This window comes from Papaver somniferum, unplaced genomic scaffold, assembly GCF_003573695.1.
Source record: "Papaver somniferum cultivar HN1 unplaced genomic scaffold, ASM357369v1 unplaced-scaffold_128, whole genome shotgun sequence".
In the NCBI taxonomy this organism is placed as follows: domain Eukaryota; kingdom Viridiplantae; phylum Streptophyta; class Magnoliopsida; order Ranunculales; family Papaveraceae; genus Papaver; species Papaver somniferum.
The window spans coordinates 10,874,398-10,946,486 of record NW_020621936.1 but is presented as its reverse complement, the minus strand read 5'-3'; the positions used below and the strand labels follow the sequence as shown (position 1 = coordinate 10,946,486).

At 36.1% G+C, this 72,089-nt stretch overlaps 2 protein-coding genes and 1 long non-coding RNA gene across 4 annotated transcripts; 1 reads left to right on the top strand and 2 right to left on the bottom strand.

The window, feature by feature from the left end:
• Nucleotides 1-11,525: 11,525 nt before the first annotated feature.
• Nucleotides 11,526-13,210, bottom strand: LOC113331772. Its single transcript, XR_003351179.1, has 2 exons — nucleotides 11,999-13,210; nucleotides 11,526-11,855 (listed from the first exon to the last, which is right to left on the bottom strand). It is a non-coding gene; the product is annotated as an uncharacterized LOC113331772 (long non-coding RNA).
• A 32,045-nt stretch (nucleotides 13,211-45,255) lies between these two features.
• LOC113331935 (bifunctional riboflavin biosynthesis protein RIBA 1, chloroplastic-like) lies at nucleotides 45,256-49,762 on the top strand. The gene is made up of 7 exons (XM_026578569.1): nucleotides 45,256-45,562; nucleotides 46,127-46,433; nucleotides 46,580-46,801; nucleotides 47,150-47,472; nucleotides 47,624-47,753; nucleotides 48,407-48,703; nucleotides 49,218-49,762. Exons 1-7 carry the CDS (start codon nucleotides 45,510-45,512, stop codon nucleotides 49,446-49,448), a joined length of 1,563 nt encoding a protein of 520 aa, XP_026434354.1. The 5' UTR covers nucleotides 45,256-45,509; the 3' UTR covers nucleotides 49,449-49,762.
• Nucleotides 49,763-51,110: 1,348 nt separating this feature from the next.
• On the bottom strand, nucleotides 51,111-57,721 carry LOC113332046 (queuine tRNA-ribosyltransferase catalytic subunit 1-like). 2 transcript variants are annotated; one of them, XM_026578710.1, is made up of 15 exons: nucleotides 57,429-57,721; nucleotides 57,278-57,329; nucleotides 56,843-56,936; nucleotides 56,187-56,365; nucleotides 55,781-55,831; nucleotides 55,252-55,308; nucleotides 54,706-54,826; nucleotides 54,325-54,391; nucleotides 54,147-54,188; nucleotides 53,423-53,528; nucleotides 53,177-53,287; nucleotides 52,102-52,173; nucleotides 51,918-52,019; nucleotides 51,782-51,828; nucleotides 51,111-51,686 (listed from the first exon to the last, which is right to left on the bottom strand). In XM_026578710.1, exons 1-15 carry the CDS (start codon nucleotides 57,545-57,547, stop codon nucleotides 51,575-51,577), a joined length of 1,332 nt encoding a protein of 443 aa, XP_026434495.1. In that variant the 5' UTR covers nucleotides 57,548-57,721; the 3' UTR covers nucleotides 51,111-51,574. The 2 variants fall into 2 exon arrangements, with proteins under 2 accessions (XP_026434495.1, XP_026434496.1); XM_026578711.1 differs by lacking the exon at nucleotides 54,325-54,391 and having other exon boundaries at nucleotides 53,423-53,505.
• Between the last annotated feature and the right edge of the window lie 14,368 nt (nucleotides 57,722-72,089).

Genomic DNA, 72,089 nt, shown 5'->3' with positions numbered 1-72,089 from the left:
TTTTCCCAACCTTTCCTTCTTTTTATTTTTTTCCTTCCGATTGCTTATTAACATCTAAATTTCCCCTTTTAGATGAAGTAAGATTATCATGAGAAACCATAGGTTTTAACCATAAAAATCTCTGAACAATCTTTAAGGAATTATGGCGTGCGTTACAGATGTCATGAGTAAGCTTTCCAAAGAAATTTCCCATATGACAATTTATAAGGAACGAACAAACACAAACTTATCAGGTTTACCGTGTTTGCCTGCTCTGATACAAATTGAAAAAGCGGGGGTCTAACAACACCACCCAATATTTCGCTTAGCAATCTGTAAGGACTAACTCCGAAATACTTTGCTAGAGAATCAACTAGACAGTCAGACTCAATCTAGATAAAAGTATCTCAAGGAGTTAATATCTCTCTCTTGATTTGATTTTTACTCAAGATAAAAACAATAGCGAGTCTTTACCAAATACACGGAATAACTTGGACGGTACCAAAGAACAATGTCCAAGTGTTAATCAATGAAATCGACAACCACAAGGTCGGATATCCAATCGATTAACCTTTAACGCACAACCTGTATTATTTGAATTATAAAGATAAACAATATAATGCGGAAAATGAAATAACACAGACACCAGAAATTTTGTTAACGAGTAAACCGTAAATGCAGAAAAACCCCGGGACCTAGTCCAGGTTGAATACAACTGTATTAAGCCGCTACAGACACTAGCCTACTCCAAGCTAACTTCGGACTGGACTATAGTTGAACCCCAATCAGTCTCGCTATAATTCAAGGTACAGTTGTACTCCTACGCCTCTGATCCCAGCAGGATACTGCGCACTTGATTCCCTTAGCTGATCTCACCCACAACCAAGAGTTGCTGCAATCCAAAATCGCAGACTTGATAATAAACAAATCTGTCTCACACAGAAAAGTCTATCAAAGGATAAATCTGTTTCCCACAGAAAAACCCTAGGTTTTTGTTCCGTCTTAAGATATGAAATCAAGGTGAACAGGAACCAATTGATAATCCAGTCTTATATTCCCGAAGAACAGCCTAGATTAATCAATCACCTCTCAACAGTCTTACATGAATACACAAGAGGACGTCGAGGAATCACAAACAGTGAGACGAAGATGTTTGTGACTTCTTTATCTTGCCTATCGGAGAACTCTCACGATCTCAAGCCAATCAAAGATTGTACTCGTACGATAGAAGATGCAAGATCAGATCACACAACTGCGATAAAAGCAGTATCGGTCTGGCTTCACAATCCCAATGAAGTCTTTAAGACGTTAACCTGGTTTTAGAGAAGAAAACCAAAGGTTAGAGGAGAATCGACTCTAGCGAGCGCACTAGTATCACACAAACGTGTGGGGATTAGTTTTTCCCAATGCTAGATGTCTCCTATATATAGTCTTCAAATCATGGTTTTGCCTTAGTTACAAATCAATCAATATTCAGCGTTAGATGAAAACCTGATTTAGATTCAAGCTAATATTTCTCAACCGTTAGATCGAAAACTTAGCTTGTCACACACACTTGAGATATACGTTTACTGAGTTTGTGAAAACCGTGCCCAAACGTGTACGTGTATGTTGGTTCAACATAGTAACCCAAAAGATCAACCATATGACCATTTCATATTAACCTTGTTCTTCTTCACCATAACTAGTTCAATTGACTCAAATGAACTAGTTAGAGAGTTGTTCAATTGCTATGAGATCTTATGTAACTACACAAGACACAATTGAAACAAAGATGATTCAATTCGATTGAATCGGCTCATGAACTTTATATCCACGGTTTGCATATTGCATTCCTTAGTAATTTAAGTTTCATGTTCAGAGCACATCTTTAGATCACAACCCACTCAAGTACGCAAACAAGTTCACGGACTTAAGACAACCGGCAGAGTTTTCTAAACTCAGCAGAAAATGTCGGCAAGGAGACTTCCGCCAGTTCGCGGACTAGGTTCGCGGACTAAACACGCAAACGAGTTTTTAGAAAATCCCAGCAGAAATTCTCGGCATGAGAACTTCCATCAGTTCACGGACTGAGTTCGCAAACTGAGTTCGCGGACTTGGCAAAGCCAATTCCTCAGGTTTCTCTCAATCAACAAAGTTCGCAAACTTCGGATTAAGGAATAAGACTTATGCACATATGTGTTTCCACATAATGCTTATATCCATCATTGGTTATATAGACCTAAACTCTCATTCCAACCATTGAAACATTCTTAGAGGACGTTATACAGTTGTTACACTATCTCTCGTCAAAGCGATTTTCAAAGTGATTGAAACATTATTACTTTCGTCATTAGGTGAAGATAAACCCGATCAAAGCAAAACGCTTTACCAGCACATGATTTCGAGATATAGATAGGCGAGATATACTTGGCTCGAAATATCAAATGTGTATGATCCAGTCTATATAGCATACGACTTTTTTCTCATAAGAAGTAGGAGATAGAAGAGATAGACTTTTGAGTGATAGATAAGTTCAAGTCTCCACATACCTTTTTGTTGATGAAGTTCCACGGTTCCTTGAGTAGATCTTCGTCGTTGTATGATGAATCGCCATGAAGTCCTTGAGCTCAACTACACTTTCCTATCCTAGTCTGACACTTAACTATGTAGACTAGAAATCATGACTCATAGTTTTGATCACTAACATTGACAAACATGCTTGAGATAGCAACGCATGCGAGGTCGACCGAGCTATGCTCTAACAAGTTGAATGATACATACATATTATTCCTACCAAGAGCAAAACAATAAAAATACAAATAAGAACTGAAACAAAATCAAAGTTGGAAGTTGTTACCCGGATCTGATAATGATCTTCCTCAGTTTCCCTTTTTGACAAACCAATTTGTATTGGGCCCCCTGTCTAATTTTCTTTGGGGTTTTAAGCTAAAGCAAACTACATTGTACAATAGGAAATAGCAAAATAAATACAATAGATCAACTTGAAATAGAGAACCTTTAAACTAGAAAGAAAAGTTCATAGAAAAGGCTTCAATCGTTACGGCCTATCAGTCTTCATTGTTGTCCTAATATCAGAATAAACAATTTAACAAGCCAGGACAACATGCATAATATTCGATGGCTCAGATGCCATGGAAATCAACCAATATGCATTAAAACCATTCAAGTACAGTGGCTTCTGATTCACCAAGAAACGGGTACCTCTTGTTCTAACGAAACCATGTCCTCGGTGAAACCACAATGATGGCAGCAAAGATGAGTTATGCATTTGGTACTGTCATAAGCACGAAAGTGCAACACATTTTCACCCATAAATACATTAGCTGGGACTCATTTTATCACTAATAAACTTGTTTGTAGGTGTTTTTGTGAAATAAGCTCTTATGGAGAAAGTTGCTCGAAAAGTGGTTTTTGGACCCCGGAGGACACGTGTTATTCAGACTCTCACTGTTGGTTAAGGGGCACCTCAATTGATAAGGGGCACCTCAGTTGGACACCTTCTAGTTACACTCCACAGACGGTTAAGGGGCACCTTCATCTTCCACGATTTGAAATTGAAAATTGGCGGGAAAATAGTTACAACAAGAACATATTTTAGGGTTCGGATTTTTGGGTGTTTCGGGAAAGATTCAATCGCTGGATTCAGTTTTGTTGGACCTGGTAACACTAAACAGGATTGGTATAGTCATCGCATTCGAAAGAATTGAGCCGGATAATTCAAATCAAATTGTTGCAGTGACCGGAAAAGTTAGGGTTCAAGTTTTGGAGTTGTTAGAGGGAGACTCGATCGCTCAGATTAATTGGGTTTGTTCTTAATGTATAATCAGGGTTGGAGATAACCTTTGATTCTACCAGAATTGGCTAGAATCGTGAATTTGAAGAAAATGGTATTCTCGGGTTTACTCTTCTCCGGGAAATTCTATTCGTACCTGTGAAGAATTTGGGTGAGATTCAAGCGTGGATTTGTAGTAGTACCAGCCTGTTTCGGTGAATCAGGGTTGGTAAGTGATTTGGATTCGAGTGATGAGGAATGTTACGTGGATTGAAACAAAACACGGAAGTTCTCAGCAAAACAGAGTTTGAAGTATGCTCGGGGAGGATTGGCTTGTGTTTTGAGCATGTTTAGAACACTATGGGACGTGTACACGACCATAAGACGTGTGAAAGGGATAAAATGGGAAGCAAATCCCGTAACATGGTAGGAAAAGAAAAAAATATCTCAGGAAATATTCTCTCTTTACTGTGAGGATTATCAGCAGTTAACACGAAATATTTGAGACCTGTCGAGAGTCTGGGGGGCTGAGGAGAGCCAGAGAAGAAGAAATTCGAGTTTTCCCAAACTCGGTTTCTGCTGCTGCTGCTGCTGATGAACATGAAGAACACGAAGAACGGACTGCCAAAGACAGTCTTTTTCCAACGGTGACAACGACGCTTAACGTGGGTCTTAGAGCAACAGTATCAGTGACACATACTGTGGGTCGTAGTTCTCTGGTTTGTAACACTTATAACTGTTACAAACCCGGTTTTATTGTATTTCTCATATTCTCATCATTTGTAAACCATTTTTGAGCATCAATGAAATTCTTTAAGAGGTTTTCCAACATGATGAGCGGCTAATTCTCTCACAACCAAGGCAATGAGGAAGCTATTTACGCATGAATAATTGGTAATTATTTATTCTCTCTAATTCATAATTTATAATTCACTCAATCACTGCTTTTGCAGAGTTTTTAATTGTTTGCAAAAAATTTCTTCATTAGTTGTGATTCAATTAGATAGGTTATGCTTTGTTTAGATAATCTATGCTTAGGGATACAATTAATTTTTGAGAATTTTCCAGATTATTTGTGAATTAAGAAATAAGAGTCTTAAAATATAATTAGAGTTTTGAAATATGTATCATTCAATTTTGCGTCATAGTGGAATCTACTGTCTTGGTTACCTCTCGCCCACTTTGTTAATATTTTTGTATATAATTTTATTGAATCTTTAAATTTAATCTTCACAAGTCCGAGAGTTTGAACCTCATTACTACGCCAACAATCAAAAAATAATATCATTTTGGCGCCGCCGACGCGGATTTGTTTTTAGATTAATTTTTAGGTTTATTTATTTATTTTTTATTTTTTATTATTATTTTTTTAATTTTATACAGTATTTTCATTTTTTTTATTTATTTTTTTCCTTTTTATGCGTTTCTTTTTGTATTTCTTTTCAAGGACATTTTGAGGATGATGACTTCTTATGACGAGACGTCACCTACGATGACGCTGGCAGAATATAAGCGTAGAAAGTCAAATTATCAGGAAACTTCATCTACGATGACGCTTGCTGAATATAAGCGTAGGCAATGGTATGGAGTTTCTGCTCAACATGAGGTAAGTGAAGAATCTCCTCTACAGATATATGAGAAGTATTATAAACACACACCACCTAGTTTGGAACAAAGACTGAGATTATTGGAATGCCAAAAATTATTTAATGATGATGATGATCAGTCTTGTAGTGACTCTATGTTCCAGACAGAATTTGAAGATGACCCTATTGTGTTGATGATTTGCCTAATTCCATATATGAATCCATCCCATAAGATAATTCACCCAACTTAGAGGATGTTTCTAGACCCTTAGACTTCCAAAAGTTGTCTAATTTAGGGTTAGAATTGCTTGCTTCTAGAGTGTTGTTGGATTACTTTGCATCTAAGTACCCAGAGGACTTGCCTATTCCTGATACAGTGCATGAGCCAATTGATAATTCCCCAGTCTTAATAGAATCCCCATATTTTGTTCTTTACGCACTTGCTTGTGCACTAAAAACATAGTTTAGGGGTAAATCTTTGTTTTTGATAGTTTCAGTGTCTCCGTATCGTTTTAACATAAGTGTGAAGCTGTCATTTACAAATGTTGTATTTTGGGTCGATCCCCAAATTTTCAGGTTGTTAATTTTTGGGGATCCTTTTTTGTACATTCCAGTAGGTGTATTTTATTTTATTTTATTTTTATTTTTATATTTTCGTTTACTTTTTTTCATCTTATGGATTTCCCATCTTAAATTTTGCATTGGATGACTCAATTACACTGAGGACAATGTAATGTTTAAGTGTGCGGGAGTGGTTAACGTTTTACTTTTATTTTTCAGGAATTTCCTTGCATGTTATGACCAGCTGTGTAGGGGGTCTTCAAAAAAAAAATGAAATAAATAATAATAATAATAATAATAATCATTTATGTAGCGGGTCAATATAAAGAAAAAACAATGATTGTTAGGGTTATGACCAGCTGTGTAGTGGGTCTTTTCTCTGTTCTTGCATTATATGACCAGCTGTGTAGCGAGTCTTAAAAAAAAAAAAAAAAGTATGACCAGCTGTGTAGCGGGTCTCTATATGTCTCTTATTATATGACTAGCTGTGTAGCGGTTCAGTTTTCTGTTTAGCTCGAGGACTAGCAAAATGTAAGTGTGGGGGAATTTGATGAGCACGAAAGTGCGACACAGTTTTACCCGTAAATACATTATCTGGGACTCATTTTATCACTAATAAACTTGTTTGTAGGTGTTTTTGTGAAATAAGCTCTTATGGAGAAAGTTGCTCGAAAAGTGGTTTTTGGACCCCGGAGGACACGTGTTATTCGGACTCTCACTGTTGGTTAAGGGGCACCTCAATTGATAAGGGGCACCTCAACTGATAAGGGGCACCTCAGTTGGACACCTGCTAGTTACACTCCACAGACGGTTAAGGGGCACCTTCATCTTCCACGATTTGAAATTGAAAATTGGCGGGAAAATAGTTACAACAAGAACATATTTTAGGGTTCGGATTTTTGGGTGTTTCGGGAAAGATTCAATCGCTGGATTCAGTTTTGTTGGACATGGTAACACTAAACAGGATTGGTATAGTCATCGCATTCGAAAGAATTGGGACGGATAATTCAAATCAAATATTTGCAGTGACCGAAAAAGTTAGGGTTCATGTTTGGAATTGTTAGAGGGAGACTCGATCGCTCAGATTAATTGGGTTTGTTCTTAATGTATAATCAGGGTTGGAGATAACCTTTGATTCTACCAGAATTGGCTAGAATCGTGAACTTGAAGAAAATGGTATTCTCGGGTTTACTCTTCTCCGGGAAATTCTATTCGTACCTGTGAAGAATTTGGGTGAGATTCAAGCGTGGATTTGGAGTAGTACCAGCCTGTTTCGGTGAATCAGGGTTGGTAAGTGACTTGGATTCGAGTGATGAGGAATGTTACGTGGATTGAAACAAAACACGGAAGTTCTCAGCAAAACAGAGTTTGAAGTATGCTCGGGGAGGATTGGCTTGTGTTTTGAGCATGTTTAGAACACTATGGGACGTGTACACGACCATAAGACGTGTGAAAGGGATAAAATGGGAAGCAAAGTCTGGGGGGCTGAGGAGAGCCAGAGAAGAAGAAATTCGAGTTTTCCCAAGCTCGGTTTCTGCTGCTGCTACTGCTGATGAACATGAAGAACACGAAGAACGGACTGCCAAAGACAGTCGTTTTCCAACAGTGACAACGACGCTTAACGTGGGTCTTAGAGCAACAGTATCAGTGACACATACCGTGGGTCGTAGTTCTCTGGTTTGTAACACTTATAACTGTTACAAACCCGGTTTTATTGTATTTCTCATATTCTCATCATTTGTAAACCATTTTTGAGCATCAATGAAATTCTTTAAGAGGTTTTCCAACATGATGAGCGGTTAATTCTCTCACAACCAAGGTAATGAGGAAGCTATTTACGCATGAATAATTGGTAATTATTTATTCTCTCTAATTCATAATTTATAATTCACTCAATCACTGCTTTTGCAGAGTTTTTAATTGTTTGCAAAAAATTTCTTCATTAGTTGTGATTCAATTAGATAGGTTATGCTTTGTTTAGATAATCTATGCTTAGGGATACAATTAATTTTTGAGAATTTTCCAGATTATTTGTGAATTAAGAAATAAGAGTCTTAAAAGATAATTAGAGTTTTGAAATATGTATCATTCAATTTTGCGTCATAGTGGAATCTAGTGTCTTGGTTACCTCTCGCCCACTTTGTTAATATTTTTGTATATAATTTTATTAAATCTTTAAATTTAATCTTCACAAGTCCGAGAGTTTGAACCTCATTACTACACCAACAATCAAAATATAATATCATACTGTCTTACATGTGGGTAATAAAGATACTAGAAGAGACGAAATTATGCACCTCAACAAACTACTGCTATTGTAAAACGACTTCGTGTCAAACATCACCTGCGAGAGAGGGGGACAGAGAGAGCAATGGGTATGATAAACCATTTTCTATGAGATTTAGTTTTATAGAGCTCAAAATGAAAAGGTTATTTCGCAATTAAGGACAAAAATTTAATTATAGGACATCGTCAATGACGAATCCAGGAATCAATATTTAGTACCTGATGCTCTTGCATGTCATGCCAAGGAGCCAATACGAGAGCACACAAAAGTCATACTCTTATGTATATGTCTGCAAGTATATCATAACATCTTAGGTATGCTGACTAGATAAATTAACAACATTCGCATAACATGACACAAAAATCCATAGGAGATGACATATTCTATCATGCTTAATGAACAAATATACTTCTTTCCTTGGCATTTTCACAAACACCATCTAAAAGCTAACAAACATCCATCAAATACTGAACCAGCAAATTAAACCATCATAGAAGAACAAAATAATCAAGTGGAGTATGAGCATAGGAAACCCCTGGCTCTAAAAGAAAACAACATGGAATGAAATCGTTATACCTTCACAAAAATTTAATCTTCTTCCCTCTTCCTTATTTCTTTCCCCCTTGAAGCCAATTAAGAACTCAAGTTAGAATATAAATAAAAACCCATGTTCCAAATCACATAAAACCCATATTAAAATGAAAACAAAGGCATGGATGAAAAATTGGTAGATTTGAAAATCATACCTGAAGATGATGAATTTTCTAAAAGAAGCTTAGATGATTAGAAAGAGATTGAGAGATGAGTTGGGAGTGGTGATGCAGATAGAAATCAGTGGATTTATTGAGAGAGAGATAAAGGGTTCCGTTGAGAAGAGATCTAGGATTTGGTTGCTCATCTCCCATCTCTGCTCTAGACGGAAGAAAAAAAATGAAGAAATGAATTTTTTTGATATAATAAAGAGTTTATTGATAGACGCATTTATGTGTCTAATATGTCTCTATTGTATGTATTGTTAGTGCTCAATTTTGTATTTATTGTGTTCTTTTATGTCTTTGTAGGAATTTTTATAGAAATAAGCCCTTGCGGCGAAATGGGCTCAAAAAGCAGTGTTTTACACCCCGGAGAAATGTATCGTAGGCACCCCAGAAATGCACCGGAAGCATCCCAGAAATGTCCCGGAGGAACCCATAAAAATTACTATTTCCACCCAAAAATTACTATTTCCACCCAATTGCTATTCGCACCCAAGCTCTGGTTAAGGGGCATCCATCTTCTCTTTAAATTCAAAAACAGCTTTTTGGCGGGGAAAATATATTTAAAACTGGCAGATTTGTGATCGAGAAAATGAAGGTGTTTTAGTGCGATTCAATCGTTGAAATTTGGTGGGAAGTTGTGATATGGGATAGGGAACACATTGTGGGCATCGGATTCGATCATAATTGGCTGGAAATCCTGGTTTGAGTCACGAGCTCAAAACAGAGCAACGTGTCCAGTAACACGAGTTTGATTGTGTGTTTGCCATGCATGGAGTGTTTTGGAGGAGTTCGATGACTTCGGAGGCGTGGGGAAGGTTAACTAGAGCGTGCAGGATCAAAGTTTACGTGTGTAGAAGCCAAAAATGGAAATTATTGTTAAATATGGGCAGCGAGCAATGACGGGATTAATGGGAGATTATACGGTGTTATGGTCGGATATTTTTGTTCTAAAACACTATAAATACAAGGCTAAAGAGTTTAGAAGAGTTGGAGAGTCTTTGGGAGAGTTTAGGAGCCGAGAAGAATCGAAAGAAAGTCACGCAGGAGAAAAGCTTGCTGCTGGTGCAAGGAAGAACACGAAGAACATAATACCCTCAGGGACAGTCGTTGATTAGTGTCGCTTAATTGCGACAATACTCAATTCCTTTCCCCGACTTCGGAACAACAGCACCTCTGTTGTATCGATCTTTTTGAACGCTCTATATGTGTCGCAAACACTGTTGTAAACCATTTTTCTCCATTTTCTCTTGATTGTAAACAACTTTTGAGTATCAATGAATCAATTTGAGAGGTTTTTCATCATGAGTAGCTAAACCCAATCCCAGGGGTAACGGAGGAAGCCATTCTTCCAAAAGTTATGTGGTAAAATTTATTTAAATTTATTTATGCAACTCTTTTATGATTAATTGCACCGAATAAAAATGGAGTAAATGATTTTTATTAATCAATTGTGTTTTCTCTTGATGGAGTATGCTTAGTAATTTGCTTTTGATACTTCATGCTCGCGATTAACAGTGGATGTTTTCAAAATCTAATTTAGGCAATGATTAGAATCACAATTTCCTTTGATTTGAGTTATATTGTCTAGATTTGCATTATAAGAATTGTTATTGAATCACATAAATTTTGGTGAATGGTGGAATCCTGATCCCGGTAAAAATTCTCTCCCATATTTTGTTAATATTGTGCATATAAAATTATTTATTTATTTTTATTAAGTCTAAAAAAAAGATTATCCTTCACAAATCCGAGAGTTTGAACCTTCACTACTACAACCACGAAAAATCACTAATCATTTATGTCATTTTTTTTCAATTTTAGCGACTCAGGGGTATTCCCACACCTGATTCCATAAAGCCCGAGTCAGGGGTTAGTTCTTACTCAGATACCGAGTCAGGGGTTACCAAATTCACAAACCAAACAATCTAACTGCTGACTCGGCGCGAGTCAGGGGTTGACTCAGACCCAGACGCCGAGTCAGCTGCAAACAAACAAGATGCAACTGTTAATCACACAAGAAGTCTAAGAATCTAGCCAAAAGGCTCACCCGAGGCTCATAACATAATCCCATATAATTTTCTAGTTATAAGCTAAGTGAACTATCTAATGGTTCTAAGCCCATAACACTTTACACCTTTTTATCATCTATCTTTAACATTTCCAAGGTTTACTAATTCATATGGTTTGGTTCTATAGTCCAATTACTAAGTCTTACGAGTATCTACAACTTTGTAGAAGAAGTTAAAGGCCAATTCAGACCATAAGGGGTCCAAACATCAAACTCTGAAAACTAGTCCTAAGTTCAAGCCCAAACAAGCCCATTAAACTAAGGTCCAGTCCATCTGAATTAACTAACTGTCAAATTGACGGTCAAAGGGGTCAAGCTAATAGTCAACGTCAATCTGAGGTCAAGTCCTGGTCAAAGTCCAGTCAACGATCTACTGGTGTCGTCACTGAGTCAAACCAATTCAACTCAGGTTAACAGGGTCAACTCGACTCAGTCAGCTAAGCAAGACGAGTCAGACTGAATAAGTTTAGTCAGACAAACCAAAGGTTCTTACCCAACTACAATTCTAACATCAGCTCAATTTCAATCTATTTCATTTCAGTTCATAACTCCAAATTGATTTACAAAGACATACAACTTACCTACAAGAGCAGAAGCAAGCCTTCATAGAGACTGCCATCAAGCCATAACTACAACAACTACAACGCTTCCTGGCAACTCACAACAACTACAGAACCTCCACCTACACCACAATCTCAGCAAGAACAGTACATTATCACTTCACTTTGTTCACAACCTACATTCATTATCCCAATTCCACAATTACATGAACTTCTACTCCTCAACATATCATTGCCAACAACACACAACTAATTAATCAATCCATGCATCATCTTCATTCCTGTAATTCAAGTTACACCATAAACATTCATAATTCCATTCCTTACTCGTCAAATCCATCTCAATTCATTGTCTATAGAGAATTCCATAAATTCAACAATAGAACTGCATAACTTAACAAAATTTAAGAAAAAGAACAATTACCTCAAACTCAATTACTCAAACACCAGCCAGTTCATCACTCATAACAATCCATCTTCTTCTTATGAACAATCTTAATTCTATTCACAGCTTCATTCATGAGCTTCAATCGATCCCAGCTTCGAACCCCTAATTCTAATCTCCTCTGAGTTCGAGTCAAACTTTGAAACGGCACCACCAACATCAAATACTCTCTGGTTTTCTCAATCTCAAATCACCTTCCTAAAACATCAATTTCATCCTTTCAATCTTCTCTGAAATTTTCTCAATTTCATTCCCAAAATTCGATCAACTTCAACTATCATCAAATTACAACAACACAGTCACTAAAAACCCATACAATCAGTTCCAACTTCAATCTAATTAAACCCATCTGGGATTCATCATCTCATAAATCATCATATAGAATCAGCAATGAATAATTTCACTAATTAACTGAAAAACAATTACCTTGAGAAGATTTCACTCAAACAAACCATTAAAACCTCCTCCCTTATCTGTCAGTTCACCACAACCAATATCCAACAACCTTCATTAAAATCTAATCAAACCCTAACTACTGATTTTGATCTATTCGTCAAACCCAAACTCTAATTCAGGTCAATCAATCTTCTAAATATCGATTTCATCTTCTAATTCATCTTTAATCGAATCTCGAACCTAGATTCAGAAAACCTAGTTCTCGGTTCATCTCCAAGACAATTTCAGAACTTCAATTGAACCTAAACCCATGATTCTTCATCCAACCATAGCTCTAATTTCATCTCTTAAATCTTCAGAACCTAATTCAACTTTATAACCCTAATTCCAATTATAACAACATCATCTATTTCTTGTTCTCCAAAGCTTAATCAACTTCAACACCTGCCAAGCTTCACCAAGTTTACAAATCTCTTCATGACCAACGTACTCGATTCATAAACACGCTTCAGAGAAGAAAAGAAAACGAAGAACATAAGAGAAGAGAAGCAGAAGAGAAAGGAAGAAAGAAGAAGAAAGAAGAAGAAGAATGAATTTTTCGATCGGGTTTTGGTGAAGAAAAGGCTAAAGAAATTACTAGGACACCGACTTGCTTTGATAAGAGAAGCCACAACGTGTCTGCTTGCATCAATAGCGTTTTCCAAGAAATGATGATTTTACCCTTCATACATATCTGAAGATATTTTCTTTATCCGGTATCCGAATGACACACTCGAGTAGTCCATTCCATGTAATTTTTCGAGATCTATCTAACGATACTAGTTTCATATCTACATCGTTGTTAAATTAATTTCTATTAATTAACATTCGTGTTAAACTGATCGAGTCCTTAACGGCTAAATCGTCTCTTGACTGTCGCTAGACCAGTCAAATAGCGTTGAAGAGTCTGAGGGTCCTTACAACATACCTTGTATACGTACCATAAAAAGTTTGTTGCTCGTGAACCAAAAATGGTACGCATACCAAGTATGCATATCGTAAAGGAACTGTTGTTTATGAAACCGTTTTGGTATCTATACCCGATACGCAAACCGTAAAAGTTCTGTAAGTTTCTGAACTGGTTTTTGTTTTAAGGGTACACATATCCGGTACATGTACCATAACAAAACAATCACGAACAAGGTAGAGTACACGTACTTTCCCAATCGAATATTTTCAGATGCACAAAAATTATCTCTGTGACATAATTGGCATTTGAATAAATCTCTAAAAACACTATATAGACATGATTTATCACATTATAACCTATTTTTGTGACTCAAATTTAAAGTCTTAAATGTTATGTGAAAATGATTAAGCTTATGGTTCAATCGGCTAGTTTCGGCTAATCGTCCATGAACAATGTCTTTGGGGCTATTTTGCGTTTCCTTCGCTGCCAAGATTGCTAATTAGCGTTTCCTCCCCAAATAGATTGAAACTAGTGTTTCCTCCCATCGTTACATTTTCCATCCAACTTTCAGTTAGTTGAGTCAGCAAGGATATACGCTTGGCAAAAATGTACACGTGTCGAACAAAATTACAAAAACACCCCCATTTGTTTAAATCGAAGTCATAATCTGAATTGAATTACCAGCAACTCGTGTTCTTCCCTGCAACTGAGGCTCAGACACTCGTCTGCATCTTCAACGACAACACAACATCACCAACAACTCCTTCTAATTCAGAACACCCATTTATCATAGCAACACAATTTCATCTCCACGAGCCTCATATATTTCTCTGCTTCAAACCGATTCAACAAATCCTAACTATTATCTGTAATTGACCACCAACAACAATCAAACTCAAACCCAATCTCTAAATTCATCTAATTCAACTCAAAATCACCAGGTTTATCTTTAACATCATCATTTCATCGATTCAGCGAATCCAATTTCTCGATATTAATGGTTACGTGAAGGGATTGAGAAATGGAATTAAGGGTCGTGTTAGAGAAGAACAATGTATTTAATGGGTTTCCTGAGTTATTGTTATACTGATGAAGATACGGTCGTGGATGAGATTATGGAGAATATTTTTTGTGTTGTTGTCGGAGTCGTTGGTGAATGAAGGTGCCGGGAATAGATTGTGCTGCAGGGGTTTGATAGAAATTAGGGATGACTCTGAAGTGATGATAGATGGGGGAATTGGTGACGAAGTCTAGGTTAGGGTTTTGAGAAGAAATAACAGAGAAGGTGGTGGTTGCGTCAATGTATATGGGTATGTTGGTGATGATTGTGAACTGGTTCTTAGTGGAAGGTATTTTGGGAAAGTCATAGAACACGTGTACAGTTTATGCCATGCGTGCACAGGTGCTGACTCAGCTAACCGAGGTATTGATGAAATTACTAACGATGGGAGGAAACACTAATTTCAATCTATTTGGGGAGGAAACGCTAATTAGCGATCTTGGCATGGGAGGAAATGCAAAATAGCACATGTCTTTGTTTACGGTCCGGTTATGGTTCATCCTAACCAGAGTGTATATCTTGATATGTTAATCTCATTTCAAAGATTCATCTAACGTTGGATATTGTTTGCTTGGTTCAAAAGCTATCTTAGCTTAAACCTAAAGCAACATATACTTTGAAAATCTATATAAGGGAGAACCTCAAGCAACTGGGATCTTTGAATCCCCGACATTATTCTTTGTGTGTCATAGTTGTAAATTAGGGTCTTCCTCTCCCTAAAACCCTTCTAGAGTTTAGCGAATAAAAAGACTTCACCTAGGGATTCGTGAAGCCATGTATAACTATTTTTTATCTTGATAGTTCGTGTATCCTGATCTTGTTTTGATTGTTGAGCTGTTCACTCAAACAAGACAGATAGAAATCACAAAGTTCCATTCGTCTCAAACTTTGTGATTCCACATGTTTAATACTTGTGAGGCCAATAATAATCTAGGCTGCTCTTCGGGAAACATAATTCAGAACTTTGATGTTAGCTAGACTTTGTCTATTGCTATCGATTTCCAGTCTCACCTTGATCTATCGACCAGAAAGGAAATCAAACATAGGATTATCTGTGGGAGGAAGATTGGTTTAAAGTCTTTAATTGAGTTGAAGCAACTCTTAGGCTGTAAAGGACGTCATCTAAGGGAATCAATTGCACGGAGTCCTGCTGAGATTTAAAAGGCGTAAGGAGCGCGGCTGTAACTGAATTGTTGTGATGGTTTAATTCGGTCTCAACTACATTCTATTCCGAAGTTAATTGGTAGTAGGCTAGTGTCTTTAGCGGTTTAATATTGTTTGGTGTTCAATCTGGACTAGGTCCCGGGGGTTTTCTGCATTTACGGTTTCTCGTTAACAAAATTTTTGGTGTCTGTGTTATTTGTTTTCCGTATTATATTTTTATCTTTATAACTAAAATATCACAGGTTGTACGTAAATCAATAAAAGTAGATACATCCATCTAGTTTGTTTGGTGCGACTTGATTGATTATTGGATATTGATCTTTGAAATTGTCCAAGAACTAACTACTCGATGATTCCAATAAATGCTTGATTTTTCGTATACTAATGAAAACTCTGTTAATGTTTCAGGTACTCTTTGTGAAAACGCGATGGTACCAAAATACACCACAAACTTTTTCTTAAGCAACCTGTATGGACAAACTTAAATTTAGTTCCGAGAGTTCAACTTGATGAATCTCAATATTTAGAGTATATCTCTTTCTCTCACAATCAGAAAGTTTACGTATAAGAGTACTTGGACGATTCCAAATATCAATATCCAAGAATCAATCAAGTCGTATCTAACAAACAATGATGGATGTATCTACTTTTATTGATTAAGTACAACCTGTGATATTTCATTCAATTATAAAGATAAACAATATAATGCAGAAAAGAAATAACACGGACACCAAAAAATTTGTTAACGAGAAAATCGCAAATGCTGAAAACTCCCGGACCTAGTCCAGATTGAACACCAAACTGTATTAAGACGCTATAGACACTAGCCTACTACCAATTAACTTCAGACTGGAATGTACTTGAGACCGAATTAAACCCTCACAGCAATTCAGCTACAGTCGCGTTCCTTACGCCTCTTGAATCCCAGCAGGACTCAGAGCAATTAATTCCCTTAGCTGACGTCCTTTACAACCTAAGATTTGCTTCAACTTAATTGAAGACTTTAAACAAATCAACCTCCCACAGATAAGCCTCAAGGTAAGACTGATATACACATTTTTGCATCTAAGTGGTCCTCAATTTTTTGTATTGTTGGTACTCGATTTTGTACTTATTATAATATTTTATGTGTTTGTAGGTATTTTTGTGAAATAAACATTTTTGGAAAAATCGGCTCAAAAAGTTGATAAAGGCACCCCCCAGATGATCATTGATATGCGGACTGCCACTGTTGGATAAGGGGCACCGACCTGATTTTCGCACCCCATGAACGGACAAAGGGCAACCTTCTTCTTCCTTGTTTGAAACTGAAAAAAGGCGGGAAAACCTAGTTCTCAACTGGCAGAATTTTTGTTCGACATTTGAGGATATTTTAGTGAAACTCAATGATTAAGATTTATGGGGATGACTTAATTAATCGTAAAAGGCGTGGTATGAGATTTTGATTAGATTAAATTGGGCTAGATACATTAGTTTGAAGTAAACATGGACGTGCCAAATACGCAGAGCTCTAGAAGTTATTATAAGAGATTCTCTCGAGATTTTCTTACTGTTTTTGTTGGAGAATGACCTGTCACGATCAAATAAAGATAGTAATGGCTTTAGATTCGAAAAAGAAGGGAGGTTGTTCATCGATTTTGGATAAAGTCAGTGCACAAGAATATTGGGTATTCTCCCGTAGTTACTGTGTTTTCAACGGAAGTTGGCGTGAGTTGTCAAGAGTTTGACCCTGAACTGCACGTGACTGGAGTATGCAACCCACCGGATGACATATGAAGAGAAGAAAAAGGAAAATAATTCTCGTGTTTTGCAGAAAAAAAGGAAAGACAGATTTTTGCAATTATTACGAGTTGTTCTTGGACCTTTCGAATATATATATAGTGCTAAGGAGTTGTAGAGGGGGGCGGAGAGAATTGGGAGAAGTTTAGAGCATCACAGAGCCGGAAAAATCAGTTGCAGGAGATTTTTTTTCTGCTGGTGCAATGAAGAACATTAGACGCCAAAGAAATATCATTTAGCTAAGGTGACAGTGACACGTTAGTTGTATCATTATATGTAACAGTTAGTTTGTAACAAATATAAGTGTTAAAAACCCGGTTTTAATCATTTTTCATCCCTTTTCATTAATTTTGAATTTGAGCAATGAAATCATATTTTGAGTGTGTTTCCATGATGAAGAGCTAAACTCTTGGGGAGATGGAGGAAGCTATTGTTTCGGTGAAAGTGATATATCTTTATTTTTAAATTAATTGTAGCAATCCTATTATGATTTTGCATTAAACTTGAAAAGATGAGGGTACCCAAATACACTACAATCTTTTTGTTTCAACCTATAAGTCTGATACCAAGTATGATCGTCTATGGACAAAGTCGAGACAATATGAAAACTTGATATTCACTTGATAATAGTTACGGTCCGATACCGATTTACTATAGGATCAATATCAGTTGATTAGGAGTAACGCACAAGTGTATTTACGTTATTATAATATAAAAAAATTATAATGCGAAAGTAAAGTAAATAACACAACACAAGATTTGTTAACGAGGAAACCGCAAATGCAGAAGAATCCCGGGACCTAGTCCACTTTTGAATACTCTCGGAATTAAGCCGCTATACAAAATCTAATACCAACTTCGTATAGTTGAGACCAAGCAGACTACACCTAGCTACTTAGTTCCCTCAGTATCCTTGCGCCTTCGACTTCTAGAGTCACACACATGAATAGCAAATCCTTTGGATCGTATTCCAAATAACAAAGGAAGAATCTGTTCGGTAACCACTTTAATCAATCTTGCTACAAGATAGATGAGTCGTTGACAAAGACTCTTATGTTTAATCTAATAAACTCTTTTGTCTGGTTAGATTAATCTATCCAATAACTACCGAAGTAGTCAAGTTTATATTCGCACTCAATCGATGTAGATCTCAAAGAGAAATATAGAGAATATCGATATCACGCAACTAATCAATCAAATCTATCAAAGATAGATCGAGTCAAGTTGGATCGCATCCGATCAAGATTTGTGCAAAGAATTCACAAGATACTAAAACTAATAAGAAATATTTTTCGTCTTCAAATCTTTATTTATCTTCAAAGCCTACACAACACCACTTGAATCTCTTGTAATCAATCACGCACAGAACGGAGTCTGTTAACAATGGATTATCACAAGATGTCTTTAGATCTAACAACATCTCTAAAGATCATGTCGATACTTCGATCTAGTTTAAGTGAATCTTATATCAGAAGAGAAGATTCCCAAGCATAAACAAACCAGGTGCAATCAAAATTCAACAACCGTTAGTCAATCAAATCAAACCGAAAATAATAACACTGCAATTATCTGGTTTCCCACCAACGGTACTCGTAGAGCTTCTTGATTCCACATAAGTCTTTAAACGAGTGGTCGTAAGAGATTTCACCTAATTAGGATACTTTCCTATCTGAATAGACGGCTCCACCAGAAACAACAAGAAATGAAGTTTGCCTGGCTCTTAGGATAGTTTGCTAGAAATGAAAACTTAGGTATTTATAGACCAAGGATTTTTGGACACCAAGGAATTTCCAAAACCAAAAATATTCTCAAGATATGCAATGAATGGAAAAATTCGGTTTTCCTAATTCCAATAAATGCTTGTCCAATATTTCCGAAATCTTTCAATACAAAATCTCCAATTAGTAAATGCACATTGCTAATTTTTATTTTATAGAGCTATGCATTAATTGCTGGTAATTAAGGCATATAAAATAAAAAACCGTAATTAAAAGATTCTTAATTTATTTTAGCACAGGATCAACTTGAGTACCGAGGAGTATCTTTGAACAATAAATGATAAGAGTTACTGCTCGTGTTACTGCAAATCCTTATTTCATATTTACATGGATTTGCTTTCTTGGAATCGGTTATACCACACTTCCAAACAAGTTTAGAATTGGTTTGCCAGTACTCGAAGACTAATATGTGATTGGTTATACCAAATCCCAATAGTTATTTATGATCGGTCCTTCCAAGTCACATACATGGGTTCAGATCGGTTATACCAGTCACTAGGATTGGTTATACCTAAATATGGTATCTACATGTGATCGGTCACACCAGTCACTAGGATCGGTTACACCAATTACAATGATCGGTTCCATCTAAACATGGTATCTACTTGTGATCGATCACACCAGTTACCAGGACCGGTTACCCCAATTATAAAGATCGGTCACACAACTCTTATGATCGGTCACACCAATTACTAGGATTGGCCATACCATCATATGGTGATTACTTAGGAGTTAGGATCAGTTACACCAATTACCAGGACTGGTCATACCAAATCATAAGTCTAGGCATTGTGATCAGTTATACCAAGATACATAACCTGAGTTAAGATCGGTTCTACCAACTCACACATATTAGTCATCCGAAGATATGCAATGAATGGCAACACCAATAATCCTATTGATTTCCCTTTCGATTCACGTAACATGTTCATGAATGTACTTCCTTTAAACAAATGTAAAACATTGTTTCCCAGGATGAAATCTTCACCATAACCCATACACATAATCATAACATTGTATACAAGATTATGTCGATGTCATACCTACGAAGTTCAAAATATAGGCGTTATACTTCGTAATCTAATTCCTTAATACTATGATCATATTATTATGATCATGTCACATCACTAGAGTATAATATACAATATATACAAATTCACAGTTATGTTTTCAATATGCACGACTTGAAAGATACGTTTGGAATGAAACAAGTTCAAGTCGGTATTACGAACCTCAAGTGGAAGGATGATGTTTTCATTGTAGTTTATTACTTCTTCACATTCTTCAGGTTTTCGGAGTAATACTAGACTTTCTAGTCTAACCTAAACGAAGTTGACTGTAGTATTTAATCAAGCGCCTCTAGATGAGTTTTGATACTAAAATATGACAACCAAACTTGACATAACAACGCTTGGTGAGTTCAACTGAGCTATGCTGTAACAGAAGTAAAAAAATTGGTTATATGATTTTGATAAGTTCGTTGTATTTTCTCTTGATAGAGCATGCTTGCTTTAGGGTTTTGATGTTTTATGCTTGCGACTAACAATTATTCTTTTAGAAATTTACATGTCTAGGCAATACTATTAGAATCAAATTGAATGTTGAGTTGCATAATATTGTTTTGTTAAATCATTAATACCAGCAATGGTGGAATCCTAGCCCTAGTTTCTCCATAATTTTCACAACACTTTTTACTTTAAGTTTGCTATATTTTAGTTTTAAAATTAGGTTTAAAATCTATTTCTTCACAAGTCTGAACGAACCATATCACTTACCACTGTAAAAAAAACCATTAGAGACTGGAAATCGATAGCAATAGAAAAAGTCTAGCTAACCTCAAAATACGGACTTATGCTTCCTGAAGAGAAGTTTAGTTTATTATTCACCTCACAAGTATTAAACCCGTGGAAGCAAAAAGTCTGAAACAAAGAGAAATTTTTGATTTCTATCTATCTTGTTCGAGTGAGCAGCTCAAGAATCAAACAAGATTAGGATACACGGACTATCAAGATAATGATAGTTGGACCTGGCTTCACGAACCCTTATGAAGTCTTTCTAGTCGCTAAACCCTAAAAGAGTTTTGGGAAGAGGATGACTCTAGTTTATAACTAGGACACACCAAGATAGTATCAGTATTCAAATATAGTCTATGAGGTTCCCCGTATATATACTTTCAAAGCATATGATACTTTAGGTTTAAGCTAAGATAGATTTGGAACCAAGCAAAAAATATCCACCGTTAGATGAATCTTTGAAAGGTGATTGTCATATCAAGATATACACTATGTTTTAGGATGAACCTAACCGAACCGTGTATAAAGGAATTTTTCATAAACGGTTAGCCGAACTAGAAGATTGAACTATAAGCTTAATCATTTTCATAAACACTTAAGACTTTAAGTTTGAATCACAATCATAGGTTATAATGTGACAATCATGTCTATATAGTGTTCTTAAAGATTTATTAAAATGCTAATTATCTCAAAGAAATAATAATATGTGCATCTGAAAATATTCGATAAGGTAAGTATGTGTACCGGGTACATGTACTCAACCTTGTTCGTGACTATATTTGTCATGGTACATGTACCGGGTATGTATACCCTTAAGATAAATATAAGTTCCGAAACATATAAAACTTTTCCGGTTTGCGTACCGGGTTTGGATACCATACCGGTTTCAGAACCAACAGTTCTTTTTCGGTATGCATACTATGTATGCGTACCATTCCAGGTTCACGAGTTCACAGACTTTTTGTGGTATGTATATCGGGTATGCGTACCACTAAGTTACCGTCGGCATATAGATACTCTGGTACGTGTGCTGGTCACATGTATTACGGCTCCGACACTATAAGAGTTTTCCCAGTTTGTGAAACTGGTATGCATCCAGATTTTTAGCAGTTATATATTTCTCTCTGAATCAATTCGAAACATTCCCAAATAACATCAATGACACATATCATTGTTCCAGGATATTTTCGAATTATAATCTTGAATCACAATTTAGATTATGAACAATAAATTATTCTTAACTGAAATTCATTAAGTATAAACAAATGTTCATTAAGCTTAGTCATATATATTTCGAGAACTAATTACCAAGATAAAATTGACTCGAAATTCTTGATATGCTTATGATAGTCTAATTAGTTATGCGACAACGTCTCATATATAAAAGGATGAATATAACTTGAGAAATATTTGGTTTAGTCTTCACTTACCTTTTGTTGAAGAAGTTCTCCAAAAGCTTTGGTTGATCTTCGACTTCAAATGGTAGAACGCAGTAATGTCCGATTCTCAACTACATACTTCTATCATAATCCGAGACTTAACTAATTTTAGACTATAAATCAAGATATAGTTTTGACAACTAAATTTTACAACAAGCTTGAGATAACAACACTTCTGAGTTTGACCGAGCAATGCTTTAACAATCCCCCACTTTGTCAAGTTTAGTGGCAAAACTATCGATACATATGGATTAAGAAATAAAGCTTCAAAAACTCTTTGAATCCATCATGGTTGATTTCCTTGGTTTCTTCAACTCCTCGAATTCGTCATTATTTCAAGTTGCAATGATTCTGAACGTGTTAAACTCAGCATCGTTGTTGTTGAAGATCCGTAGCAATAACAACTTTGAAAACAAATATTCTCAATCGTTGTTATATAGAAACATAGTATTAGTATCTTCTCCAAAGTTCATTTGTATCACAACTTTAAAGTAAACATATTTTCCATAATAGGTGAAACCTGTTTTTAGAGCACAGTTCGTTGAACTTATTAACCGTTGGTATGTCAAGTTTGGTTGTCATATTTTAGTGTGTCAAAATTCATCTAAAGTCGCTTGATTGTAAACTCGAGTCAACTTCGTTTAGGTTAGACCATAAAGTCTAAGAATGTTGAGAGATACAAGTATTACTCTGAAGACCTGAAGAATGTGAAGAAGAAGCGAACTACAACGATGACATCATCCTTCCTCTTGAGGTTAGTAAAATTGACTTGAACTGTTTCATTCCTTGAAAAAGCGGGGGTACAACAACCACACCCAATATTTCACTTAACAATCTGTATGGACAAACTCCAATATACTTTCTAGAGAATCAACTGGACAATCAGACTCAATCTAAAGAAAAGTATATTGAGGAGTTAATATCTCTCTCACTTGATTTGATCTTTACTCAAGAAAATAAGAATTTGCGAGTCTTTATCAAATACAAGGATAACAAACTTGGATGGTACCAAAGACCAATATCCAAGGATCAATCAATTTCCAATCAACAACCAAGGTTGGATTTCACAATTGATCAATACAACGCACAACCTGTGATATTTCAATTATATAACAAAATATAATGCGGAATAGAAATAACACAGACACCAAACGAGGAAACCGCAAATGTAGAAAAAACTCGGGACTTAGTCCAGATTGAACACCATACTGTATTAAGCCGCTACAGACACTAGCCTACTACAAACCAACTTCGGTCTGGACTGTAGTTGAACCCCAATCAATCTCACACTGATTCAAGGTACAGTTGCGCTCCTTACGTCTCCGATCCCAGCAGGATACTACGCACTTGATTCCCTTAGATGATCTCACCAACAACTAAGAGTTTCTACGACCCAAAGTCGAAGACTTTAATAAACAAATCTGTATCACACAGAAAAGTCTACAGAATAGATAAATCTGTCTCCCACAGATAAACCTACAAGTTTTGTTCCGTATTTTCATAAATCAAGGTGAACATGAACCAATTGATAACCCGGACTTATATTCCCGAAGAACATCCTAGTATTATCAATCACCTCACAATAATCTTAATCGACGTGGCGAAAGAAGATATTGTGGAATCACAAACGATGAAACGAAGATGTTTGTGACTACTTTTCTATCTTGCCTATCGGAGATAAAGATCTCAAGCCAATCGTTACGATTGTACTCAAAACGATAGAATCAGCAAGATCAGATCACACAACTACAAGAAAGTAGTATCGGTCTGGCTTCACAATCCCAATGAAGTCTTTAAGTCGTTAACCTGGTTTTTAAGAAGAAACCAAAGGTTAAAGGAGAATCGACTCTAGCTAATACAACTAGTATCACACAAGAGGTGTGGGGATTAGGTTTCCCAGTTGCTAGAGTTCTCCCTTATATAGTCTTTCAAATCAGGGTTTGCAATCAATGTTAGCTAGGTAACAAAGCATTCAATATTCACCTTTAGATGAAAACCTGATTAGATTCAAGCTAATATCTTTCAACCGTTGGATTGAAAACTTAGCTTGTTACACACAAATGAATGTATTATTTTGGATTTATGCAACCGTACCCAAACATGAACATTTGTTGGTTCAACAATAGTTAACCAAATGGTTAATTAGCCATATGCGCACTTTCATATCAACCATGTTCTTCTTCACCATAACTAGTTTAAATGACTCAAATGAACTAGTTAGAGAGTTATTCAATTGCAATGAAATCTTATGTAACTACACAAGACACAATTGAAGCAAAAACGATTTGATTCACTCGAATAGGTTCATGAACTATATAGCCATGGTTTGCATTTAGCATTCCTTAGTTAATATAAATAAGTTCACAAACAATCGTCTTTAGAGATAACCATCTTAAGTTCGTAGACTGAGTTCGCGGACTTAAGTTCCCGGAAGGAGTTCTCAAACTCCAGTAGATTTTCTCGGGTCGAGAACTTCCGCCAGTTCACCGACTGAGTTCACACCTCTTGTTCCGGTTCTCTTGATCAACAAAGTTCGCAAACTTCAATTCAAGGAAAAAGGACTTATACATATATGTGTTGCCACACAATGCTTATATCCATCATTGGTTATTTAATCTAAACTCTCATTTCAACCATTGAAACATTCTTATAGGACATTTTGTCAAAGTAAGCAATTTTCAAGGTGATTGAAACGTGTCATGACTTTCGTCACTAGGTAAAGATGAACTTGGCCAAAGCAAAAGCTTACCAACACATATTTCGAGAAATAGATAGGCGAGATAAACTCGGCTCGAAATAGCAAATGTGTATAATCAAAGTCTATATAGCAAAACGACTTTTGTCTCAAAATAGGAGATAGAGTAGATAGAATTTTGAGTGATAGATAAGTTCAAGTCTCCACATACCTTTTAGTCGATGAAGATCCACCAGTTCCTTGAGTAGTCCTTCGTCTTGTATGATGATTGCCATGGAGTTTTTGAGCTGAACTACACTTTCTATCCTAGTCCAAGACTTAGCTATAGTAAACTAGAAATCAAGACTTGTACTTTTGATCACTAACATTGACAAACATGCTTGAGATAGCAACGCATGCGAGTTCGACCGAGCAATGCTCTAACATTCTTAACGTATCTTACAAGTCATGATATATTGAAAACATAATTGCGAAGCTGTATATACTGTACATATTGTATAATACTCTAGTGATGTGACATGGTCATATCTGAATGATCATAGTATTAGGGAATTAGACTACGAAGTATAACACTTGTCTTTTGAACTTCGCAGATATGACACCGGCATAATCTTGTATATAATGTTATGATTATGTGAATGGGTTATGGTGAAGATTTCATCCTAGGAAACAATTTTTTACATTTGTTTAAAGGAATTACATTCATGAACTTGTTTCATGAATTGAAAGGGAAATCGTTAGGCTTATTGGTACGGATATTCATTACAAATATTTGGATTAGTAATATGTGTGATATGGTAGAACCGATCGTAAATTGTTATATATCTTGGTACAACTAATCACAAGTGCCTGACTTATGATTTAGTATCAATAGTTTTTATTAATTAGTGTACCAATCCTAAGTAATCACCATGAGATGGTATGATCGATATTTGTAATTGGTGTGACCGATCACAGAGTGTTGTATAACCGATCCTTGTAATTGGTGTAACCGGTCTTGGCAATTGGTGTAACCGATCCTGGTAACTGGTGAGACCGATCACAAGAAATACCATGAAAATATGGTAAGTGATCCTGGTAATTGATGTAACCGATTCTGGTAACTGATGTAACCGGTCCTGGTAACTTGTGCGACCGATCACAAGTGTTCCCATATTAGGATATGACCGATCCTAGTGATTGGTAGAACCGATTGAACCCATGTATGTGATTTGATATTTGATCAATCGCATAGAAATCTTGGAATATAGGTGAACAAATTCTAAACTTGTTTGGAAGTGTGGTATAACCAATTCCAAGAATGTAAATCCATGTAAATATGAATAACGATTTACAGTGAAGAGATGTCAAGATACTTTGACATGCACAGTAATTCTTATCTTTTATTGTTCAAAAATATTCCTTAGTACTCAAGGAGATCCTGTACCGAAATAAATTGAGAATCTTTTAATTAAGGTTTTTGGTTTTACATGCTTTAATTACCAGCAATTAAATTACTAATTGGAGATTTTCTATTGAGAGATTTCGGAAATTTTGGACAAGCATTTATTGGAATCAGGAAAACTGAATTTTGCTATTCATTGCATATCTTGAGAATATTTTCGGTTTTGGAAATTCCTTGGTGTCCAAACATCCTTGGTCTATAAATACCTAAGTTTGCATTTCTAGCAAACTATCCTAAGAGCCAGGCAAACTTCATTGTTGTTGTTTATGGTGGAGACGTCTAATCGAAGAGGAAAGTAACCTAATTAGGTGAAATCTCTTACGACCGCTCGTTTAAAGACTTTTGTGGGATCAAGAAGCTCTACGATTACCGTTGGTGGGAAATTAGATAATTGCAGTGTTATTAGTTTTCGATTGATTTGATTGACTAACGGTTGTTGAAACTTTGATTGCACCAATTTGTTTATTATTGAGAATCTTCTCTTCTGATATAAGATTCACTCAAACCAGATCGAAGTATCGACGTGATCTTTAGAACTTTTTGTAGATCTAAAAATATCTTGTGATAATCCATTGTTAACAGACTCTATTATGTGTGTGATTGATCATAAGAGATTCAAGTGGTGTTGTGCAGGTGTTTATTGAAGATCAAAGAAGATTTAAAGACGAAGAAGAATTAGTTCTCATATACAAACCTTGATCGGACTAGAATCCGATTTATTCGATTGATTAGTTGCGTCAGATCGGCATTCTCAATATATCTCTTTGAAATTTATTTGGATTGAGTGCGAATCTGAACTTGACTACTTTGATAGTTATTGGATAGATTGATCTAACCAGGAAAAGGACTTTATTAGATTAAACGGAAGAGCCTTTGCGTATGACTTGAGATATCTTTATCTTGAAAGAATCGAAAGAGTTATTACCAAACATATTTGTTGTTCCTTTACTGTTTGGAATACGATCCAAAGGAATTGTTCCAGTGCGTGCGCTCATCGAAGTCGGAAGCGTAGGGATACTGAGAAAACTAAGTGAACTAGGGGTAATTTCTTGGTCTTAACTATACGAAGTTGGTTTAGATTTTGTTTAGCGGCTTAATTCAGAGAGTATTTAATTCTGGACTAGGTCCCGGGGTTTTTCTGCATTTGCAGTTTCCTCGTTAACAAAATCTTGTCGTGTCTTTTACTTTTCTATTTCCACAATTATAATTTTTTATTATAATTAAAAGTAAAATGCACAAACATTAACTCCAATATACTTGATAGTGATCATATAGAGTTTGGTTATGTCTGAACCTTTGTATGCTTGATATGTACCAGGTAAACCCTTGATATGTACTGTATATTTTGAAATTTCCTCATATGATCCTATAGTACATACTGAAATGTACTGTTAAAAACCTTTGATATGTACTGATCAAATGTTGTGTATGATCATACTCATACAGTACATATCAATATGTAACGCATATATCATAGTCTTTAACTTTTGCAGTTCATATTATGTTTTGTATGATCCCACAGTACACATTAGTATGTACTGTTAGAAATCCTAGTTTATATTTTGATATGTGCTGTTGAAAGTACTTTGTTGTTGAAATAGTACATATCAACATGTAATGATGGATATATATGACCAGTTCATGTTATATCTAGTAGATACGGGTTAATCTTATATTATAATATGTACTAACATGCAAATTGGTATGTACTAATCGAAAAACTGACTTTTAACAATTCATATCCACCATTAAATATCAACATGTACAGTTGGATAAGTTTGTAATTTAGGTTTCCGATGCTTGTTGATTATACAGGTAAATGACTATGTGGGTTTGTGGTGCTTATGGTAGCTTTGTAGTCAATGGTGCTGGTGTAGGTGTATACGCTAGGTGATAGTGCTGGAGCTGGTAATAGCTTTGCTGGTGAGCATTGATATAGTGCTGATAAGGGAGTTGTGATTGGGTACGGATCGGTAATTGGTTACGGGAGCAGTGTGGCAGTGGAAAACTAGTAGTTGTGGTGTTCGTTTAATCCTTTGTTTGCTTAGATGTTTTTCAATTGTAACTAGCTAATGAAGAGTTATTGTACAATAAGTAATGTTTTCTATTTTTTTTGTGTTTTGTATGGTATGTCATGGTTTATGACCAATATTCTTCTCAACGCAAAATGTCAAAAAAAAAAAAATTGATCTATAAAGTAGCTTATGTACGGATATTGATATATATACTGAATCATTTTGTTGTGTTGGATTTTTTTTTTGCAGGTAACACAATGGTTGGGTACGTTATCGTCTCTTATATTATTTTTCCCGTCATTATTTTGTAATATTTTGCAATATTGTACCGCTGTTCCAAATTCTTTGTTTGAATTTATAGTTTTGCAACATACTAGTCAGCATGAAGACGATTGAAAAAGAGTACGAAGCCTCTTTAAGAAAACAGCAGTACATATCTATAAAAAAAAGAGTATGAAGCCTCAAATACAAGCAGTACATATCTGCATGTACTGTAAAACCTTGCGCGCAAATAAGAAAACTGAAATTTTAACTCAAGACTATTTTTAGTACAAAAAGGTCTGCAATTTAGTACAACAGGGTCTACAGAAAAAAGAAAAAAAAACTTAGCTTCAATATTTCTTATGGTACTGCAACATACTAATCGTATGAACTTGAAATAAAATACTAAAAAGAGTATGAAGCCTTATCTAATAGCAGTACATATCTACACGTACTACAAACATGGTACTTAAAAGAAAATTTTGCCATAAACATAACTTATCCAACTTTAGTACATATTGTATCACCCGGTACATATCAATATGTATACAGTGAAACTTTAGTACATATATACTGAGCGAAAACCTAGTACATATTGATATGTACCAAGTTAAATTTAGTAGATATCACACATTTGATATCGTCTCCTTGTTTGATGAGCACGCTGATAGTGCCAACTCCTGTAGACCCCATTATGCAATATTAGGTAAACATCACAGAGAACAAAATAATAATAGGAAAAAACAAAAGTTAGAAAACAAAAATAAGCCCAACTGACAGTATGTACAATATGAATCACTATGTGTACAAGCATCTTAGTTAACTATCTTACCTAACCTAGTACATATCGATATGTACTGAGCGAAAACCTAGTAGATCTCGATATGTACTAAGTGAAATCCTAGTAGATTTTGAGTGATTTTTTCTAGAATTAAGTGCAGTTTCTGCAAAGACTGATAAGAGTATCATTGCAGAATATGTACCTGTCATTGCAGAAAACTGTTTAATCCGAGAAAGAACTGCTGGATCTAATGCACAATTACGAGCAATGCCATTTTCATAAAATCCAAGGATGATCTGACACAAGCAAGAAAGTAAAATAAAGTGTATCAATAGAAGATAATAAAGAAATGCAGCAAACTTATCTTACTTTCTTCATATGTACATTCATAAAACCATTGAACTCTCATGCTTCTTAGAAAAGCAAACACATCATAACATGCGTAAATAAGTTGCTTATTAATTTAGCAAACAAACATCAGGATTTGAAGAAAAACACATTACAAATTCACGTAAACAAACATAAATGAATTTAGTACATTTTAATATGTACTGAGTAAAACCTAGTAAATATTAATATGTGCTGACTGAACCCCTAGAACGTATTAATCCAGTCAAAAATATGTTTTGGCGAAGATCATCAGATCGTTACAAGAATCCCAAGAACAAGAAAATGATTATATTAAGAACACAAGCAGATATGCATATTTTGGAGCTGTACCAACAATAAATATATTGCAAAGTCTATTTGAATGAAAATATCATATATGAATTCATTTTCTTCTCAGTACATCAAATTATGTACTCAATTGATAAAACAAAAACAACATAGTAGATCCATAAACCTAAAAATCGTACACCAAAATCACTATAGAATCCAATCGTACACTCAAGTTCACTCTCGGTACATCAAAAATATACACAGTATACTCAATTCATATGCTACAATACATATTTTCTAATACTCACCACATATCCTACATTACATATCCTATAGATGATGCGGCTTTACCGAAAAAAATCCAAAATTTCATTAATAGTCATACAAGTCCCAACTTGAGCTTAAAGAAGCAAAAATTTATGTAAAACTTATGTTTTTCTAGCACTAATTTCATTTAAAAACCCAATATTTATCACCGAGGACCAACCGTGTCTTTCTTTTAATAAGTTGATAATTCTTCATCACCTACTTGGGAATCATGCAAGAAAGTCATTTTTGTATGTCATATCAATAAACATAAAGTAAATGTTCCTCCACCATTATCATCAATCCAATCATACATTTAATTTGCAGAATGAGAGTAAGAGTCTAATAAATTAGGTTAAAATTTCCTAAATATCTTCCATGAGAATGGAAGATCCATCGCTGTAAGTTCAAGATAAAATATGTACCATCAAACCAATTGAGATCCAAAATCAAACCAATTGGAATAATTCAAATATAAATCCCTAAAATACACGATTATGTAAAATCGATCAAAAAACAAATCTAAACTTAGATAAACGACAATGGAACCCACTTACCAAAACATATTTGCTTGAAAACACGACTCCATCAGAGATCCTAACGAGTTCACAATCTTCATATCTAGATCATAGCTCGAGCAGGGAAAAAAATGCAAATGATGATGATAAGATTTAACTCTCCTTATTGTTTGATGTCAAGGGTATTATGGGCATCTGTGAAAGAACACATTACGTGTGGTGGACCAGCAGTAAAGAATTTTGGTCCGAAAACATGTTTTTGGACTACCGATTAAATAATTTCTATGAGTGGATTAGACAGTAACCGGGTTCTTTAAAATAGGATTAACTAGTAATTCCTAGTTCTCCTTTTGCTCTAGGAAAACAAAAATCATAAGATTGGTGATTTTCAAAATTAATTCTCGATTTACTTCAATCTTGTCTTTTCCAATCATGGTCTTAAAACACAACTTCTCAGAATCACACATTAAATATGTTAGCATAAAATACCCTTGTAAGTATGTCAAATCCTTCACCAAAACCATTAAAAATATTACCAAGATTGTACTTATCAAAACAAGTTTCCCAAAGTAGTTTCACATAATAATATACTTTTGGAATTAAACAAACACAAACTTATTAGGTTTTCCGTGTTTCCCTGCTCTGATACCAATTGAAAACGCTGGGGGTACCAAAATACACCACCAACTTTTTCTTAGGAAACTTGTATGGACAAATTAAATATATTTTTGAGAGTCCAACTTAATGAATATCAATCAAAGAATAAAATCTAGAGTTATATATCTTTCTCTCACAATCAAAAATTTTACTGAGACAAGTCCTTGAACCTGATTTACGTGTGAGAGTACTTGGATGATTCCAAAGATCAATATCCAAGAATCAATCAAGTCGTATTCAACAAACAAGGATGGATGTATCATATTTGATTGATTAACGTACAACCTATGATATTTAAATTATAAAGATAACAATATAATGCTGAAAAAAATAACACAAACACCAAAAAATTTGTTAACGGGGAAACCGCAAATGCAGGAAAACCCCGGGACCTAGTCCACATTGAACACCAAACTGTATTAAGATGCTACAGACACTAGCCTACTACCAATTAACTTCGGACTGGAATGTGGTTGAGACCAATTACTTCATTTTCAATCTAGAGATAAAAAAGGAACAATTGATTGATATTGGTGTAGTGATGTTGGAATTGTCTGAGAAAAATGTTTGTTGTAAAGGGATGATGAAGCTACAAGAAACCTTTTCAATGAGAGAGAGAAAAAAGAACAACGGTTGATACTGGTGTAGTGATGTTGGAATGGTATGAGAAAAATAAAATACAAAATAAAAAGAGGATCTCTCTTGGTTTTGTTACACTTTGATAACACCTTTCCCTTGGGCTCAAAGTAAAATGGCGTGGCAGTTGATTTTTCGTATTGGAATAGAGACTCTAAAGAGACTAGAGACTGCACTGAAGAGTCAAATTTACAAAAATGATTCTTCCAAAAACATTATTTATTTCATAGTAAAGTGGGCATGTTTATGTCTGGGCCCTGGGACAGTTTCACCTTCTGGCCCTTTCCTCATGCGACATGTATAAATGAAGGAGACAAGCCATTTATTTTGTTTTTGTCCCTTAAGAAAATAAAACTTACTAAAGGCCGGTTGTGATCCATGTTTTATGAGAAGTAAAAACTGTTAGAGCACTGCTCGGTCGAACTCGCAAGCGTTGCTATCTCAACCTTGTTTGTCAAGTTTAGTTGTCAAAACTATAAGTCTTGATTTTTAGTCTACTTAGAGCTAAGTCTCGGACTTGGAGAGTAAGTGTATTTGAGCTCTAGACTCCATGGCATTCATCATGAAAAGACGAAGAACTACTCACGGAACTGGTGGAACTTCATCGAAAAAAATATATGTGGAGACTTGAACTTATCTATCACTCAAAAGTCTATCTACTCTATCTCATATCTCGAGAAAAAAGCCGTACTGCTATATAGACTTCGATTATACACATTTGGTATTTCGAGTCGAGTGTATCTCGCTTAACAATTTCTCGAAATATGTGTCGGTAAGCTTTCACTTTGAACAAGTTCATCTTTACTCGTGACGAAAGTCATGTTGATCATTTCAATTTCTTGAAAATCGCTTTGATGAAAAATAGTTTGTGGATAACAACTATATAACAACCTAATGTCCAAAGAAATACTTCTTTCTTGTGAAAGTAAGGTCGCTCTTGTAGTTCTTTCGGGAATGATATTTTATGGGGGGAGTTTTTAATTGAACTTGTGCTTAATTGCCAAATCTTTTTGGGGAGTACGGCTGTGGAATATTATTGGGGTTATCTTGTATCTTTATAAACTCCTTGATGAATGCATTTAGTTTCAACTATATGATTGCATCTAAAAAAGTTGATATGTACTTTCTTATCTATTTTTCGAAATATGTGTCGGTAAGCTTTCGCTTTGGACAAGTTCATCTTTACTCGTGACGTAAGTCATGTTGATCATTTCAATTTCTTGAAAATCGCTTTGAATAGTTTGTGGACAACAACTATATAACATCCTCTAATGTGTAGTTCACACTACAAATACATATGGTTTTCGGATCATCATGTAAGGGGGAGTGGTTTTCATGTAAGATGAAGTATTGACTAAGGGGGAGTGATACATATCACCATAGTATTGTTGTCAAAGTTGTGATACAATTGAACTTTGATGTTGTGTAATAATACTATGACACTGTATAACAATGATTGAGAGCTATTGTTTTCTCATTGTTATGGCTACGGATCTTGAACAACGATGGTGTTGAATTGAATACCTTTGGAATCATTGGAGTACTTGGAAGTGACGAATATTTCGAGTAATGTTGAAGAACCAAGGAGATTAAGCATGTGGATGAGAAGCTGCAAAGTTTATTTATTTTGTATTCCATATGTATTGATAGTTTTATCATTAAAATTGACAAACGGGGAGATTGTTAGAGCACTGCTCGGTCGAACTCGCAAGCGTTTCTATCTCAAGCTTGTTTGTCAAGTTTAGTTGTCAAAACTATAAGTCTTTATTTCTAGTCTATTTATAGCTAAGTATCAGACTTGGATAGTAAGTGTAGTTGATCTCTAGACTCCACGACGTTCATCATGCAAAGACGAAGAACTACTCAAGGAACTGGTGGAATTTCATCGACAAAAAGGTATGTGGAGACTTGAACATATCTACTCAAAAGTCTATCTACTCTATCTCCTATCTTGAGACAAAAGTCGTATTGCTATATAGACTTCGATTATACACATTTGCTATTTCGAGCCGAGTTTATCTCTCTTATCTATTTCTCGAAATATGTGTTAGTAAGCTTTCACTTTGGCCAAGTTCATCTTTACTCGTGACGAAAGTCATGTTGATCATTTCAATCTTGAAAATCTCTTTGATGAAAAATAGTTTGTGGATAACAACTATATAACATCCTCTAAGAATGTTTCAATGATTGAAATGAGAGTTTAGAATATATAACCTTGAATGGATATAAACATTGTATGTGAACTCATACTTGTGTGAGTCCAAAATCCTTGAACCAAAGTATGCGTACTTTACTGGTTTAGGATGACCGAAGTTAAGTCCGCGTACTGTCGGAAGTTCACATCCCCTAAATTTCTGCTGGAGTTTGTAAACCAAAAAACAAGCTCAATCCGGGTACTTAAGTATGTGTACCCGTATGCGTACTTAAGTGGGTTATTTTCTAAAAACGGTTTATTCGTGAACTAAGACATTTATAAATTAAGGAATGCAATCTTTGCAAACCATGGCTATAATGTTCATGAATCAATTCGAGTGAATCAAAATCGTTTTTGCTTCGATTGTGTCTTGTATACTTATATGAGATATTAGCAATTGAACAACTTTCTCACTAGTTCATTTGAGTCATTTGAACTAGTTATGGTGAAGATGAATAAGGTTGATATGAAAGTGCCCATATGGCTAACCATTGGATAACTATTGCCAACTATTATCATTTTGTATGAAATGAAATGAAATAAATTGCCAACTATTCGTTTCCTTTTCATCTTTAACATCCCTATATATTCTATAATTAATAACAACCATTAGTGTGTCCACTTTCGTTAACATATTTTGAGTAGTAATAATATCTCTAATTTACTGTTTCATTTCTTCAAAGTGTATATATCTCACTTCATCTATCACCATTATCTTCTTCATGTGTCGGTACCGTAATATATTATTACAATACGTTATCAGCACGAAAAGTTCATGATGGTTAAGCTGCTATTAAGGTCGATTGTGTTTGATCGATTGACTGAAATCGATGTTATGGACCGACGGAGATATCACCTTTTCTTCCCTAAACCTTTATGTTTTTCCATTCGTTATGTGTAGCCTTATATTTACCTATATTATTTCTGTTGTGATCAGGATGTCATAAGGGTCAATGGTTTAAATATGTACGATTAAATTGAAAATATATCAATTAAGGTGCATACATATCGACAAAATATATATGTTAATTCGCTTGGTAAGTATGGGAAATGTGAGAATCGCAGTTCTGACGATTCTCATAATAATTTTCGTTTTATTTATTTGTTATGGTGCCAATGATAGGGATTGGTTCCACCATGTCTCATAACATAAGTTAAGAAATCGGTCATACCAACTTCCCCAAATGGGTAGAGATCGGTTCCACCATGGTTCCCAAAATAAGTTTAACAATTGGTCATACCAACTTCCCAATATAGGTAAGGACCGGTTCTACCTAGACTCTCAACATAAGTTTAAGAATTGGTTATACCAGCTTCCAAAGATAGTAAGGATCGGTTCTACCTTGACTCTCAACATAAGTATAAGAATCAGTTATACCACAGATGCTACCATAGGTATGATCGGTCATAAAAGATATTCATGAGAAACCGGACCAACATACCTATTGATTTCCTTTCGATTACGAAACAAGTTCGTATATGTATTTCCTTTAAACGAATGTTAAAAACATTGCTTCTTATGATGAAATCATACTTATATCCCATACACACACAATCAAGTAACAAATTACATAGACTATGTTGATGTTGCACTTAGAAGTTCAAAATATCAGTGTTTTACTTCGTAATTCTATATACTTCCTTGACACTTCGATCATAATAATATGACCAAGTCTAATACTAGAGTTATATATATATATATAACTTCGCATGTTATGTTTTCAATCAAAAGAGACTTGAAAGATACGTTAGGAATGGAAACAAGTTCAAGTCAATATTACTAACCTCAAGTGGAAGGATGATGTCTTCGTTGTAATCGTTACTTCTTCACATTCTTCAGGTTTTCAGAGTAATATTTGTAAGTCTCAACATTCCTAAACTTTTTATTCTAACTTAAACAAATTGACTCTAGTAATTAACCAAGAGACTCTAGATGAGTTTTTATACTAAAATATGACAACCAACCTTGACATACCAATGCTTGGTGGGTTGAACCGAGCTATACTCTAAATCCCCCCTTAGTCAATTTTATGACAAAACTCTTATTACATATGGAGATAAACGAATCAAAAATAACTCATTCTTCATACGCTTGATTATAAGTTTCAACATCATAATATCCTGCACATATTCGTTGTTGATATTTGAATAACAAAAGCTTTACTCCCCCTAGAGGAAAGCTAGGTATATATTTAATATGAACATATTTGTTATTCCCCTTTTGTAGTATGAAATACTACACAACATGATGATATGTTCCTCCCCCTTAATCTATGCTTTACTCTTTCGTTAGATATAACATTTAAGCACATATATCCTTTCCTAGTGATCATAAATCATTTGTTTACTCCATATATTTATCCCCCTTTTTGTCACAAAACTGACAAAGAAATGAATAGAGCAAACCGAAAGGATCTAACAAACCCATAAGACTTGTACAACCTATAAGAGTTAAGCATGAAGGTTTCACATATCATTTTAGATAACCAATACTAAAACCGAAACTATCGAAGTAATATTTGGTTTAATATGTTATCAAGGAAACAATTGCCAGAAGCAATTTTCCCTTAGTCCGATTGATCAACCAAGGTATCTTGGTTACAAACCGAACCGATTATGTATGTATAATCTCTTTATTCGATGAGACACAAAAAGAGATCAGAATTAACTCAATTTCTCTTATCAGGTTCTAATTATTCATAAAATAACCTAGACCTTTTTTTAGATAAGACAAAAACTAGGTTAGTTAACTAGTTTTTCTTATCAAGGAATCGACTAGACTTGAATAATCGAATCCTATGTTTGACAAGCCTAAACTAAGAAAAGATTTAACTTAGTTACTCTTATCAGGATTCAAAGAGACTAAAACAAATGATCCCTTATTTCGTTTAGCAAAAAAAATTGATACCAAACAATAAAGAAAATACGAAATCAATAAGTCAACAATATAGTTGACATAGTTTTTCTTAACCGGAAATAATTGAATCACAATAATCAGTCCATACATCATAATGGAAATATACCAATCGTACCGAATTTTGTTAAGCAAAAGAAAAATATATGAATAACATCAAGCTTTTCTTACTCAAGAAAAATGATTAACTAACAAAATAAATAGTTACCTTGGTTTACACAACCACTTCTCCCAAGAAAGATATATCATTAAGCACCATTTCAGTAAGAACTCTCCCCTTGTTAGTTTTCATCCCCTCGCAAAGCAAAATAACAACAACCAAAAACAACCTTTACCGGAGAAAGATTAAAAAGGTTTTAGCTATTACGTGCCAAAAGTAAAATCCTAAACCGAAACTCACATGTTATGCTAAATATAAAACTTATGTAAATATAAATTAATAATAGCATCATTGTGACTTCACACATGAGTTTTCATCAATATCTCCTTATGAACTTTTGATAAAGCATACTAAAAAGTTAGAACTAAATCCGGCTATACCAAAAAGTCACACAAATCATGAGACCGGAAATTAAGGTTAGTTAAAACCGAAATAACATCTCATACTCGAATGCAAAGCATAAAGGATATTCATTCAAAACAAGTTATGCAATCGAAACCATCAAAACGAATGATACACAAAGATTGAAAATTAATCATTCATATTATTGATAGTTATTTAATAGACTTTACACAAATATTGAAATAAATCAACAATTTGATTAGTTTATTCTAATTTAGATCTTTGAACCAATTTCTCAAAGATCGTCTTAAATATCCTCAAATTTTTCTGGATCCTCATCTATAACATCACGACTGATTTCTCGAATTCGACGCACAGTACCTTGATTGTGTTCACATGCTAAAGCATTAACCTTTTAATTAATATTCCGAGCATACTCCTTATTACAGACTCCAAGTTTAATCATCTTTCTTTGGTTACTGATAGCATTTCTTAGTAATGCTGCCTGTCTATGATGAGTTTCAACAGTACTGAGAAGGCCTTTAAGAAGATTGAGGATATCAATCTTAGTATCCAAACTGTTTGGAACAAGAAGATCCGTAACTCTTGCATGAGATGACATATCTTTTTTTTTTTTCCCTTATCTCACAACCAGATTTCTTGAAGGAATCAACGAGATTAACAATTTCACTAGAAACCATTTCACTCAAAGCTTTTAGGATTTTATCCTGAGAACTGGTTTGAGCTTGCATCTTTTAGTATAAGTTCTCACACATGATGAGTACATATACTAACAGATTTTCAACACATACCTAACGTAGGTACCAACCTTATATAAATAAGGCTGATCAGATCCGAAAATAAATTCATCTCTTATGAGCAGTGGTTGTTGACTTGCATAGCGCACACTTGCTGTTTTAGGAATATGTTCTTAGCTTTTTGGTTGTCTAATCTAATCAACTAACTCTTCTGTTCTTTTCATTGCAGTACACCAAATCAAGGTTTAGTACAACGCGACGGGGCGGGGAAAAGCCACGCCACACCAAATCAGGGCTTAATGCACAACGAGGGAGCGGGGAGTGCCTCGCCACACCTTTTAGAGATGACATCATGGAGTCTGCAATCAAGGTTTAGTTGCATCGAGATGGGGCCGTCCGTAGCATCTCAGTTACATGCCATTTTTGGTAAAATAAAAGTTAGTAGGAGGGTTTGTAACTGGTCCTTATGGAGGAATGTTCGCTCAAAATCAAAACCCCTTTGGTGGTTTTTCAGGGTATGCATTGCCACGTGAGCAGAGTTACACCATGTTATGGGAATGATTGGAGTCACGTCGATGATGATGATGAAGAGAGAAATTATCATAAGAATAGATCATGAAGATAGAAGCCTATATTCTATATAACACTTTGGTTATGTTCACATCTCATCAATGTGGAAACAACTACTTAGCTTAAAATTTAAATCCTCAAATTAGAGAGGAGTTGTTCTAATGAGGTAAGGTTATTACTCTAATGCCACTTACTATAGTTTATTTCAGTTAAGTTTTTTTTTTTTTTTTTTTTTTTGAACGCCTACTCTTGCTACTCTTATCAACATCTTCAAGTAATGCTTACTGTCAGAAAGATACAAGGATTGCCATCTGTTCTGAACATATAAGATTTTTCATTGTTCTTATATGTAAGACGTTTAAATTTTATCTTTTCACAGGTGCATGGTTCGTACAAACCGCATTTGGTTCCTTGGGGTTTAGGGACTTCTCTTTGCAATATGTTTGCATGGCAAGTAGAAATCTTTAATGGGTGTTTAGGAAGTGTGATGATGTTGCTTGACATATGACGTAGAGTTTTCTTCGCTGACACAGTTCATGAGTGTTGCAGATGACGTCTTAATACCGTTAAGAGCATGAGCCTCGGCTAGCCTGTGCAAGAGTGTCACGTTGGGCTTAAATCTGTTTATGCTTATGAATCATATGCGCTAAAGTGTCTATATATTAAGTCCCATGTATATTAAGAAATTGTGCTTGCTGTCTTAGCTCAAATGGAAGAAAGCATGGTGCTCAACCATGTATTTGTGGGTTCAACTCCCACAGATGGCGTTATTAACTTTTGTAGGCTAAAACCTTTTCAATCATTTTTGGCATTTTCACCACTTGCAGGTTTCCAAGTGATAATTTTTTTTTGGCAAGAAACACCATTTTTCTGATCCTTTAATATGCTGCAAACCAGAACCAACTTGGAATTTAGAATAATCTTGGTAGACTTATTTTTCATGAGTAAGCTCTTCCTAATTAATGGTATATTTTTCTTGATAACATGATCTTCATTCGATATTACAAGACCCGGTGCAATTAAAGTACTTTGGAAATATGCGAATGCCTATAATCATCAAAAAATGGTTTTTAACATTTTAAGTTTGTGTTTGCAGATCGACAACAAGGAGTACCACCACTTCATCGCTGCCAGGTTGAAAAGTACCACTTAATGAATGATGATAATTTGGGAAAAACGATACCAAGGTTACAAATTGGGGTCATTGGTGCACTAGAACTTGCAACTACATCTTCTGTTTTGTTGTAATACCCAGAGCTTTAATGAGTAATACTGGATGGTAAGGGCTCGATTTATCTCCATTTTTATCCTAAAGTTATGTCTTTATTACTTAGTTTGTCTAATTCGGTGTTATCCAGTATCAACTGATAATAACATTAAGCTGGAATTTGCAATTATAGTTGAATGTGGGACAAAGTTTGATAATCAGATTGAGTTGAGTTAAGCTACACAGCTGTATGCAAGGTGCAAACCCCTAGAACTTCAAGGTTATTCTTTTAATAAATTTTTAATGTTGTTATAGGGTAATCTTTAATTTCATTGGGTAGATCCATATTTGGAGTTTTAGTTTTTTTTACATATTATAGTCGATTTAATCTTTTTTCTCAAAATTGTAGATTTCTAAACACGAAAATGGATAGATATGGTTCCCAAAAACATAATTATATTTGCGAAACCGCGCAACACCAAATCGAAAATGTATCGAGACTGGACGGGGTGAGGCGAGGCGCAGCCGAGCTACACCAAATAAAAAATCCTTAGCGACGAGGCGAGGCGAAACTGCACGACACCAAATAAAAAATGTACACACCAAATCAAAAATCCTAAGCGACGGGACGAAGCCGAGTCACACCAAATCAAAAATGCACGACGGGGCAAGGCGAAACCACACCACGCCAAAAGAAAAATGATGGCTAAAAGAAAAAATGATGGTGGATGATTTTATGGTCCGTCCGGTGTGTAGCACGGGCAAAAAATCTAGTATTATTTAATGTTAATTTGATCTCTGTTGTAGGGCTTTAGTCCACGGATGTGCAGTCCAATATAGTAGTTAGGGTTCTATTCCTATTGTATATAAAGGACTATCTATGTAACACACAAAAGCTAATGAACTAATATCTTTCTCTCAGTGCCTGTTTATCTTTCCCTATTATCTACTGCAAAACGTTATCTGCACGGACTCTAACCTTGCGGTAATGGGTTTTGATTTATTTTTTTGGGTTGCTATCAAATACATACATTTTTTTCCCTTCGCTACCATTTTTCAAGCATCTCGGGGATTGGATCTGTACCTCAATATTATTTTACCTTGATTTCAATCAGAAACTTTCCGAAAAACTCATGGGATATTTTTGATTAATCATGCGATAAATGGAAGTTTAGGTCAATCCATAAACAGTCTGTAGATGTAGATTGTGTTCGTAATTGGGGAAGGAGTAAATTTGTTCGCTGTGGATTAGAAATCCAATGGGAAGTCGTTCAAGGGAATCCCGTGTCCGTTGCTTTCTAGAAAGAAGGAGACCGAGGAGAAAGGAAACTAAGTTAAAGATAAATAGATTTTGTGCCCGTGCTACGCCCCGGGCAGCTTCTCAAATTTGGTTCACCAATTCAATCTACAACTACAAACTACAATGCATCAATGCCTCTTTATTTGAATCACATTTTTTATTTGGTAAAGCTCGGCTTCGCCCAAGTCCCCATTTGATTTGGTAAAGCTCGGCTTCGCCTCGTCCCAAGTCCCGATATGATTTGGTAAAACTCGGCTTCGCCTCGCCCAAATCCCGATATGATTGGGTAAAGCTCGGCTTCGCCTCGTCCCCAGTCCCGATATGATTTGGTAAAGCTCGATTTCGCCCAAGTCCCCATTTGATTTGGTAAAGCTCGGCTTTTCCCCAGTTCAGAATTCTTCAATTAACTCTCCGCCTTGCCGGATTTGAGAAGACCAATATGAATAAAAACGAAAAAGCATTCCAATACATGAGAACTTTCAGATAGTTTGAGAAATGGACTATGTTACAAATATTTAAAAGGTAAATTTGACTTTTAACACACATTTAGCTCCCTTATCCACATTTAGGATATTAAAATCCTATAAAGCCCTCAAACCAAAAAAAAAAGGAAAGAAAAATCAGCCCCAATAACAGCATTCTACAGTTATGTTGTTTACTTTATTCTAAAGCATGCAAGATTGGCTTACCACAACTACTAAGCCATATCTCATAAATGAGCTAATAAGTGTAACCCATATCCCCACGGACATCACGCGGGTTACATACTTCCTTACATACCCACACCACAGTAGACATTACCTACGAGTCAAATTTTAAATTCTAATCTATAAAGAATATAAAGAACCTAATGATTCAACAGTCACACGACATATTATTTGGTGGCGCATTACAATGTGTTTTTATGAAGTTTGTTAAATGAACGCTACCGGAGTTTTCTGATGCGAGTATGTTACCCTTATGTCTGACGCCATGTAGTGTTTGGACTTTGGAGTGACAGAGTTTTTCTTAGCTAATGCCTGACATCATGCATGACACATAATATGGTATCTTGGATTCTGGGTATATCAAGATAATGGATTCCTTCAGCCCTACAGGAAAGTGGGATTTTTTTTCCAAGCAAGAAACAAAAATAAAATAAATTTTTCAATTATTTTCGTATGCCATCAGATGAGGGCGGTTTCACAATTTTTTTTTTTTAACCAGGGATTAAACCTGGAAGTTAAAGAACATGAAGAACAAATTACATAGCCCTGACTGCAAGTCACTTTCTCATCGGACCAAGGATCGAATCTCTAATAATCGAATCTCAGTTGACAGAATCACACACAACAAAATCCCAAAGAACCAGTAACCGTAACAATAACACCCGCTTGTATCCGGGCGAGTTTGAATCGGTGAAATATGATCCACAACCCTTGAAGAACATTTTTTTAAAGTACTCTAAAGGCTACAGCTAGAAGCAGGTTGCAATGAAACTCTATCAACCGGAAAACAATGAACTCGCCGGATAAATCGTCGGAACTCCTGTACCTGTCGGAGAAAATCATAACCAAACTTGGAGCGGCTGTCAAACAGATTGTGATCCAAACTTAAGAACCCCATTACTGAGATGATCACAAAATCCACAAGAGAAAGTAACAGAGCAGGGCAGATAAAAATAAAACTAAACCTAATAGCCGGAGGAGTTGTTGTTGTTGCGATTTGGTGGTAGATCGGTGTTGATGATAATATGCTTTGATCTCTTGTCTTCATTAGATCACAAATCATACTTGAACAAACAACAAACATTCTCAAACAACAAACCCAAAAAAGCACAGACAAACCCTAGATAAAGCATAAAAGAAAACTAAAACAACAAGAACATAAAATAAAGGGAAACAACATCTTCTAGCCGAGAACAGACGCTGGAGAGCAACAAAGAAGCATGGAGAGTAACAGAGGGCGGTTTCACAACAAGCAGCCTAATTTTTTTTTGTTAGCAAGTGTAGAATGTGCTATGTAGTACTACCACTCAATTTTTTTGGTTTTTATTTTAAGAAACCTAGTATCTAAAATTTGATTTTTCCTATTTGTTTGTTGCCACTAAACTGTTTCAGGTGCATTTTATTGACTTGACTACCTGTTTCAACATTATAGCCATCTTGGCGGAATTTTCTCAGAACTTGCACGTTTTTCCATGAACCCGCAGTAGCAGGCCCGATATTATTGAAATGAAATAATTCTAGGAGTCAAATTCTCCTGTACGGTTAGACCATCTGCCATGATAGTTAAGAGTATGCTTAGGAAGAAGCTGTACGGATATTAATCACGCTGGAATCTGGATTAGCCTTTGAGAATTCCCATAATATGGCATCTTGTTTTGCTCATTTCTCTCGGAAAACCTAACAAAATGAAAATTACATTACAATACATGACGATGATTAAAATCTGTCAAACAAACCGCGTCGACACGGTGTAGAACATCTATCTATAGTTTTAAGGCTCTTTTGCTAGGTGTGCATGCAGGACGCATATGCGGCATCTCTAAATGCAAAACAGCAAATCAACTACCAACAAAATCTTTTAACAAACATGATTTAATTTTAAGTGTAGTTCAAACTCATCCAATAAGTCATTTATTTATAAATTTACTATGAGATTACATTAGAGCGAGTATAATAGTGGGCGAATTTTATCTTGCCACTTCAGTATTTCGAACAATTTTTGGAAGTTTGAAATTAGTGGTGGAAGAATTCCAGAGGGGAAAAAAAGAAGTTCAACGTTAATTGGACTGCCATCATCGTAAATCTATTGTTTGGTTTTTTAAATATAAGAGTATCTCCATTAATCGGCGAAAGTCTTGATTTTAATTGTCAAATAGGATGTAAGATCTAATTTCCTTACAATTTCATCTATTTTCACGAACATTGTAATCGTTAGATAACAATTTCAAGCCATAATTCTTTTTTATTTTTTATTTAACCGTTATAACGCTCGCTATTTTAGAATAACGTATACAAAACGTCTTTTTCTTCTTCTAAATAACGCTTTTTTTGTCCGAAACATGTTCACCCGTCAAAACGTGTTATAACGGTCACGCCCAGTGACAATGACATGAGCCGTGACATGTTCTGCAAACGTTGGCGCTAATCAAATTGCCTCACTCATTTGGATTTCAAACGCTCTTCACTGAAATTTTAGAAAATGCGTCCGAAAAAGTGTGGATGACTCCAACTCGGAAGTAATTAAACGTTACAATCCACACTTTTACCTCACTTAAAATAGCTAGGACTCCATTCTAGCATAAGACTCAAAGTGAGCTTAAGTAATCGCAAATATATTTATGGACCGGCCGTGAGATTATAGCGTTAAAAACCGTTAGATCAGATTTAGTGGGACCCAGTGATCTGTCTAGAAACGTACACAATTTTCTGAAAATTAATAAGGGATATTGCAATATTATTTCTTTCAGCAATAATCTCTGTAATTTCTTGGTGGGTGGTGCCGTGGTGGTGGTAGACGATTAAAAAGTTTCAAGCTCTTTGAATGTATCCATTCAGCCATCCAATATAAATACCAAACCAGTAGTCATAATAACTCCCAGTCTCGTCTTCATTCACCTTTCCTCGTTTTCTCTCTTCTATTTCTCAGCTTCATAAGTAGGAAAATTCTCCCAATTAACAAAGAATAGATTATTTCCAATTTAGATTAGATAGCTTTTTTTGATTGAAGATGGCGTCTATCAACCCTTCTTGCTCTATGATTACTACTCCCTCCCATTCACAGTAATCTCCCTCTCTGTCTCTGGATCTGAATTATTGATTTTTTTCTGAGATTTTATAGGATTTACTTGTTCTTCATTAATCTATCTGGGTCTCTCTAATTTAATTTAGTGTCTTCATCCATGGGTTTGATTTATTTGGGTAAGAGTATGTAAAATTCTGTTAGGTTTCTTTTTGAAACACCCATATTTTGTATTAGAATTTGTATATGAAAGAAATTCAATTTCATTAGTTCCATAAGAGATTGCAACTAGCTTATGTAGTTGCCTTTTCATTGTGAAATTGATGGAGCCTCCTGTATATAATCTAGCGCGAAGACCTTCCTTAAGTAAATCGAAGTTGCTTACTCATGGTTTGCGTGCTCTATGTTTACCTAACAATATGAAATTTTGGTTACAACTGTTTTGTTGTCCAGTATGTGCCTAATACTGGTTCTAATTTCCCACATGTTGTTTTGGTGTGTTTACTTATGAAGAGCACTCTGGCCGCAATATATTTGTAGATTTTTATGGATGTTTTAATTGATAACTTGCGGACTGATCTGACTACCTTCTTTTTGTTATGAAGAGGGAGAAAATATTTTAACTGGTTCAATGGGCTAAGATGTGATAACTTGGTTGGAGCAAATGCAAACACTTCCAATTTTTCCATGATTAGACTGAGTAATTCACGTAAAGGTGGCAGTAGACTTAGAGCTGCAGTTGTTTCTGGGGATGAACAGGCTAAATTATCAGGTGCATTTGAGACCCTGGCAGCAGATATGATTCCTACAACTGATGATTTCTTTATGGACAAGGATGAACCCGATTGGGATACGCCAACGGGTGGATTCGCTTCCGTTGATGAGGCCATTGAAGATATTCGTCAAGGCAAGGTTTGTTCTCTCCTTGGCTCTCTCTCTCTCTCTCTCTTACTCTTATCCAAAATTAGTGAAAAGTTGTATCCATAGCTCGGAATTGGGTATGATGTGGCATGATCAAGCTGTCTGTTGTTTAATTCAAGTCTTCCTCTTTATTGCAGATGGTCATTGTTGTGGATGACGAAGACAGAGAAAATGAAGGAGATCTAATAATGGCAGCAGAATTAGCAACTCCTGAAGCTATGGCGTTTATTGTAAAGCATGGAACTGGAATTGTGTGTGTCAGCATGCAAGGAGAATACTTGGATAGGTTACAGCTTCCTTTAATGGTTCAGACAAAGGAGAACGAGGAGAAACTTTGTACGGCATTCACAGTAACAGTGGTATGTCATTTTCCTTCTTAATACAACTAAAAGTAATTTGTTAATGTTGATTCCTTTACAATCCATATACAAGCTATGGATTGTCTTCTCCTTGCAAAAAGTAGTGCAAGGAAGGGGAGAAACCCTTAAACCCTTAATTGTCATCTATATTCCAAGCCATAGCACTCTCTGCAAACATGATCCTAGATTTAATCCTCGATTTGGGCGAATCACCCAAATTTGTGTTGCATTTTTATATCCTTTTGTTGTGTGACTTTTTTCTTGCTTCAATAGTTTACGTGTATAATCTTCTATTCATCTAAAATTATTATCTTTCGTCGCATATTGACTATAATGGGGGTTTTTTAGGATGCAAAACATGGCACAACCACGGGAGTGTCCGCCCAAGATAGGGCAAAGACAATCTTGACTCTTGCATCAAGAGATTCTAAACCCGAGGATTTGAACCGTCCAGGACATATTTTCCCTTTGAGGTATAGGGATGGAGGTGTTCTCAAAAGAGCAGGGCATACTGAAGCATCTGTTGATCTTGCAGTCTTGGCCGGGTTTGACCCTGTTGCGGTTCTCTGTGAGATCGTTGATGACGATGGTTCCATGGCAAGATTGCCAAAGCTTCGTGAATTTGCCCAGCGAGAGAAATTGAAAATTATATCAATTGCTGATTTAATCAGGTAAACATTCTCATATATTTAATTGATCACTCTTGGAATATCGGTAGTATTTGTGGTCATTTTGGTAGGCATTTGGCAAGTGTCTTTAATCTTCAAATTTGATTCCTAAACCAGTTTTGCTCAGATTTATATTTCTTGTGAAATTTTATAGATATAGAAGGAAGTCAGATAAACTGGTCGAGCGGTCCTCTGTGGCACGTATACCCACCATGTGGGGACCTTTCGAGGCCTACTGTTACAAGTCAATGTTAGATGGAATTGAGCATATAGCCATGGTGAAAGTAAGCGAAATTCTTGAATTTGAGAACTCTCTTTAGTGCTTTTATTTATTTGTATTTTCTGTTTGTTTGATTTTTTTCATCACAATGAAGTCTAAAGATAATGGTAGGAGGAGTCACATATGCTTATTATTATATGTTCTTGTCTGTGAAGATTCTATTGTTTATCCACTTGAAATGGAACTTTTTTTTCTCTCTGAAAGAAACAAATATATCAGGATAGTTGAAAAATTATAAGCAAGTAAGTTGGCCCAAGAATGAGCCTTATTGAAATTGTGGTTGTGACATTCATTAAGAGTCCTCCTGGTAAAATCAATGTGTTGATGTAACAACAATCTGATCTTCTCTCTAGTTAATGGGAGATCGTACATTTAGACCGAGACACTTCATTCCATTCTGAGAGTTCACATTAGCTACATCGAGCATAATGATACATCCTGACGTGTCACGTTAGACAACAAAACTGTACTTCATAGATCCTAAAACAGAACATTCTATCAAAATTATTGAACCATGTTGTTACCCATGTGTTGTCAAACTTCTAGAAATGCACGTCATCTCAATACGTCAATTAAGTTGTCAGTTGTCATCTAGCATGACTTGGAAATTGGGGTGAAGCTGTTACGAAATGTTGAATGTATCTGTGTTGTAAACAGGGTGATATTGGGGATGGTGAAAACATTCTTGTAAGGGTACACTCCGAGTGCCTTACCGGAGACATATTTGGGTCGGCAAGATGTGACTGTGGGGATCAGCTTGCACTTGCCATGAAACAAATTGAGGCAGCTGGAAAGGGTGTGTTGGTGTATCTGCGTGGGCACGAAGGAAGGGGAATTGGTCTCGGCCACAAGCTTCGTGCGTACAACTTGCAGGATGATGGGCGGGACACAGTAGAGGCAAATGAGGAGCTTGGATTACCTGTTGATTCACGAGAATACGGCATTGGCGCGCAGGTACTTGTTTTGTTCAAACTTCGATTAAAGCTTGCTAAGTTCGCGAGAAATTATATATTACAATATTTTAAAAAAATCCCCTAGAGCAATATAGAAAAAGCGAAGCGAAAGGAGGGAAACATGCATTATTATCTTGAAACAAATTTGGAGAATGCACAAAATCTGACATCTAGTAAGTGATCGAATAAGCAAAACGTTTCTAAAAATAAATTGGGAAATTAAAGGCCTTAAGAAATTTGATGTGAAATATCATACTTCACAGCAAGGCCTAAATGATATTCCCAACTCAGTTAGTGAACTAATTGTTTCACAAAAGCATCTACTTAAAAATTTATTCCCAACATGTTAATGAAGTAATCGTTATTTGAAAGCGCCGGTCTTTTCTTTCCTTTTTTTGCAATAGATATAGAATATTTTCCGACTTTGCTTTGCAAGATATTAAAGAAACCATAGCTCTAGCTCTGGACGAGAATAAGATTAAGGCATTTGCATTTATACCTTTAATTATTTGCAGATATTACGAGATGTCGGTGTACACTCAATGAAGTTGATGACGAATAATCCAGCGAAGTATGTTGGGCTTAAAGGTTATGGTTTGTCAGTTGTGGGCAGAGTTCCGTTGTTAACCCCAATCACAAAGGATAACCAGAGATATTTGGAGACAAAACGGAAAAAAATGGGCCATGTATACAACTTTGAATTTAATGGTCGCCTTAACAATCTCATAAGTGGTAATGAGCAGTAACCTCTTCTGATAAATCTGACAAGGATTATGTACTTCAACTCGTGATCTAAGGAAGCCCCAGATGCGTATTTTTCCAGTGAGATGAATCGTGAATGATACAAACGAGAGTACTTTTTATACGGCAGGTAAGCGGTATCAGACAAATATTTGAGCTCAAATAAGTTGCCCTTGTTTCATTTAGTTATGGAAGTCCAAAATTACTAATCCACTGCGTTGATTCTTTTTCCTTCTAAAAGAAATTATTTTCACTGATGATATTGTAAATTATTGAGGAAATGTTCACCATTAATGGAAGCTTGCTTATTTCTTTGCCATTGCTCAATCTCTGATCTGTTACGTGTTGGAAATCTCTCTAGTTTTAAAGCTGAATATGCTGGTGTTTAATGGATCACTCCAATCTCTTTATGTAGTAGTGTGTGGATAAATAGTATACATCTTCACTTCTTGATGATTAAAGGGAAAGATGTTGCAATTTGCTGATTCTGTGAATTCTGTAACGTGCTTTGACATTTTATTGGATATTTGCAGTTTTTGAATTGGTTGTTTTTACTTGAATCAACAGGATAATTAACTTTTTTATTGATTGCATAAAAACCACAATGGTGCACCTCTCTAGAAGTGTTTTTTTTTTTTCTTTTTCTGGTTTGGACAATTTGCCACAATGGTGCACCTAATGGTGCACCTACTGTAGGTTTCCCGCTTAGAGCTGGGAAGCACAGAATAGTATGCGTCTTTTCTGTAAATGCAGAACAGGAAACTCAGAGCCACTTATTTTTACATTGCACTGAAATTATGAAACTTTGGTATTATTTTCTGGACAGCGTTGGTTTTTGCAAATAGTGTCAAGGACAATATATGGGAACAAGAATAGAAGAACGGTGAAGAAGTCATGGGCCTATCTTGCATTTGCTATTGGGTGTTGGAGGGAATGTAAGAATTACCAAAGAACTTCGATCATATTGTAAATTCAGTTAAATGTACTCTGTTCAGTTGGTCTATTCATACAAAGTTGTTTGAACTTCGAAGTTTACTCTGAGTACCTTACTCTATAACTGAGATGATGTTGTTGCCTGTTGGCAACAACTGATTGTGGGTTACTCATCTCTTCGATGAGCTTATAGAAAATGACACTGGCGTAAATGTAAATATGATACAAAACTTTGAGCTAGTGTGAGAGTAACCATCTCAACGGTCTTCTCAGGTAAAGATCACGAATCATAGCAATTTAATATTTTTTATTATAACAACTTAATCTCCGAACTGCGTTCACACATTCAAGAATAGGAGTGGTGGTACAAGAAATGAGATGATTCCATTATTTCATTTCTTTTGTCCCTTCCTCTTCTGTGGGAATTTTAAATTGTCTATCCTCTTTTGTGGGAACACTCCTAAGTGTGCGTTAGAACAATAGCACCCTTAAAGAACCTAGCATCTTCTCACAAATACAAAAATATCTTGCATGATTAAAAAAATATAGGCCTATCCTGGTTTAAACAACATATACTAGGTACAAAATTAGAGAGCCCTCATGTATTCACAAAATGAACGTATAGTTGTGCTATTCAAGCAGCAGCTGTGGAACAAAATTGATGCTGCCGTGTAGCAAATTCTAATTGATGAATATGTTCTTCTTTCTGTCGACCAAATGAACGTCAGTTGTGAGGCCAAATTGTTGTACGTTCGTTTTTATACTGGTAGGATTACTTGTATTTGTGTAGACCTTATCGTTGGACGGAAAACAGCAAGTAGAGATGTCGATACAGGCTACCTCCATAGCATCGCAGACCCATTCTGGAATATCACCTTTGGGGAACTGCAAGAGTTAGAAAATATTTGGGTTCAGATAATACATCAAAGGGGAAGCAAACTTACAGTTGGTTTTGTTTGAAGCAAAAATGGTGGCGCGAGAACTTAAGCTTAAACCAACTTCCGCTGGGGCTTAAAACTAGAATGATGTTATACTAGGACGAAAGAGTACAAGTCGTTGACCGTCGCAACTATGATGTTATACTAGGACGAAAGAGTACAAGTCGTTGACCGTCTCAACTCAAGGATGAATGGTGATCATGTGTTAAAAGAAACTACCCTGACTAGTTATGATATTGCCAATGTTTCACATCTAGTCATCAATTTGAACGGTAATAAAAAAAGACAAGAAAAGGTAAAACGAAACCAGATGCAGCTAAAACACATTTGAGTAATAGGAATATCATCTTCTTAAGAAAGCCACAAACCAACCTGCATGAATTGCAAAACCAAAATAAAGAAGACTATCAGTCACGGGAAAGATATAAAACTCTACTCAAATAAAATCAGATGGTTTGAGTACACACTCTGGGAAGCATCCTTTAACTATGGACATGTGTAGGTCCCTGCTAAGCTGCCACCCAAAGCATTCGACGAGTTAGAATATAGAACAAAATACCAAAGATCATGGCACCAATAGTTATTAAACCAAGTGATTTTTACCCTCATCATGTAAGACAAATTGTGATATGATACGAGCTGAGATCCCATAGCATCTTTTGTAACAAGAGAATGAATATAAGCTCTTGTATACTTCTTGCAGACCTACAACGACAACACAATAGAGCTGAAATATGCAAACATTAAGTTCTTAACACTTCAGTTGTCGAAGAAGATGGAACCATACCATACAGGTGCATTCTGGATCAATGGGACGCATATCACTGGCCATTACATTGTGCTTTAATTTAAGCAACCCCTGTGACAAGAAGTTTAAGTGAGAAAGAAATGTCACTTGACTTGGAGTTACCCTTTAACGACTTTTGTTCAGTTTCATTCTCAATAATTGATAACCTATCATGTATGTTAACATTTACAACTGATAATATCTCCTCATGGTTTTAAGTCAAGAAAGTAGGATAAAATACAATATCAACAGAAATCAGATTGCAGCAGAAAATCACCAACTATACTCAACCCATCATCTTTGCTTATTAACTACACCAGTATTCACATCTCCATCTTTTTGAAAAACACACAGAAATGCCTTAAAAGACTTGGTTGAGCTTAGTTGAAAAACAAAGAAGACAATCATGGAACCCGCACCATTACATAGTGATGGCAGATCCTCTTCTTGTTCTGGTCTCAACAAGAACGATTACTGTACTAAAACTAGTCACTAGAAACTGATGGCGTATCCTCTAGTCGTTCATATTCAATGGAGTTATAAACTGAAGCAGCTTGGAAGGAGTTCTATTGATTAAGTATGTTGCTGTAAGGAATGAATCAAACCAGAACTGCTTAGGTAAGATGTTGCTGTAAGGAATGAATCAAACCAGTTAACCAGAACTGCTTAGGTAAGATGGTGTTGCCAACCTCTGTAATATGCCTGATATTCCTCTCTCCCATGCCATTTTGTTGGGGTGTTTGAGGACATGAAGATGCAAAAGAATTAAAGGAGCAGGTGATTCTTTCAGCAAATGAAGAGGTGCCTCGATTATTTTGGTGTAAATACCACAAACCTACATCATATACTAAATTTTGGGTAGAACCGAGAAAAAAGATGGAGTATTTCTGTTCATTTCGACAACATCTAGTATCTTGATCAGAAGCTATCACAATTTTCGGCATCAGCCTCAGCATGTGCCACTCTTCATCATACTTGTATACGATTGACTCATACGCATATGCACACGCACATGCACACTTAGAAAGGGAGGATTCGTAGTTTTATTCCTCAACGTGAATGTTAAAATACCTACCTCAGGTACAAGAGCTGTTCCAAAACGAGCCGTACGCATTGGATATACACAGTCAAACATGTCGGCACCTAATGCGCTGCACACAACAATATCAAGAGGATATCCAACACCCTGAAAATAATATGCATATAGAATAGATTAAGAAGTCTCAACAACGCTGGGTAACAAAAGTAGAGAGTTATGAATCACTCGAACAATCTTATTGATGCATGTCCTTCACATATGGAACATAGACTCATTATTTACCATAACATATCGGGGTTTATCATCGGGCAAAGCTGCAGTGCACTGAGCCACAACACGCCAAAATGAATCTTTTTCTTCGCCGCCTGAAAGACCACCAATAGCATAGCTATCACAGAAGTAAACTAAGTTAATTAACTTGCTCGAGCCTTTTAATTGATGGGATATCTGCAAATTGAAGTTTCAGGGGAAGCACTGTACTGGGTAGTTGTGTACACATATGTTTCAAAAGTAACTTGAAGCAACAGAAACCCACATAACAGGCAATTGACTAGAATGCGCCCTAGATCCTTCCATACTACGCAATAGCATTGGTTGAAACTATATGGTTAAACAAAGAAAAAACAAAGTTCCCGACAGAATGAAGTCCCTTGATAGATGGGGTTGTTGATTCCAAAGTTGGTCTGCATTTTTCATGAATAATTCACACATGAAATGGAATTCTGAAGCACCAATTGAAAGAATAGCAGCATTGGGGACAGGGCAGATGAGGTATGAGAATAAAACTGAGTGAACTGAGCCCTTATCAGGTGAGGTGTACAAAAACTGAGTATCATGGTGTGTGTGTTTTTGAAGTACGTCAGGCAGATACAAATCATATTAACCATCAAGCCTCTAACACATCTTTGAAAAATCTCATTGTTATGTCGATTGCTCACAAAGGTGCAAATAGGTTTGCACATCCATTTGGTAACCATTGCAAGAGTAGTAATGTAGTATGACATACCCAGGTAAATTGCGCTTGACCAGTTCTTTAACGCATATATCCCTGGAAAACAACAGCAATTTGAAGTTACAGAACTAGCAAGCTATTGAACAAAAGAATTGTCCATGTGCGCTTGTGTACAACAGAGAGACATTCACAAGAAATTCTAGGAAAGGTAAAGAACTATTGTCTATGTCACCTGAGATCTGGATCCAAACCTCCTTGTACTATACCAAACAAATTTTGTTCATCTGGTCTCTTGTGAGCTGTTATTAGTAATACAAGTATCAATATTCAATATTAACGGGAAATGAGAAAAATAAATAAGAAACCTTCACGAGAGGAGGTGAACAAGGGATCTAATTAGCTGTAGTATCTCTAAATGAGTACATAGCTGCTACGTTAATAATAAGTAATTGCTGCAGGAGAGAAATGGCTTAAGAAATACAGCAGGAACAAAGGCAAAAAGAAAAAGAAAAAACCTGGAATGTAAAGACTTAGTATGAAATAACATAATTAAATTCTCCACCTCAACATGGCATCAAACATAGGTAAAAAGGATACCTATTCGACTGCTTACCAGCTATACATCTGTCTATCCAACGTATGGTGCGATACATAGCTTCTTCAACTCGTGGACCAGTAATAGTGGTTTTGACAACATCGTCAAGGGCCATAATGATATCTGCTCCAATTCTATTTTGTAGAAAGAAATTGTTGGATACACATTTGGAGGAAGCAGCTAAGAACATAACAGATCCGTACAGAAGAAGCTTAATTGCATCGATAAGCCAATATATTCCTTTATGTAAGAGATCAGCTACTAAATAACTAAAAGTAGAAATCAAGGCAGCTATTCCCACTAATAGAGAGAGTACCAGATCCAACATCACTAGTTTACCATCCACGGGTTATAATGTGTTTCCCAAAACCTAAGATAAGGCTCCCATAATGAAGGGCCTAGCATAACATGCATCTATGAATTCTAAGTGAAACAGTGCAGCTACAGAAGCTCAAGTCAGATATCACTAAGGACAGAAACACACATTAACTGTTGGAAAGCTCATTAATAATAATAACATAAAGATAGGGAGATGATTCAAAGTTAGAGCACAAGAATACCCACTTGGATTTGTATTGATTCTTCAGGTGTTAAGAGCATTGGCTTTCCATCGACAGGTGACTGAAGATAAGAGAAATGAACCAGGAGTTACAAATATGAACAGAACAGTGGTAGCTACTATTATATCCGTGCTACTACTAAAATTAAGCAAGATAGGCCTCTTTTGACCCATAAATAAGAAAATCAAAATTGAAGGGCTCATTTTACATCAACGTCTCGGAGATACAAACTCAGTAACCACTTGAGAAGGTGGATGACTAAAGCATTTAAGTGCACATTCCCTAATTCCACGCACATGCCACATGTGTAGCAATGAGTAGGAATATTTTGCGGTACGTGTACATTTCTTTCTAGAATCCTTTTGCTGATGATTCGTGTCTATGGCGGTATACAAAATAGTGAAATACCTTCTGTACTTGGGTAAAGTTTTACAGCATTCAATGGTTAAAAACTATGTGTGGGAATTATAAACCAACTGACTGATATAAATTGAATCAAATAAAAAAATAAAACAAAACTGAGCTAAACAAACCTGAAATGTCACACCCTTCTCAGTGATGTCAGCTAAATGCAACAGAGAGACCTGGACGGGCATACAGAAGCATTCAGTGGAAAATTTGATAATCTGAAAATAAATTCTGCATCAAAGAATTCTAGAAGGGTCATCCACAGTCATGAGTCACCTCATTGGGATCAATAAGAACTTACGGGCACAGGCTTTTTTCTGCATAAAGGTGATCGAGAAAGTGAACTATAATCTATTTAGAAGTACCACACGAGGAGGGAAACAATGGTTTTATTGAAGAAAAAAAAGTACTACAGTAACTACTTCTAGTAGACCGCTAACGAGATGACGACTAAAGATTACTAAGAAGTAAGAAGATAATAATTCATGAAAGTCAAGGAGCACAGAAAGTAAACAAACAATGCTAACTAACCATTTGAAAGCCACCGGAGTCCGTAAGTAATGCTCTTGGCCAGATCATAAAATTGTGCAGGCCCCCAAGTTCATCAATCAACTCTGAACCAGGACGAAGTTCCAAATGGTAGGTATTTCCAAGTATTATTTGACAGCCGATATCTTCGAGTTGGCTAGTCGTTAGACCTTTTATTGTGCCTGTTAAGAAGTAACTTTGTTGAATAACTATACATTGACAACCAGGTGTGTTTCCACTAAGAAACTAAAATGACCAACCATCTTATACTCCTAATTTGTCTGACCAATGAATACATATGAAAGATTGCAAATTATATGATGACCTGACATTTCCAAATATAAGTAAGGAGATGCAAAGCAGAGAAAAATAACCAAATTTTCCAGTACAAACCAAATTTTCTAGTACACTATTTTACTAAACTGAAGTAAAGATCCAGAAAGGGACCAAGAGTAAGATATTTGTAAAAGGATAATAATCCTACCGCCAGTAGCTATGAGTCATGCTGCTGCTTTTGATTTGCTGTAAACTGATTAGGTATGACAAATTCAATTACCTATCTTACTTAGTTGTTGACGGTTACTAGTAATGCTCCGTTCCAAGCAACCATATGTTTGCATATCAGAAAATAATTGAAACCCAATAATTAAGAAACTAACCTTGTGTTCCAACAGGCATAAATAGAGGCGTCTGACACTCGAAGTGTGGAAGCGTAAGTTTAGACGCACGAGCACGATTACACCGACCCAAAACCTTCATATGAGAAATTCACACGTCATGCACAGATAAACAATCAAATGAGCAATAAAAACAAACTTGATGCACCCATTACTCATCAATACGTAGCTCATGGGTGAAAACCTTACAATCAATTTCCATCCAGTGCCCCAATATACAAAGTTTCAGTTACATCACATAATTCGCTTCATACAATGGAATTACATTAAAAACGTTTTAAAAATAGGCGAAACACTGCAAAACATTCTCATAATCTAATGCATTAGACCAATTACTAAATTTTCTTAACATTAAACCTACGATATATGCATCAATGAATGTACATTCTCTATTTGATATATTAACAGCGATTATACCTCGAATTTAAGCGCCATTGTTCGAACAGTTGGAGAAACTGGCATCAAACAGCTGAGAGGAAATAAGAAAATCAGTATAATCGACCAAAAGTTCCTACAGGAGTAATGTGATTGTTATTGTTTAAATATCATTCAAGGTTTATAGAGGCACCTCAAACTATGCTTCTTGAAATACTTTTGGGGGTTATAGAGATTAGTACAAACTGGAACAGAATGAGAAAAGAATGTCGAAAAGGGATTGAATGAGGAAACTCTCGCGAGTACTTGCATGGGTCCGTATATGAGTTGAAGAGGTGGAAAGGAAGGAAGGAAAGAGGGAAGGGAGGAAGAGGTTTTAGGGTTTACTCAGGCGGCTCGGGGAACCAAAAAGGAATGTATGGTGCTTCTCGCGGGGAAAGTTTTCGATGTTTGTTTTTTTTCCTTTTCGTTAACGAAAATTCAAACCTGAGTTCTTGTGTTCCCAGTTCCCCACTTTTCCTGTTTTTAGTTTCCCATATGGTCCTCTCAGACATGGTTGCTTTTTTTAAGGATCCCATTCACACGAGGCCAAGCAATATGGTGAAAGATTTTCCTTGGCTAATCTCCCTGTTTGCAGCGAAATCTAACCATTACTAGATTTTGTGCCGTGTTATATCCGGGCGGCTCCACAAATTTGCTTCGCCAATTCAATTTATAACTGCAAATATAATGGCATAATTAACCATATTTTTGATTTGGTAAAGCTCGGCTTCGCGTCGTCTCACTTCGTCCCGTCCCTGTCGTGAACAGAAAGACCTACACATCCATTAATCAGTAGATTGTTCTATACTTGTTCTGCAAATGATGATGATGAATTTTGTTTTGGCTCACTGATCTTTTTTCGCCCAAAACCTGAGAAACCATATGCTAATTAAAAAGCAGAACAAATACATAAGAGTCAGAAGATTTCCTACTTAGAAAATACCTTCAAAATCTCTATTAGAGATTCATAAACCTAATTAGCTATACAAAACTCATGTACGGAATAAGGTCTACCTGTTTGTAATTGTTTGAAATCAAAATAATGATTAACAGTCATTATGATATACATAGACATAGAGGGACGTGTATAAAGTGGGTCAATCACTAGACATAGAGGGACGTGTATAAAGTGGGTCAATCACTTCATTAGTTCATGCTTATGAGCTATAAGATCATTTCATAGATTTTGGCATACACAAAAAATTGAATTTGGCTTAAGCAACTTTAAATTGTCTTTGGACATGGAGCCTTCAAAATTCAAAACAAACAATTTAGAATTTGGTATTAGTTAGTGTGCAATATTTTATGCTCGTGCTACGCACCGGGCGGATCCGAAAACCATCCACCATCACTTTTTTTTTTAACCATATTTTTGGTTTGGAGTGATATGCCTTCGTCTCGCCCCGTCGTGCATTTTTGATTTGGTATAGCTAGGCTTCTTATTTGGTGTGACCCCCGTCTTGATGCATGCTTAGGATTTTTCTGACATCTCAAGAAAAAAAATGATGTGTAAGCATTAGAAACATATGGGATCAAATATTTTCTGGTACGGAGATGATGATGTTGGTGTTGGTATAGATTAATTGTTTCATCGAGTAGAAAGAAGAGGGACATGATGCAAACCATGAAAATGGATGACTAAGAGTGCTTTATTTCTTGTTGGACAAAAACGGTGCAGATACCAGCTAGCATATATGGGCTGGAGCAGTACATATTATAATTCTTCCTCGGCTATCTATAAAACCATTCAAGTTCAAAATACCATATTGTAAAGGGTAGGATGGTGGACGGTGATATCATCAATCCTCCTCAAACTACATTACAATAATAACCCTAGATTATAATAATTGCATAAGAAATGTTTCTACAGATGAAATTCCATCTAATATGGATAGCAAACACCTGGTTGCACATTAGAAAATTGCAATAACAATGAAATGGTCAAAGTTGCCTAAAGAAGAAAAACACTTAGCTTGTACCATAAAAGCGCCGCTAAGCTTATGCGGGTGTAACCAATGAAAGAAGTCTGATGCATATGAATAAAAACAGTAGAAACATCTATCGTCTGTATCACCTGGAAGAATCACCTAACAGATTAAGAAAATGCCTTGCGCTCGAATCTTCTAGACTGGTTGTCTTAAAAGGAGATAAGTAGTGAGCACGTGCGATGCACGTCCGCACCATTATTTTTTCTTAATTTGTACTTCCATTTCCAAAAAAAGTAGTACTTTCATTTTATTTTTTAATTTGGTTTATTATTAGGTAAAAATAAAAGAAATGAAAATACCACTCACTTTTAATGAAACAAAAGCAATCTTTCGTATCCGAAATTAAAATGTATAAGTAATTTTATAATGAAGTATTTGAGCATCGTATAGGCAAAGTATATAGGCTCTTTCAATTTACCTTTAAATTATATCTATGTGTTTTGGAGAACTACAAATATATTAAAAAGTAAAAAAGTGATATAAAAGTGATTCAAAGAGCTTTCCAAATATATAAAATTCACAAAAATACGACGTACCATTTGGAAGATACGGAGTTTTAAAATATTTATCAACATTTTTATAAAAATTACATTTCTATAAATAAACGATTTCACATATTATTATTTTTAAGTCCCTGTTCTGTTAGGCATTTCAGTCCATAATGAGACTTATTAACCATATGGTCCCTATTCCGTTAAGCATTTTGGTCCCTATTCCGTTTGGTGAACCAAAATCCGTTAGATGAACCAAAAATGGGAAAGGATTTTTGATTTAGCTTGCTTGCATAAAAGAGTGGGGAGATCACACCACGATCCTCATTATAACAGTCTGTGTTGCACATATTGCATTAAAATTTGAGTGTTCATCATAATTCATGAGCTGGTATATCTGCACAATAAAACTCATTTAACTGTTAAAGAGATGACCAAATAGTTTAACAGGGGCCTTCAACTGCAAAACTGTAAGCTCCTGCATAGAAGCATGTTCAGCAGAGCAACAAAGCTCGCCAACTTCATAGGAATCCAGGTAAAATCTTACATTAATAGATGCTTTCCAGTTCTAAGGCCTCGGCATAAAAAAAAAATGCAATCAGCACACATAAGTAACGATAAATTTGCATTACTATCTAAAACTACAATATCCTCAAAATCAACACATACAATTAGCAGTATCAAAAATGCCAAATTCATATTGCAAACGTGGATGTATCTGAAAATAAAAAATCCACCAAATTGGTGCCAATACTCATACAATTGGACTATTAGGGGACATTTGCGCTTTTGGTACAAAACTTATGCTACGGTTACTTTAAAATTTATGGACATAAGAAAGCTTAATTCTTACTTGAGAACACATTAGTTGAGAGCACGTTACTTACAACCCCGAAAGCATGCCCGGCCTCTCGGTCGTTGATAAACTAGGACCTAGGCTAGCTAACACTCTTAATATTGGTAATAAACTTGTTCAGGCAAGGTGATGAGTATCATGACCGAAAAAGGTGGCAGGTGAGTTTCATGACATGAAGGCTGCTAACTACATAAACCATGTCTAATATATCGACTCTTACCAAGAGAGATCTTGAGAAAACTTACCGATAATAAAATACTGCGACGCCAACTCCTTGTGAATTTTGTTAGGTATGCAGAGCTAAGTACTGTAAAAAAAAAACTTAAATAGACAAACCCGTTGCTGTCCTTAAACAAAAGCTGCATTCTGGCTAAATGTTCAAGAAACTGGAAATTTCGTGATCCAATACACAATCAACTTGTTTTGAACCTTTTTTTGTTAGTTCAGGGTAATGATAGCTAATAGCTTGATGCACAATCAACTCTTTTAATGGAAATGTGTAAAAAAAAGGAATTTTACCTTCTGCATCAATAGTAAAATGAAAAAGATTGAAGAACACAATTCAGTTCGGACTGGTCATACGAATGATGGCAGCAATAGGCACTATGTAGAACTGAGAACCTCATACCCTGTCCATATGCAGTAATACTAATATCCTTATGATCACGGACAACAACCACCAATTTCAACCAAAAAGTAAATACTACACATCCGTGCATAAGAAAAAATCAATCCATACTACTAATAATCGGTAGTGGAGAATAGAAGACTATGATATTTATTTTACTTTACTTTGCTTTCGAACGCTGATATGTATGTGTAAACCTCATCCCGATAGTTTGATTAACTGTAAGGAATCCAATGAAGATATATTATATTCTATCAAAGACTTCAAAGTATTAACTGAAAAAGCGGGGGTCTAACAACCATACCCAATATTTCGTTTAGAAAATCTGTATGGGCTAACTCCAATATAATTCTAAGAGAATCAACTAGACAGTCAGACTCGATCAAGAAAAATATATGCAAGAGTTATACTTGTGCTTCTCAATGTAATCAACAAATCAAACAGATAGAAATCCGCGAGCCTGATTATTATGAGAAACAACTTGAACGGTAACAAAGACCAATGTTCAAGTGTCAATCAATTTCAATCAACAACCAAAGGTTGGATTTACCAATTGATTGAACTACGCACAACCTATGATATTTCAATTATATAAAAAAATATAATACGGAAAATAAATAACACATACACCAGAAGTTTTGTTAACGAGGAAACCGCAAATGCAGAAAACCCCAGGGACCTAGTCCAGTTTTGAACACCACATTGTATTAAGCCGTTACAGACACTAGCCTACTACAAGTTAACTTCGGACTGGAATGTAATTGAGCCCTAGCCAAGTCTCACAGCGATTAAGGTACAGTCGCGTTCCTTACGTCTCTGAATCCCAGCAGGACTCTACGCACTTGATTCCCTTAGGTGATCTCACCCACAACTAAGAGTTGCTACGACCCAAAGTCGAAGACTTATAAACAAATATGCATCCCACAGAAAAGTCTATTCTGATAGATAAATCTGTCTCCCACAAAAGTACCTATGAAGTTTTTGTTTTGTCTTTTGATAAATCAAAGTGAACATGAACCAATTGATAATCCGGTCTTATATACCCGAAGAACAGCCTAATAATATCAATCACCTCGCAATAACTTAACTATATGGTAGTAGAAAAAGTCATTGTGGAATCACAAAGAATGAGACGAAGAGATTTGTGATTACTTTTTATATCTTACCTATCAGAGATAAATCTCGAGCAAATCTTAGAGAAGATAGTACTTAATACGATAGAACAAGTAAGATCAGAACACGTAACTACAGATAAAATAAGTTGGGTCTGGCTTCACGAATCCCAAATGAAGTCTTCAAGTCGTTAACCTATAATGGTTTTGGAAAACCTATGTTAAATGAGAATCGAATCTAATCGCAACTAGGACACATGAAAGTGTCTGGATTAGGTTTTCCAGTTGCTAGAGTTCTCCCTTATATAGTCTTTCAAATCAGGGTTTGCTTACAATCAAAGCTAAGTTAGCTTAGCAGCAAAGCATTCATGTATAATGAATTCTTGTAAATTTTTTATCCATATGTATTAAGAGTTTTGTCACTAGAATTGAAAAAGGGGGAGATTGTTAGAGCATAGCTCGGTTGAACCCACCAAGCGTTGGTATGTCAAGTTTGGTTGTCATATTTTAGTAAGTCAAAACTCATCTAAGAGTCGTTTGATTATGTACTAGAGACAACTTCGTTTAGGTTAGACTAGAAAGTCTACTGTTATGGACATCAGAATATTCACAGTTAGATGAAAACCTGATTTAAGATTCAAGCTAAGTTTGCTTAAAACCAAAGCAATATCTCTCCACCGTTAGATAGTCTTAGCTTGTTACACACAAATCAAATATACCTTTATTTAGATATGGGTAACCGTACCTAAATGTGTATATTGAGCACAATCTGAAACGTATAATCTTATTACCTATCTCTTTGAAAATCAGCCACTGGAAATTAACGATCGAAGTTAAAATTGGTAGATGACGAGGTTTAGCATCTCAGAATGCACTCATTATTGGTAAAAATATAGGTATTTTTAATCTGAACATATTAACAAAAATTAGCAAAGACGCATGTGCGATGCACCTGCCGACTTTCTGTTCTGTTACAAAACATAGGGAGTAACAAACTAAAACAACATCTTCAGACAAAAGCAATACACGTAACTGTTTCACAATTTTATCTCTTGTAATCAATTAAAATAAATAACACTTATTTTTCTAGTTGTCCATTAAGTGTTGCAGATTCGTTGTATTATTAATTCTCTATAATAAAACACCTATTTGAGCCATTTGACCGAGCTCTATAAGAAGACGATGTAGTAAGTATGCAGAGCTTGTATCACTTGACCTTGAATAATATTCAACCATGTCGTTGAAGAACTACTCCCATAGACTTCTAGTGTCCAGAGCTTGTATCACTTGACCTTGAATAATATTCAACCATGTCGTTGAAGAACTACTCCCATAGATTTCTAGTGTCTATTGAGTTGCAAAAAAACCAATATGCTACCAAAAAAAGTTCTCAAAGCAAATGTCATCTTGTTTGTTGTTGCTTCGGCCATACATGCCCTTACACTGTTATTATTCTCAAACAATCCCCGTGTCTCGGCCATATACATGCCCTTAAATGTTTGACATCTTTTGCCGTCAACTGTCAACAAATCTTCGTATGAAGTGGCACCCCTAATATGCATAAGTATGAGCCTCGTAAAAAACCTTGCACCTGCAATGGGTGGTACAAAATATACCCTACCAATGACCCTCTATTTTGTTCGTCTTTTTTGCCATTTCATGGTTGCTTTATCCCATATGTAATATTCATGAAACTCCCGATACAACCATTGGATATCCATAGGATCACATGCATTTGTAACAAAATACTCAATCAATATCGTTTTGGAATTTCTTTCATTTTCCAAGATTTTATCGACTGTTTGATGCTCGTACAACCTGACAGCTTTTTTTTTGGGAGATACAACTGCATTCGTTTAACTGATGGACACATCATGTTCATTGCTAACCTATATATTCTTCATATTTCCTCTTGAGCACACACCCATGTTGCATTGATATAAAGTGCTACCTCGCCATTCTCGGATTCTGGCTGCACTAGAAAGGAAATACAATTTGGTCCCTTGTATACATACCTATAAAGATACTTTATACTTTGGACTCTGGAGCAAACTTCTACATTGATGTGACAACTGTATTTCTGAAGAAGCCAATGATTGTAAGGCACCACAAAAAATTTATCCGCTATGAATTTCTTATCCATCGGTATAGTATTTTCATTATCTCTCCTCCGATAAACTGGGTATGCATCCTTGCCTTGCACGATACATTCAGAAAACTGTTTTGGAAACCCTCTCTTGCACTTTCCTTCCCTCATGCACTTGCTGCCACATGGACGTCAATGAATCATCCATTTCTTTACACACTTATACAACTCGAGCTCTTTCTTCTTATCAGAGAATTCTGATCTATGCGACCATAATCATCAGGACCTTGTAACTTGTCTTTTTTTTAATCTAAAATGATCAATATATGGACATGAGGTAGACCTATTTTCTGAAACTCAATCACATGAACATGGGCAGCTACTCTTCCTAGTACATTTTTGTTAAAGATATCTTCCTTCAACTCTTCAAATTTAGCACGAAATACTCTAGTTATTAAATCAAGTCTATCTGATGTAGATTGACCGAGACGTAACTCAGCTACAATCTCGGGACAAAGTGGATTTTAAGTCATTGTAAGAAATATATCATGATTCCCATATTTTTGCACCAATTCCATCGCATCTTGGTAACGCTAGTACATATCGTGCGACACACTAATGTATGAAGAAGGTAGTACTATCTTCTTGTCTAGTTCGTCTATTGAGACAAAAAACGTATCAAGAATTCATGCATGTCTGATGTACTTAGGATATAAAATTAGAAACATACCAAGTATTTTTCTTTCTTATAAAACTTAAGTGGATTTTGAAGCTTTGAGTTTGAATGTGATTTTAGGGGGAAAAAAACAGAATATACATATTCATTTTACTTATAACTTACCTACGCTGGTTGCGCCCGCTCTTTGTGCATCTTGTAATCCTTCGTAGATTTCTGCCCTTGTTTCGTTTTGATGACATCTAATCCATATGAGTCTAACAGAGTCAATTTTAACCCAATTATATACAACATATTGTTGCAACAAAATCCCACCTCGAAGAAAAAATGAATCACGATTGTTTCGGATCTGTCGAACAATTAAAAGATACAAAAACACCTAAAATATTGATTAAAAGATACTTAAAAAAATATGAGTTTAGGTCTTTGGATTTATAGATTGTATTACTTAATACCTACATAAGTTATAGACGAAAACTTATTAGAGAAGATATGATGCAAGATATGGTTAACGATGTATCACAGTTCAGGCAAAAAATGAATTCAAAAACAATTCATATTTAATAACCGTATTAATACCTGAAAAATGTAAGAATAGTATCCACGGAACGAAATCTTTCTTCCATTTTTATCTTTGCTTTCTGTTTTGGGGTAAAAACTGATTCTGCTGAAAATGGAAAATTGGGTGTGCCGCCGAGAAATGAATCTAAACCCTAAACAAATGTACTGCACATGAGTACTTTAGATTCGAGAAATCAATATGTACAATTCTGGCCTAAACTAAGAAATGGTCGTTCAAGTCTTGCTTCGATCACAAAATGAAGGAGAAGGGTTGATCTTAGGGAGGGAAGCAAATAAGGTGTCGAGATCAGAATGGTGAACTATGAAGGTGTGCTTGTTTTATGACTTGTATCAGAATATAGAACATGCTTGCAGAACGTAAGCTATCAGTTCTTAGTGTTTTTTGGACACTTGCGTTAATGAACTCATGTCCGTTGAAACAGATTGAAAAATTTATTTATACAAGTCATAGTCGAACACCCCTAATCTCATAGGAAGTGGAAATAGTTAAGTGATGGAGAAGTGGAGATCATGTAAAATGATGAAAACCACGTCCCTACTACGAGGGGAAAACTGGTCGGTTTTACACCCACTACTTCTCTACTCTCACTAATTTTCCGCCTTTCCTGACACTTTCTCATAATGGGTGTATTGCACGCCGCACGTTGTAAACCGCCAGACCAATACCCTGATGAACATCCCCCAGTTTGTGTCATATTTGATGTCTCGGGTATTTTGTAGAAAATATGTAGCAAGTTGCTGAGTGGGTATTGCTTGCAAGACCTAATTATTTTTACCAATCATGCGCAAGCTAGGCGGTGGGTAGTCATATGTGACAAGTCAAGTCATGAGACTTGCCGCAAAAAATAGCAGGCAATGCCTTTAGGTTAAATAATTAGATTATTTGTGAAATCGATATTTTGTAAAATATCGTTCGTGATCGATGCTCGTAAAGCATCGCTTTTAAGCAAGCAACTCAAAATAATCGATGCTCATGAAGCATCGTTGTATAGAGCGTGTTTTAGTTAGCCGCAAAACTCAATGTCTTAAAAGGAACGTGACCAACCATCTTTGGGTAACCGTTAGGAGTCGTTTGGGTAAATTGAGGACAAGCCGATCAGTCCACATGGAAGATAAGCGGCTGGCGATCACAACGGCATCTCATTGGCTTCCAGAAATTATATCTAGGTCGATCAATTGGATGGCCGAGATCATTTCGTGGCAGTTACATATTTTCGTTGGTCGAATTCAATGTTTTTGAAGCCGTGTGACAGGCATACTTTGGACAATCGGTTCGAGGGCATCGCTGGCGGGTTTGAAGCGATGCGATTGGTCTAAGATAAAGTTGAGCCGCTAGTGAGCATGTACATGCCTCATTGGTCGCTTAAAATCATATCTAAGCCGATCGATTCGGCTAGCGAAGTTTGACGACCACGATTGATTTAAAACTTCCATGTGTGGTCTTAATTTGATCAAAACCCTTTCTTAACCACGCGGCTGACCTATTTTGGGCTAGCAATAATGATTGGTGCTGACATGCTATGAGATTTCCATTGGCTGGGATAGAAGTGGGACCGCCGATGGGTACCATGAAGCTCGCTTGGTCGCGCCAAGAAAAGGCTAAGCTTGACAAATTGGCGGACCAAGTCATACGGTCATGATCGTTTTAAGACTGACATGGAATAGATTTAATTTCTTATGAAATTAATCGTGTCGAACAGCCAACTTCTACCTTTAATTTAAAAGTATGGGCTGCGACTTTGGAGCGATTTGATTGGCTAGTGGGAAAGAGGGGCTGGCAGGCAGCAACATAGGGCATGGCCGGCGCCAGCTAGGGCAAACCGTCCGGCCAAGCGGCGCGGTTGTGCCCCTTTTGTTGCTTCCTTTATGTGCCGTAATTTCCCTTTATTTCTTATTTTCCGACTTTTAATAGGATTTTGCTCCTACTAGTTCCTTGATGGATTAAATTTTCTAGTTTGCCTAGGTTTAGTCTTGACCAATATGGATCGAGATATTGCGCAGACCGCAAAAAACCTAATTTTTGTAAATTGATAAAATTAGGTTAGAAAATTGAATTTTGTGAGCTGACACAAAATTAATCAATTTTTTGTGAATCTTGTGCGTTGATACAAAATCACTAATTTTATTCTCAGACAGCAGCAGCTTGAGTGCTTCTGATTGAGTACTTTCATGGACATCTTAATCGTGACACTTCGGGAAACTCATATCAATATTAAGAGTTCATCTAGAACATAACATATGAAAAATACTCAGCAAGCCATGCATTAGTGAATAGTGCGGGTGTGAGACTAATAGAATTTACAGAATGTCCGGGATTTTGGAACCAACACTGTTCTAAATAAATTTCATATATATGAGTATGCTGAATTTCACAATACATATGTAAGCAAAGAGGCATAGGCACTCATTACCTTTAAGCGGCTTTATATAAGAGTCACGGAAACACAGGGTTTACGATTTTAGCCCTGAACTAAAAACCACCATCAACATTAAGTCCCCTGCTTAGCACGTAACAATGACATTGTTGCGGGTTAAGCACTAGATGGTTACAGATGTAAATTCATGAGAAGAGTAGACATACGTTACCAGGAGAGAGGCCAGCTTGGTCTTTGAGCATGACATGTTTAGAGAGGCATCGAGATAAGTAGCAATCGTTCTATTTAGCATGTGCCAATTAGTTCCAGGTAGATGAGCATATAGTCGCTGATATCCCACATCCAAAGACTGTATACACGGCAGGTAGAGAATCCTTTCCTTTCCCGGATCTTGTAGATTTGTTGAATATAAAATGAAGCACTTAGGTCCTTCTTCTCACACCGATCATCACGAATTCGTACTTTTCTCCTTTCTTCTATTGGCAGGTAAGTACTTCGTCTTCTTTTGTAAAAAAAAAATTTAGATCGTCCGCCTCGTTGGTTGTTGACATAATCATGATCTTATGCTTTCTGTAGTATATGATGGGAACCCCTGATTATTCCTCCAACTCTTAAGAAAATAATTTTGAAGTCGACGAATCCAGGATGGCCGTATTCGAAGAGGTGTTGGCTAAAATAGATCATCCGTTTCGTGAAGCTGGACAAGCTATATAGTGTATGTTCCTCACACATCTGAGCATCATTCGTGAACATGTTCAAGCTTTCTTGGCTTAGGTTAGCATGGAGGAAAAGTGGAGACGCGATGAGGCATCTCATCCAACGAGCGCCAGGGCTGAGAGATTTACTGCTCGACTAAAGCGACGAAGGGTTAAGCATAAACAGATTCTAGGTGAACATGAACATGATTACCCTATTCATAACGACATCATAATTCTCGACTCTGATGTGGACGAACTATATCATGCATGGGGAATACCGCCAAAAGGCTATTGAAGTAGTTTCTGAAAAGGATGTTGAAGCAGCTTCCGAAGAGGATGTATGAGCGGCTTCTGAAGAAGATGTTGAAGCGGCTTCTAAAGAGGCTGGAGGAGCGGCTTTTGAAGAAGATGTTGAAGCGGCTTCCAAAGAGGCTGGAGGAGCGTCTTCTAAAGAAAATGTTGAAGTGGCTTCCAAAAAGGACTCCGGTGAAGGCGACATTAAATCCGGTGTTAATGTTGATAACTCGATTTCCCACTTTGTGATTTCTTTTATAAATAAACATCTTTTTCGTAGATTGCAGATGCTCCTTTGATATTTAGTAGTTCTGCTTCATATTGCTGAAGCCATGACTTCTTTGAATAATAACTCTTCATTCAGGATGCTTTCGTGATTTTATGTTTCCAGTTGGATGAATGAATGAAACCTTCACAACTAAGAAATCCGAATTTCTCAAAAAAATTAGATGTAGCACTCTTCGGTAGGGTTACAGTAGAATCTCCGCACACAATATTCATTCTTCGAATATCACGATCATTATCTTGATTTTGCAATTCAATACCTTCCCAATTTATTGAGGCGATGTGGCATACATAAGATGGCACATAAATGACGATGGTCGAATAAGACTGGGATAACCATGCTTTCTTTTCATGAGAAGGTATATCACTTCCACGATGACATTTAACCCATGTAACCCCAGTGACAACAACTCTAAAGTAGGGAAAACAATAACTCTTAAGGATTCAACCGTCCATATGCAACTTTCAATTCGACATTCTCCTTGTAGATCACGTGTCGCATGAGTATTTTAGCGTGCCAGCGTTTCTGAAAAAGTAGTTGCATATTGGGAGTATTATCGAGACATGTGCGTTAATTTCAGATTTAACGCTCCTTGGATCAGTGAGGGGATCTCCACAATCCAAAAATTGTAGACTTAAATGGATGAAACTCCTTCCATGGATCTCATCAGTAAGAGAGAGGCGGAGAGATTGTCTCAGGATTTGAAGTTGAAGCAGGATGCTCTTCAGGGCATGAAGGATGCTTTCTCTAAGGAAGGATGTACTGCTGCTGGAAGATTTCCCTTGAATATTTTGTTCTTTCTTTTTCCTTTGTATATTCTCCTCTTAGGTATTTTTTGGAAGATAAGAGATGCTTCTTCCATGGTTCTATTTTTCTGGTTTTGAGCTGGTAGGTAATTGCTTTGTGAGGATTTTGAGTTTATTTGAGATTTTGTTTTGGAATGATTCAAGAGTAATTTTCTGAAAAGAAATAATGCTTCGATTAACTGATAAACTGAAATCCTAATTATGAATGCAAGCCAGTGCAATCATTTTGGAGGAATTACAAATATTGCATGAAAAGGGAAATACTAGAGGAAACTTTAGGGAAAAGGCAACACAATATCTTAGATATTGAAAGATTTGAGACACCTAGCATGTATTACCACGCCTTCTAGTTTGTCAGCATTGATGAGCTTGCCGTAGCCTCACAAGATAACTTCTGCCACTAGGTACGACTCGTCTTTTCCTTCTGGGAAATCAGGTAGAGCAGGTTGAGTAGTAATCCTTACTACCATATCTCCAACTTGAAAGGGATTTGGGCGTTGCATGGCTACTTGACTCTTAGATTTATTATCTTTGACTAAGACAGCTTCTAAACACTTGATAAAATATTTGAAAGGACCAACACCCCACTCACATCGCCTAGTGATAGCTGGGTTGATAATCAGATCAAGTTCCAGGTCTTGACGGAATGAGGAGTGACTGGTTGTAAAAAGGGTTGTTTAACAAGACTTACTTGCGTTCGGAATCTGCGAACAAATGCTGTTACACTCTCTCCAGGTAATTGTGTCACATTTGCAATTTGCCCATACAAAAACAAATAATCTTAAGGATTGGACTGCTTGTTGGAGACCCTCTCAGGTATAGACACTAGCAAAGGGCATACTCCCAGTTTTGCTTTGTTGTTATGTATCCATGAGCGCCCTAGAATCATATCGTAATTTGGGTATTCTTTAACAATATAAAACTTGGCGTGCGTTAGAGCGTCTCCTACCTTGATTTCGAGATTGATGTACCCATAGGCATTTTTAGGCTCTCCCTTCGAGTTTTTGATCACAGTTGGGCAGCGAACAACTTCTTGCTTTGAAATCCCTGCAGCTCTCAGAGTCTTGATGGTGACAATGTTGAAGTTAGAGGACGCATCGATCAACGTGCTATCGAACTCGACACCTTTCAAATGAGCAGTGGTTAGGAGTCCCAGTTACATTTACCAGCCGTACCTTCCAGGAGAGGTTGGGATTTGGGAGCAGCTTCTCCAACTGAAAACAATCGCTTGCCTGATGCAACACGGTTGAGGGCTGCAAACATGTCTTGACGCCGCGCCTTGTAGAAATAGAGAATCTCACATAAATGCTCCATCATAGACTGCACGGTTTATGGATGGAGTCCCCAGAAAGCATACAGCTCCTAACAAGAAGAGGATCTCTGTGAACTCCCACAGTGCCCAGTTGAAGCTCCCCTGCATCCACCTTTTCTTTGAAAATGCGTTTCAATTTGTTGCAATCACTGGTGGGGTTATTAACGAACATATGGTAACAATAGTATTTGGGGTCTTCCATTTCTTTCTCGGTTGGTGGACGTCTGATAGGAGGTATCTTGATAGCATCATCTTGAATCCATGCCTCCAGAAGCTCGATTACCTCCTCGATTGGGAATGAGAAGTTTGGAGCATCCTCTCCAGTTTCTTTTTATTGTGCAGGAGTCATAGTCGCATCCTTCCTGGGTTAAGTTGTCTGTTGTGTTGGTGCCACACGTTTGGGTTGTTGTTCCGCAGCTGGAGCCTTGGTCTTTCCTCCTTCACCCACCACTCTTACATAGGATTGAGTATTGTATTGTTTGTTGACGAGACGTATACTTCCTCGAGTCTCGCGTGCATCTTCATTCCTGGCGGGTCTGGTTCTTTCCATCAAGGCTGGTGTTGTTGTAGCCGACCCCTTAGCAGCTTCATGGAGTTCAGAGAATGTTTGAAAGTGCATGTT

What these genes read in the sequence shown, in the direction of transcription:
- LOC113331935 (XM_026578569.1), top strand. Translation starts at nt 45,510, where the DNA reads ATGGCGTCTATCAACCCTTCTTGCTCTATGATTACTACTCCCTCCCAT. An exon ending in ACTACTCCCTCCCATTCACA is followed by an intron (nt 45,563 to 46,126) that starts GTAATCTCCCTC and finishes TTTGTTATGAAG; the next exon opens with AGGGAGAAAATATTTTAACT. An exon ending in AATACGGCATTGGCGCGCAG is followed by an intron (nt 48,704 to 49,217) that starts GTACTTGTTTTG and finishes AATTATTTGCAG; the next exon opens with ATATTACGAGATGTCGGTGT.
- LOC113332046 (XM_026578710.1), bottom strand. Translation starts at nt 57,547, where the DNA reads ATGCAAGTACTCGCGAGAGTTTCCTCATTCAATCCCTTTTCGACATTC. An exon ending in ACTCCGGTGGCTTTCAAATG is followed by an intron (nt 55,832 to 56,186) that starts GTTAGTTAGCAT and finishes ATGCCCGTCCAG; the next exon opens with GTCTCTCTGTTGCATTTAGC. An exon ending in GTCAAGCGCAATTTACCTGG is followed by an intron (nt 53,529 to 54,146) that starts GTATGTCATACT and finishes CTTCTGTGATAG; the next exon opens with CTATGCTATTGGTGGTCTTT.